Source organism: Schistocerca serialis, unplaced genomic scaffold (assembly GCF_023864345.2).
Source record: "Schistocerca serialis cubense isolate TAMUIC-IGC-003099 unplaced genomic scaffold, iqSchSeri2.2 HiC_scaffold_1417, whole genome shotgun sequence".
Taxonomy (NCBI): Eukaryota; Metazoa; Arthropoda; class Insecta; order Orthoptera; family Acrididae; genus Schistocerca; species Schistocerca serialis.
In genome coordinates this window covers 32,373,436-32,445,524 of record NW_026047644.1, presented here as the reverse complement: position 1 = coordinate 32,445,524, position 72,089 = coordinate 32,373,436, and positions in this window count along the sequence as shown.

Genomic DNA, 72,089 nt, shown 5'->3' with positions numbered 1-72,089 from the left:
CCCTTGTACATAAGTCGCCCTAGTGCCTTTTGTATTAAATTCGGATGCAATTTCTGTGTTTCATCGTCAATAAGAAGGTCCAAGGGATACAGTAAATCTGAAGTGAAGCATCGGAATCTGAAACTGGACTCACAGGAGATGTTCAAATCATAGAAAGTGAGAGTGTCAGTCCTCTTGTACTTAAGTCGCCATTGTGATTTTTGTATTAAATTCGGATGCAATTTCTGTGTTTCATCGTCAATAAGAAGGTCCAAGGGTTGCAGTAAACCTGAAGTGAGGCATCGGAATCTAAAACTGGACTCACTGGAGAGGTTCAAATCATAGAAAGTTAGAGAGTCAGTCCTCTTGTACTTAAGTCGGCATTGTACCTTTTGTATTAATTTCGGGTGCAAACTCTGTGTTTCATCGTCAATTAGAAGGTCCAGAGGGATACAGTAAACCTGAAGCGAAGCATCGGAATCTAAAACTGGACTCACAGGACAGGTTCAAATCATAGCAAGTGAGAGAGTCAGACCTCTTGTACTTAAGTCGGAATTGTGCCTTTTGAATTTATTTCCGATGCAATTTCTGTGGTTCATCGTCAATAAGAAGGTGCAAGGTATACAGTAAACCTGAAGTGAAGCATCGGAATCTAAATCTGACCTCACAGGAGAAGTTCGAATCATGGAAAGTGAGAGTGTCAGTGCTCTTGTACTTAAGTCGGCATTGTGCCATTTGTATTAAATTCGGATGCAATTTCTGTGTTTCATCGTCAATAAGAAGGTCCAAGGGATACAGTAAACCTGAAGTGAAGCATCGGAATTTAAAACTGGACTCACAGGAGATGTTCAAATGATAGAAAGTTAGAGTGTCAGTCCTCTTGTACTTATGTCGGCATTGTGCTTTTTGAATATAATTCCGATGTTTTTTCTGTGTTTCATTGTCAATAATAAGGTCCAAGGGATACAGTAAACCTTAAGTGAAGCATCGGAATCTAAAACTGGACTCACAGGAGAGGTTCAAATCATAGAAAGTGAGAGTGTCATGTCTCTTATACTTAAGTCGACATTGTGCCATTTGTATTAAATTCGGATGCAATTTCTGTGTTTCATCGTCAATAAGAAGGTCCCAGGGATACAGTAAACCTGAAGTGAAGCATCGGAATCTAAAACTGGACTCACAGGAGAGGTTCAAATCATAGAAAGTGAGAGTGTCAGTCCTCTTGTACCTAAGTCGCCATTGTGCCTTTTGTATTAAATTCGGATGCAATTTCTGTGTTTCATCGACAATAAGAAGGTCCAAGGGATACACTAAACCTGAAGTGAAGCATCGGAATCCAAAACTGGACTCACAGGAGACGTACAAATCATAGAACGTTAGAGTGTCAGTCCTCTTGTACTTAAGTCGGCATTGTGCCTTTTGTATTAAATTCGGAAGCAAACTCTGTGTTTCGGCGTCAATAAGAAGGTCCAAGGATACAGTAAACCTGAAGTGAAGCATCGGAATGTAAAACTGGACTCACAGGAGAGGTTCAAATCATAGCAAGTGAGAGTATCAGTCCCCTTGTACATAAGTCGCCCTAGTGCCTTTTGTATTAAATTCGGATGCAATTTCTGTGTTTCATCGTCAATAAGAAGGTCCAAGGGATACAGTAAATCTGAAGTGAAGCATCGGAATCTGAAACTGGACTCACAGGAGATGTTCAAATCATAGAAAGTGAGAGTGTCAGTCCTCTTGTACTTAAGTCGCCATTGTGATTTTTGTATTAAATTCGGATGCAATTTCTGTGTTTCATCGTCATTAAGAAGGTCCAAGGGTTACAGTAAACCTGAAGTGAGGCATCGGAATCTAAAACTGGACTCACTGGAGAGGTTCAAATCATAGAAAGTTAGAGTGTCAGTCCTCTTGTACTTAAGTCGGCATTGTACCTTTTGTATTAATTTCGGGTGCAAACTCTGTGTTTCATCGTCAATTAGAAGGTCCAGAGGGATACAGTAAACCTGAAGCGAAGCATCGGAATCTAAAACTGGACTCACAGGAGATGTTCAAATGATAGAAAGTTAGAGTGTCAGTCCTCTTGTACTTATGTCGGCATTGTGCTTTTTGAATATAATTCCGATGTTTTTTCTGTGTTTCATTGTCAATAAGAAGGTTCAAGGGATACAGTATACCTTAAGTGAAGCATCGGAATCTAAAACTGGACTCACAGGAGAGGTTCAAATCATAGAAAGTGAGAGTGTCATGTCTCTTATACTTAAGTCGACATTGTGCCATTTGTATTAAATTCGGATGCAATTTCTGTGTTTCATCGTCAATAAGAAGGTCCCAGGGATACAGTAAACCTGAAGTGAAGGATCGGAATCTAAAACTGGACTCACAGGAGAGGTTCAAATCATAGAAAGTGAGAGAGTCAGTCCTCTTGTACTTAAATCGGCATTGTGCCTTTTGTATTAAATTCGGATGCAAACTCTGTGTTTCATCGTCAATAAGAAGAGTCTAGGGATACAGTAAACCTGAAGTGAAGCATCGGAATCTAAAACTAGACTCACAGTAGAGGTTCAAATCAGCGAAAGTGAGAGTGTCAGTCCTCTTGCACTTAAGTCGGCATTGTGCCGTTTGTATTAAATTCGGATGCAATTTCTGTGTTTCTTCGTCAATAAGAAGGTCCAACGTATACAGTAAACCTGAAGTGAAGCATCGGAATGTAAAACTCGACTCACAGGAGAGGTTCAAATCATAGAAAGTGAGAGTGTTAGTCCTCTTCTACTTAGGTCGGCGCTGTGCCTTTTGAATTTAATTCCGATGCAATTTCTGTGTTTCATCGTCAATAAGAACGTCCAAGGTATACAGTAAACCTGAAGTGAAGAATCGGAATCTAAATCTGACCTCACAGGAGAAGTTCGAATCATGGAAAGTGAGAGTGTCTGTGCTCTTGTACTTAAGCCGGCATTGTGCCATTTGTATTAAATTTGGATGCAATTTCTGTGTTTCATCGCAAATAAGAAGGTCCAAGGGATACAGTAAACCTGAAGTGAAGCATCGGAATCTAAAACTGCACTCACAGGAGAGGTTCAAATCATAGAAAGATAGAATGTCAGTCCTCTTGTACTTAAGTCGGCATTGTGCCTTGTGTATTAAATTCGGATGCAATTTCTGTGTTTGATCGTCAACAAGAAGGTGCAAGGTATACAGTAAACCTGAAGTGAAGCATCGGAATCCAAAACTGGACTCACAGGAGAGGTTCAAATCATAGAAAGTGAGAGTGTCAGACCTCTTGTACTTAAGTCGGCATTTTGCTATTTGTATTAATTTGGGATGCAATTTCTGTGTTTCATCGTCAATAAGAAGGTCCAAGGGATACAGTAAATCTGAAGTGAAGCATCGGAATCTGAAACTGGACTCACAGGAGAGGTTCAAATCATAGAAAGTGAGAGTGTCATGCCTCTTATACTTAAGTCGACATTGTGCCATTTGTATTAAATTCGGATGCAATTTCTGTGTTTGGTCGTCAATAAGAAGGTCCAAGGGATACAGTAAACCTGAAGTGAAGCATCGGAATCTAAGACTGGACTCATAGGGGAGGTACAAATCATAGAAAGTGAGAGTGTCAGTCCTCTTGTACTTAAGTCGACATTGTGCCTTTTGTATTAAATTCGGATGCAATATCTGTTTTCATCGTCAATAAGAAGGTCCAAGGGATACAGTAAACCTGAAGTAAAGCATCGGAATCTAAAACTGGAATCACAGGACAGATTCAAATCATAAAAAGGTAGAGTGTCAGTCCTCTAGTACTTAAGTCGGCATTGTGCCTTTTGAATTTAATTCCGATGCTATTTCTGTGTTTCATTGTCAATAAGAAGGTCCAAGGGATACAGTAAACCTGAAGTGAAGCATCGGAATCTAGAACTGGACTCATAGGAGAAATTCAAATCATAGATAGTGAGAGTGTCAGTCCTCTTTTACTTAAGTCGGCATTGTGCCTTTTGTATTAAATTCGGATGCAATTTCTGTGTTTCATCGTCAATAAGAAGGTGCAGGGTATACAGTAAACCTGAAGTGAAGCATCGGAATCTAAAACTAGACTCACAGTAGAGGTTCAAATCATAGAAAGTGAGAGTGTCAGTCCTCTTGTACTTAAGTCGGCGTTGTGCCGTTTGTATTAAATTCGGATCCAATTTCTGTGTTTCATCGTCAATAAGAAGGTCCGAGGTATACAGTAAACCTGAAGTGAAGCATCGGAATCTAAAACTGGACTCACAGGAGAGGTTCAAATCATAGAAAGTGAGAGAGTTAGTCCTCTTCTACTTAGGTCGGCACTGTGCCTTTGGAATTTAATTCCGATGCAATTTCTGTGTTTCATCGTCAATAAGAACGTCCAAGGGATACAGTAAACCTGAAGTGAAGCATCGGAATCTAAAACTTGACTCACAGGAGAGGTTCGAATCATAGAAAGTGAGAGTGTCAGTCCTCTTGTACTTAAGTCGGCATTGTGCCATTTGTATTAATTCGGATGCAATTTCTGTGTTTCATTGTCAATAAGAAGGTCCAAGGGATACAGTAAACCTGAGGTGAAGCATCGGAATCTAAATCTGACCTCACAGGAGATTTTCGAATCATAGAAAGTGAGAGTGTCAGTCCTCTTGTACATATGTCGCAATTGAGCCATTTGTATTAAATTCGGATGCAATTTCTGTGTTTCGTCGTCAATAAGAAGGTCCAAGGGATACAGTAAACCTGAAGTGAAGCATCGGAATCTAAAACTGGACTCATAGTTGAGGTCCAAATCATAGAAAGTGAGAGTGTCAGTCCTCTTGTACTTAAGTCGACATTGTGCCTTTTGTATTAAATTCGGATGCAATTTCTGTTTTCATCGTCAATAAGAAGGTCCAAGGGATACAGTAAACCTGAAATAAAGCATCGGAATATAAAACTGGATTCACAGGAGAGGTTCAAATCACAAAAAGGTAGAGTGACAGTCCTCTTGTACTTAAGTCGGCATTGTGCCTTTTGAATTTAATTCCGATGCTATTTCTGTGTTTCATTGTCAATAAGAAGGTCCAAGGGATACAGTAATCCTGAAGTGAAGCATCGGAACCTAAAACTGGACTCACAGGAGAGATTCAAATCATAGAAAGTGAGAGTGTCAGTCCTCTTTTACTTAAGTCGGCATTGTCCGTTTTAAATTTATCTCCGATGCAATATCTGTGTCTCATCGTCAATAAGAAGGTCCAAGGGATACAGTAAACCTGAAATGAAGCATCGGAATCTAGAACTGGACTCACAGGAGAAATTCAAATCATAGATAGTGTGAGAGTCAGTCCTCTTCTGCTTAAGTCGGCATTGTGCCTTTTGTATTAAATTCGGTTGCAATTACTGTGTTTCATTGTCAATAAGAAGGTGCAAGGTATACAGTAAACCTGAAGTGAAGCATCGGAATCAAAAACTGGACTCACAGGAGAGGTTCAAATCATAGAAACTTAGAGTGTCAGTTCTCTTGTACTTAAATCGGCATTGTGCCTTTTGTATTAAATTCGGATGCAAACTCTGTGTTTCATCGTCAATAAGAAGAGTCTAGGGATACAGTAAACCTGAAGTGAAGCATCGGAATCTAAAACTAGACTCACAGTAGAGGTTCAAATCAGCGAAAGTGAGAGTGTCAGTCCTCTTACACTTAAGTCGGCATTGTGCCGTTTGTATTAAATTCGGATGCAATATCTGTGTTTCTTCGTCAATAAGAAGGTCCAACGTATACAGTAAACCTGAAGTGAAGCATCGGAATGTAAAACTCGACTCACAGGAGAGGTTCAAATCATAGAAAGTGAGAGTGTTAGTCCTCTTCTACTTAGGTCGGCACTGTGCCTTTTGAATTTAATTCCGATGCAATTTCTGTGTTTCATCGTCAATAAGAACGTCCAAGGGATACAGTAAACCAGAAGTGATGCATCGGAATCTAAAACTGGACTCACAGGAGAGGTTCGAATCATAGAAAGTGAGAGTATTAGTCCTCTTGTACTTAAGTCGGCATTGTGCCATTTGTATTATTTCGGATGCAATTTCAATGTTTCATTGTCAATAAGAAGGTCCAAGGGATACAGTAAACCTGAGGTGAAGCATCGGAATCTAAAACTGGACACACAGGAGAGGTTCAAATCATAGAAAGTGAGAGTGTCTGTCCTCTTGTACTTAACTCACCATTGTGACTTTTGTATTAATTTCGGATGCAATTTCTGTGTTTCATCGTCAATAAGAAAGTCCAAGGGATACAGTAAACCTGAAGTGAAGCATCGGAATCTAAAACTGGACTCACAGGAGAGGTGCAAATCATAGAAAGTGAGAGTGTCAGTCCTCTTGTACTTAGGTCGCCATTGTGCCTTTTGTATTAAATTCAGATGCAATTTCTGTGTTTCATCGTCAATCAGAAGGTCCAAGGGATACAGTAAACCTGAAGTAAAGCATCGGAATCTAAAACTGGACTCACAGGAGAGGTTCAAATCATAGAAAGTTAGAGTGTCAGTCCTCTTGTACTTAAGTCGGCATTGTGCCTTTTGTATTAAATTCGGATGCAAACTCTCTGTTTCATCGTCAATAAGAAGGTCCAAGGGATACAGTAAACCTGAAGTGAAGCATCGGAATCTAAAACTGGACCTACAGGAGAGGTTCAAATCATAGAAAGTTAGAGTGTCAGTCCCCTTGTACTTAAGTCGGCATTGTGCCTTTTGAATTTAATTCCGATGCTATTTCTGTGTTTCATTGACAATAAGAAGGTCCAAGGGATACCGTGAACCTGAAGTGAAGCATCGGAATCTAAAACTGGACTCACAGGAGAGCTTCAAATCATAGAAAGTGAGAGTGTCAGTCCTCTTTTACTTAAGTCGGCATTGTGCATTTTAAATTTAATTCCGATGCAATATCTGTGTTTCATCGGCAATACGAAGGTCCAAGGGATACAGTAAACCTGAAGTGAAGCATCGGAATCTAAAACTGGACTCACAGGAGATGTTCAAATCATAGAAAGTGAGAGTGTCAGTCCTCTTGTACTAAAGTCGCCATTGTAATTTTTGTATTAACTTCGGATGCAATTTCTGTGTTTCATCATCAATAAGAAGGTCCAAGGGATACAGTAAACCTGAAGTGAAGCATCGGAATCTAAAACTGGACTCACAGGGGAGGTTCAAATAATAGAATGTGAGAGTGTCAGTCCGCTTGTACTTAAGTCGACATTGTGCCTTTTGTATTAAATTCGGATGCAATTTCTGTTTTCATCGTCAATAAGAAGGTCCAAGGGATACAGTAAACCTGAAGTAAAGGATCGGAACCTAAAACTGGAATCACAGGAGAGGTTCAAATCATAAAAAGTTAGAGTGTCAGTCCTCTTGTACTTAAGTCGGCATTGTGCCTTTTGAATTTAATTCCGATGCTATTTCTGTGTTTCATCGTCAATAAGAAGGTCCAAGGGATACAGTAAACCCGAAGTGAAGCATCAGAATCTAGAACAGGACTCACAGGAGAAATTCAAATCATAGATAGTGAGAGTGTCAGTCCTCTTGTACTTATTTCGCAATTGTGCCATTTGTATTAAATTCGGATGCAATTTCTGTGTTTCGTCATCAATAAGAAGGTCCAAGGGATACAGTAAACCTGAAGTGAAGCAACGGAATTTAAAACTGGACTCATAGGGGAGGTTCAAATCATACAAAGTGAGAGTGTCAGTCCTCTTGTACTTAAGTCGACATTGTGCCTTTTGTATTAAATTCGGTTGCAATTACTGTGTTTCATCGTCAATAAGAAGGTGCAAGGTATACAGTAAACCTGAAGTAAAGCATCGGAATCTAAAACTGGAATCACAGGAGAGGTTCAAATCATAAAAAGGTAGAGTGTCAGTCCTCTTGTACTTAAGTCGGCATTGTGCCTTTTGAATTTAATTCCGATGCTATTTCTGTGTTTCATTGTCAATAAGAAGGTCCAAGGAATACAGTAAACCTGAAGTGAAGCATCGGAACCTAAAACTGGACTCACAGGAGAGATTGAAATCATAGAAAGTGAGAGTGTCAGTCCTCTTTTACTTAAGTCGGTATTGTGCCTTTTGTATTAAATTCGGTTGCAATTACTGTGTTTCATCGTCAATAAGAAGGTGCAAGGTATACAGTAAACCTGAAGTGAAGCATCGGAATCTAAAACTGGACTCACAGGAGAGGTTCAAGTCATAGAAAGTTACAGTGTCAGTCCTCTTGTACTTAAGTAGGCATTGTGCCTTTTGTATTAAATTCGGATGCAAACTCTGTGTTTCATCGTCAATAAGAAGATCCAAGGGATACAGTAAACCTGAAGTGAAGCATCGGAATCTAAAACTAGACTCACAGTAGAGGTTCAAATCATAGAAAGTGAGAGTGTCAGTCCTCTTGTACTTAAGTCGGCATTGTGCCGTTTGTATTAAATTCGGATGCAATTTCTGTGTTTCATCGTCAATAAGAAGGTCCAAGGTATACAGTAAACCTGAAGTGAAGCATGGGAATCTAAAACTGGACTCACAGGAGAGGTTCAAATCATAGAAAGTGAGAGTGTTAGTCCTCTTCTACTTAGGTCGGCACTGTACCTTTTGAATTTAATTCCGATGCAATTACTGTGTTTCATCGTCAATAAGAACGTCCAAGGGATACAGTAAACCTGAAGTGAAGCATCGGAATCTAAAACTGGACTTACAGGAGAGGTTCGAATCATAGAAGGTGAGAGTGTCAGTCCTCTTGTACTCAAGTCGGCATTGTGCCATTTGTAATAATTCGGATGCAATTTCTGTGTTTCATTGACAATAAGAAGGTCCAAGGAATACAGTAAACCTGAGGTGAAGCATCGGAATCTAAAACTGGACTCACAGGAGAGGTTCAAATCATAGAAAGTGAGAGTGTCAGTCCTCTTGTACTTAGGTCGCCATTGTGCCTTTTGTATTAAATTCAGATGCAATTTCTGTGTTTCATCATCAATCAGAAAGTCCAAGGGATACAGTAAACCTGAAGTGAAGCATCGGAATCTAAATCTGGACTCACAGGAGAGGTTCAAAGCATAGAAAGTTAGAGTGTCAGTCCCCTTGTACTTAAGCCGGCATTGTGCCTTTTGAATTTAATTCCGATGCTATTTCTATGTTTCATTGTCAATAAGAAGATCCAAGGGATACCGTGAACCTGAAATGAAGCATCGGAATCTAAAACTGGACTCACAGGAGAACTTCAAATCATAGAAAGTGAGAGTGTCAGTCCTCTTTTACTTAAGTCGGCATTGTGCATATTAAATTTAATTCCGATGCAATATCTGTGTTTCATCGTAATTACGAATGTCCAAGGGATACAGTAAACCTGAAGTGAAGCATCGGAATCTAAAACTGGACTCACAGGAGATATTCAAATCATAGAAAGTGAGATTGTCAGTCCTCTTGTACTAAAGTCGCCATTGTGATTTTTGTATTAACTTCGGATGCAATTTCTGTGTTTCATCGTCAATAAGAAGGTCCAAGGGATACAGTAAACCTGAAGTGAAGCATCGGAATCTAAAACTGGACTCACAAGGGAGGTTCAAATCATAGAAAGTGAGAGTGTCAGTCCTCTTCTACTTAAGTCGACATTGTGCCTTTTGTATTAAATTCGGATGCAATTTCTGTTTTCATCGTCAATAAGAAGGTCCAAGGGATACAGTAAACCTGAAGTAAAGCATCGGAATCTAAAACTGGAATCACAGGAGAGGTTCAAATCATAAAAAGTTAGAGTGTCAGTTCTCTTGTACTTAAGTCGGCATTGTGCCTTTTGAAATTAATTCCGATGCTATTTCTGTGTTTCATTGTCAATAAGAAGGTCCAAGGGATACAGTAAACCTGAAGTGAAGCATCGGAACCTAAACCTGGACTCACAGGAGAGATTCAAATCATAGAAAGTGAGAGTGTCAGTCCTCTTTTACTTAAGTCGGCATTGTCCGTTTTAAATTTAATTCCGATGCAATATCTGTGTTTCATCGTCAATAAGAAGGTCCAAGGGATACAGTAAACCTGAAGTGAAGCATCGGAATCTAGAACTGGACTCACAGGAGAAATTCAAATCATAGATAGTGAGGGTGTCAGTTCTCTTTTACTCAAGTCGGAATTGTGCCTTTCGTATTAAATTCGGTTGCAATTTCTGTGTATCATCGTCAATAAGAAGGTGCAAGGTATACAGTAAACCTGAAGTGAAGCATCGGAATCTAAAACTTGACTCACAGGAGAGGTTCAAATCATAGAAACTTAGAGTGTCAGCCCTCTTGTACTTAAGTCGGCATTGTGCCTTTTGTATTAAATTCGGATGCAAACTCTGTGTTTCATCGTCAATAAGAAGAACCAAGGGATACAGTAAACCTGAAGTGAAGCATCGGAATCTAAAACTAGACTCACAGTAGAGGTTCAAATCATAGAAAGTGAGAGTGTCAGTACTCTTGTACTTAAGTCGGCATTGTGCCGTTTGTATTAAATTCGGATGCAATTTCTGTGTTTCATCGTCAATAAGAAGGTCCAAGGTATACAGTAAACCTGAAGTGAAGCATCGGAATCTAAAACTGGACTCACAGGAGAGGTTCAAATCATAGAAAGTGAGAGTGTAAGTACTCTTCTATTTAGGTCGGTACTGTGCCTTTTGAATTTAATTCCGATGCAATTTCTGTGTTTCATCGTCAATAAGAACGTCCAAGGGATACAGTAAACCTGAAGTGAAGCATCGGAATCTAAAACTGGACTCACAAGGAGAGGTTCGAATCATAGAAAGTGAGAGTGTCAGTCCTCTTGTACTTAAGTAGGCATTGTGCCATTTGTATTAATTCGGATGCAATTTCTTTGTTTCATTGTCAATAAGAAGGTCCAAGGGATACAGTAAACCTGAGGTGAAGCATCGGAATCTAAAACTGGACTCACAGGAGAGGTTCAAATCATAGAAAGTTAGAGTGTCAGTCCCCTTGTACTTAAGTCGGCATTGTGCCTTTTGAATTTAATTCCGATGCAATTTCTGTGTTTCATCGTCAATAAGAACGTCCAAGGGATACAGTAAACCAGAAGTGATGCATCGGAATCTAAAACTGGACTCACAGGAGAGGTTCGAATCATAGAAAGTGAGAGTATTAGTCCTCTTGTACTTAAGTCGGCATTGTGCCATTTGTATTATTTCGGATGCAATTTCAATGTTTCATTGTCAATAAGAAGGTCCAAGGGATACAGTAAACCTGAGGTGAAGCATCGGAATCTAAAACTGGACACACAGGAGAGGTTCAAATCATAGAAAGTGAGAGTGTCTGTCCTCTTGTACTTAACTCACCATTGTGACTTTTGTATTAATTTCGGATGCAATTTCTGTGTTTCATCGTCAATAAGAAAGTCCAAGGGATACAGTAAACCTGAAGTGAAGCATCGGAATCTAAAACTGGACTCACAGGAGAGGTGCAAATCATAGAAAGTGAGAGTGTCAGTCCTCTTGTACTTAGGTCGCCATTGTGCCTTTTGTATTAAATTCAGATGCAATTTCTGTGTTTCATCGTCAATCAGAAGGTCCAAGGGATACAGTAAACCTGAAGTAAAGCATCGGAATCTAAAACTGGACTCACAGGAGAGGTTCAAATCATAGAAAGTTAGAGTGTCAGTCCTCTTGTACTTAAGTCGGCATTGTGCCTTTTGTATTAAATTCGGATGCAAACTCTCTGTTTCATCGTCAATAAGAAGGTCCAAGGGATACAGTAAACCTGAAGTGAAGCATCGGAATCTAAAACTGGACCTACAGGAGAGGTTCAAATCATAGAAAGTTAGAGTGTCAGTCCCCTTGTACTTAAGTCGGCATTGTGCCTTTTGAATTTAATTCCGATGCTATTTCTGTGTTTCATTGTCAATAAGAAGGTCCAAGGGATACCGTGAACCTGAAGTGAAGCATCGGAATCTAAAACTGGACTCACAGGAGAGCTTCAAATCATAGAAAGTGAGAGTGTCAGTCCTCTTTTACTTAAGTCGGCATTGTGCATTTTAAATTTAATTCCGATGCAATATCTGTGTTTCATCGGCAATACGAAGGTCCAAGGGATACAGTAAACCTGAAGTGAAGCATCGGAATCTAAAACTGGACTCACAGGAGATGTTCAAATCATAGAAAGTGAGAGTGTCAGTCCTCTTGTACTAAAGTCGCCATTGTAATTTTTGTATTAACTTCGGATGCAATTTCTGTGTTTCATCATCAATAAGAAGGTCCAAGGGATACAGTAAACCTGAAGTGAAGCATCGGAATCTAAAACTGGACTCACAGGGGAGGTTCAAATAATAGAATGTGAGAGTGTCAGTCCGCTTGTACTTAAGTCGACATTGTGCCTTTTGTATTAAATTCGGATGCAATTTCTGTTTTCATCGTCAATAAGAAGGTCCAAGGGATACAGTAAACCTGAAGTAAAGGATCGGAACCTAAAACTGGAATCACAGGAGAGGTTCAAATCATAAAAAGTTAGAGTGTCAGTCCTCTTGTACTTAAGTCGGCATTGTGCCTTTTGAATTTAATTCCGATGCTATTTCTGTGTTTCATCGTCAATAAGAAGGTCCAAGGGATACAGTAAACCCGAAGTGAAGCATCAGAATCTAGAACAGGACTCACAGGAGAAATTCAAATCATAGATAGTGAGAGTGTCAGTCCTCTTGTACTTATTTCGCAATTGTGCCATTTGTATTAAATTCGGATGCAATTTCTGTGTTTCGTCATCAATAAGAAGGTCCAAGGGATACAGTAAACCTGAAGTGAAGCAACGGAATTTAAAACTGGACTCATAGGGGAGGTTCAAATCATACAAAGTGAGAGTGTCAGTCCTCTTGTACTTAAGTCGACATTGTGCCTTTTGTATTAAATTCGGTTGCAATTACTGTGTTTCATCGTCAATAAGAAGGTGCAAGGTATACAGTAAACCTGAAGTAAAGCATCGGAATCTAAAACTGGAATCACAGGAGAGGTTCAAATCATAAAAAGGTAGAGTGTCAGTCCTCTTGTACTTAAGTCGGCATTGTGCCTTTTGAATTTAATTCCGATGCTATTTCTGTGTTTCATTGTCAATAAGAAGGTCCAAGGAATACAGTAAACCTGAAGTGAAGCATCGGAACCTAAAACTGGACTCACAGGAGAGATTGAAATCATAGAAAGTGAGAGTGTCAGTCCTCTTTTACTTAAGTCGGTATTGTGCCTTTTGTATTAAATTCGGTTGCAATTACTGTGTTTCATCGTCAATAAGAAGGTGCAAGGTATACAGTAAACCTGAAGTGAAGCATCGGAATCTAAAACTGGACTCACAGGAGAGGTTCAAGTCATAGAAAGTTACAGTGTCAGTCCTCTTGTACTTAAGTAGGCATTGTGCCTTTTGTATTAAATTCGGATGCAAACTCTGTGTTTCATCGTCAATAAGAAGATCCAAGGGATACAGTAAACCTGAAGTGAAGCATCGGAATCTAAAACTAGACTCACAGTAGAGGTTCAAATCATAGAAAGTGAGAGTGTCAGTCCTCTTGTACTTAAGTCGGCATTGTGCCGTTTGTATTAAATTCGGATGCAATTTCTGTGTTTCATCGTCAATAAGAAGGTCCAAGGTATACAGTAAACCTGAAGTGAAGCATGGGAATCTAAAACTGGACTCACAGGAGAGGTTCAAATCATAGAAAGTGAGAGTGTTAGTCCTCTTCTACTTAGGTCGGCACTGTACCTTTTGAATTTAATTCCGATGCAATTACTGTGTTTCATCGTCAATAAGAACGTCCAAGGGATACAGTAAACCTGAAGTGAAGCATCGGAATCTAAAACTGGACTTACAGGAGAGGTTCGAATCATAGAAGGTGAGAGTGTCAGTCCTCTTGTACTCAAGTCGGCATTGTGCCATTTGTAATAATTCGGATGCAATTTCTGTGTTTCATTGACAATAAGAAGGTCCAAGGAATACAGTAAACCTGAGGTGAAGCATCGGAATCTAAAACTGGACTCACAGGAGAGGTTCAAATCATAGAAAGTGAGAGTGTCAGTCCTCTTGTACTTAGGTCGCCATTGTGCCTTTTGTATTAAATTCAGATGCAATTTCTGTGTTTCATCATCAATCAGAAAGTCCAAGGGATACAGTAAACCTGAAGTGAAGCATCGGAATCTAAATCTGGACTCACAGGAGAGGTTCAAAGCATAGAAAGTTAGAGTGTCAGTCCCCTTGTACTTAAGCCGGCATTGTGCCTTTTGAATTTAATTCCGATGCTATTTCTATGTTTCATTGTCAATAAGAAGATCCAAGGGATACCGTGAACCTGAAATGAAGCATCGGAATCTAAAACTGGACTCACAGGAGAACTTCAAATCATAGAAAGTGAGAGTGTCAGTCCTCTTTTACTTAAGTCGGCATTGTGCATATTAAATTTAATTCCGATGCAATATCTGTGTTTCATCGTAATTACGAATGTCCAAGGGATACAGTAAACCTGAAGTGAAGCATCGGAATCTAAAACTGGACTCACAGGAGATATTCAAATCATAGAAAGTGAGATTGTCAGTCCTCTTGTACTAAAGTCGCCATTGTGATTTTTGTATTAACTTCGGATGCAATTTCTGTGTTTCATCGTCAATAAGAAGGTCCAAGGGATACAGTAAACCTGAAGTGAAGCATCGGAATCTAAAACTGGACTCACAAGGGAGGTTCAAATCATAGAAAGTGAGAGTGTCAGTCCTCTTCTACTTAAGTCGACATTGTGCCTTTTGTATTAAATTCGGATGCAATTTCTGTTTTCATCGTCAATAAGAAGGTCCAAGGGATACAGTAAACCTGAAGTAAAGCATCGGAATCTAAAACTGGAATCACAGGAGAGGTTCAAATCATAAAAAGTTAGAGTGTCAGTTCTCTTGTACTTAAGTCGGCATTGTGCCTTTTGAAATTAATTCCGATGCTATTTCTGTGTTTCATTGTCAATAAGAAGGTCCAAGGGATACAGTAAACCTGAAGTGAAGCATCGGAACCTAAACCTGGACTCACAGGAGAGATTCAAATCATAGAAAGTGAGAGTGTCAGTCCTCTTTTACTTAAGTCGGCATTGTCCGTTTTAAATTTAATTCCGATGCAATATCTGTGTTTCATCGTCAATAAGAAGGTCCAAGGGATACAGTAAACCTGAAGTGAAGCATCGGAATCTAGAACTGGACTCACAGGAGAAATTCAAATCATAGATAGTGAGGGTGTCAGTTCTCTTTTACTCAAGTCGGAATTGTGCCTTTCGTATTAAATTCGGTTGCAATTTCTGTGTATCATCGTCAATAAGAAGGTGCAAGGTATACAGTAAACCTGAAGTGAAGCATCGGAATCTAAAACTTGACTCACAGGAGAGGTTCAAATCATAGAAACTTAGAGTGTCAGCCCTCTTGTACTTAAGTCGGCATTGTGCCTTTTGTATTAAATTCGGATGCAAACTCTGTGTTTCATCGTCAATAAGAAGAACCAAGGGATACAGTAAACCTGAAGTGAAGCATCGGAATCTAAAACTAGACTCACAGTAGAGGTTCAAATCATAGAAAGTGAGAGTGTCAGTACTCTTGTACTTAAGTCGGCATTGTGCCGTTTGTATTAAATTCGGATGCAATTTCTGTGTTTCATCGTCAATAAGAAGGTCCAAGGTATACAGTAAACCTGAAGTGAAGCATCGGAATCTAAAACTGGACTCACAGGAGAGGTTCAAATCATAGAAAGTGAGAGTGTAAGTACTCTTCTATTTAGGTCGGTACTGTGCCTTTTGAATTTAATTCCGATGCAATTTCTGTGTTTCATCGTCAATAAGAACGTCCAAGGGATACAGTAAACCTGAAGTGAAGCATCGGAATCTAAAACTGGACTCACAAGGAGAGGTTCGAATCATAGAAAGTGAGAGTGTCAGTCCTCTTGTACTTAAGTAGGCATTGTGCCATTTGTATTAATTCGGATGCAATTTCTTTGTTTCATTGTCAATAAGAAGGTCCAAGGGATACAGTAAACCTGAGGTGAAGCATCGGAATCTAAAACTGGACTCACAGGAGAGGTTCAAATCATAGAAAGTGAGAGTGTCAGTCCTCTAGTACTTAAGTCACCATTGTGACTTTCGTATTAATTTCGGATGCAATTTCTGTGTTTCATCGTCAATAAGAAGGTCCAAGGGATACAGTAAACCTGAAGTGAAGCATCGGAATCTAAAACTGGACTCACAGGAGAGGTGCAAATCATAGAAAGTGAGAGTGTCAGTCCTCTTGCACTTAGGTCGCCATTGTGCCTTTTGTATTAAATTCAGATTCAATTTCTGTGTTTCATCGTCAATCAGAAGGTCCAAGGGATACAGTAAACCTGAAGTAAAACATCGGAATCTAAAACTGGACTCACAGAAAAGGTTCAAATCATAGAAAGTGAGAGTGTCAGTCCTCTTTTACTTAAGTCGGTTGTGTGCATTTTAAATTTAATTCCGATGCATTATCTGTGTTTCATCGTCAATACGAAGGTCCAAGGGATACAGTAAACCTGAAGTGAAGCATCGGAATCTAAAACTGGACTCACAGGAGATGTTCAAATCATAGAAATTGAGATTGTCAGTCCTGTTGTACTAAAGTCGCCATTGTGATTTATGTATTAACTTCGGATGCTATTTCTGTGTTTCATTGTCAATAAGAAGGTCCAAGGGATACAGTAAACCTGAAGTGAAGCATCTGAACCTAAAACTGGACTCACAGGAGAGATTCAAATCATAGAAAGTGAGAGTGTCAGTCCTCTTTTACTTAAGTCGGCATTGTCCGTTTTAAATTTAATTCCGATGCAATATCTGTGTTTCATTGTCAATAAGAAGGTCCAAGGGATACAGTAAACCTGAAGTGAAGCATCGGAATCTAGAACTGGACTCACAGGAGAAATTCAAATCATAGATAGTGAGAGTGTCAGTCCTCTTTTACTTAAGTCGGCATTGTGCCTATTGTATTAAATTCGGATGCAAACTCTGTGTTTCTTCGTCAATAAGAAGAACCAAGGGATACAGTAAACCTGAAGTGAAGCATCGGAATCTAAAACTAGACTCACAGTAGAGGTTCAAATCATAGAAAGTGAGAGTGTCCGTCCTCTTGTACTTAAGTCGGCATTGTGCCGTTTGTATTAAATTCGGATGCAATTTCTGTGTTTCATCGTCAATAAGAAGGTCCAAGGTATACAGTAAACCTGAAGTGAAGCATCGGAATCTAAAACTAGACTCACAGGAGAGGTTCAAATCATAGAAAGTGAGAGTGTTAGTCCTCTTCTACTTAGGTCGGCACTGTGCCTTTTGAATTTAATTCCGATGCAATTTCTGTGTTTCATCGTCAATAAGAACGTCCAAGGGAAACAGTAAACCTGAAGTGAAGCATCGGAATCTGAAACTGGACTCACAGGAGAGGTTCGAATCATAGAAAGTGAGAAAGTCAGTCCTCTTGTACTTAAGTCGGCATTGTGCCATTTGTATTAATTCGGATGCAATTTCTGTGTTTCATCGTCAATAAGAAGGTCAAGGGATACAGTAAACCTGAGGGGAAGCATCGGAATCTAAAACTGGACTCACAGGAGAGGTTCAAATCATAGAAAGTGAGAGTGTCAGTCCTCTTGTACTTAAGTCACCATTGTGACTTTTGTATTAATTTCGGATGCAATTTCTGTGTTTCATCGTCAATAAGAAGGTCCAAGGAATACAGTAAACCTGAAGTGAAGCATCGGAATCTAAAACTGGACTCACAGGAGAGGTGCAAATCATAGAAAGTGAGAGTGTCAGTCCTCTTGTACTTAAGTCGCCATTGTGCCTTTTGTATTAAATTTAGATGCAATTTCTGTGTTTCATCGTCAATTAGAAGGTCCAAGGGATAGAGTAAACCTGAAGTAAAGCATCGGAATCTAAAACTGGACTCACAGGAGAGGTTCAAATCATAGAAAGTTAGAGTGTCAGTCCTCTTGTACTTAAGTCGGCATTGTGCCTTTTGTATTAAATTCGGATGCAAACTCTGTGTTTCATCGTCAATAAGAAGGTCCAAGGGATACAGTAAACCTGAAGTGAAGCATCGGAATCTAAAACTGGACACACAGGAGAGTTCAAATCATAGAAAGTTAGAGTGTCAGTCCCCTTGTACTTAAGTCGGCATTGTGCCTTTTGAATTTAATTCCGATGCTATTTCTGTGTTTCATTGACAATAAGAAGATCCAAGGGATACCGTAAACCTGAAGTGAAGCATTGGAATCTAAAACTGGACTCACAGGAGAGCTTCAAATCATAGAAAGTGAGAGTGTCAGTCCTCTTTTACTTAAGTCGGCATTGTGCATTTTAAATTTAATTCCGATGCAATATCTGTGTTTCATCGTCAATACGAAGGTCCAAGGGATACAGTAAACCTGAAGTGAAGCATCGGAATATAAAACTGGACTCACAGGAGATGTTCAAATCATAGAAAGTGAGATTGTCAGTCCTCTTGTACTAAAGTCGCCATTGTGATTTTTTATTACCTTCGGATGCAATTTCTGTGTTTCATCGTCAATAAGAAGGTCCAAGGGATACAGTAAACCTGAAGTGAAGCATCGGAATCTAAAACTGGACTCACAGGAGTGGTTCAAATCATAGAAAGTGAGAGTGTCAGTCCTCTTGTACTTAAGTCGCGATTGTGATTTTTGTATTAAATTCGGATGCTAATTCTGTGTTTCATCGTCAATAAGAAAGTCCAAGGGATACAGTAAACCTGAAGTGAAGCATCGGAATCGAAAACTGGATTCACAGGAGAGGTTCAAATCATAGAAAATTAGAGTATCAGTCCTCCTGTACTTAAGCCGGCATTGTACTTTTGTATTAAATTCGGATGCAAACCCTGTGTTTCATCGTCAATTAGACGGTCCTAGGGATACAGTAAACTTGAAGTGAAGCATCGGAATCTAAAACTGGACTCACAGGAGAGGTTCAAATCATAGAAAGTTAGAGTGTCAGTCCTCTTGTCCTTCCGTCAGCATTGTACCTTTTGTATTAAATTCGGATGCCAACTCCGTGTTTTATCGTCAATTAGACGGTCCAAGGGATACAGTAAACCTGAAGTGAAGCATCGGAATCTAAAACTGGACTCACAGGAGAGGTTCAAATCAGCGAAAGTGAGAGTGTCAGTCCTCTTGCACTTAAGTCGGCATTGTGCCCTTTGTATTAAATTCGGATGCAGTATCTGTGTTTCTTCGTCAATAAGAAGGTCCAACGTATACAGTAAACCTGAAGTGAAGCATCGGAATGTAAAACTCGACTCACAGGAGAGGTTCAAATCATAGAAAGTGAGAGTGTTAGTCCTCTTCTACTTAGGTCGGCACTGTGCCTTTTGAATTTAATTCCGATGCAATTTCTGTGTTTCATCGTCAATAAGAACGTCCAAGGGATACAGTAAACCAGAAGTGATGCATCGGAATCTAAAACTGGACTCACAGGAGAGGTTCGAATCATAGAAAGTGAGAGTATTAGTCCTCTTGTACTTAAGTCGGCATTGTGCCATTTGTATTATTTCGGATGCAATTTCAATGTTTCATTGTCAATAAGAAGGTCCAAGGGATACAGTAAACCTGAGGTGAAGCATCGGAATCTAAAACTGGACACACAGGAGAGGTTCAAATCATAGAAAGTGAGAGTGTCAGTCCTCTTGTACTTAACTCACCATTGTGACTTTTGTATTAATTTCGGATGCAATTTCTGTGTTTCATCGTCAATAAGAAAGTCCAAGGGATACAGTAAACCTGAAGTGAAGCATCGGAATCTAAAACTGGACTCACAGGAGAGGTGCAAATCATAGAAAGTGAGAGTGCCAGTCCTCTTGTACTTAGGTCGCCATTGTGCCTTTTGTATTAAATTCAGATGCAATTTCTGTGTTTCATCGTCAATCAGAAGGTCCAAGGGATACAGTAAACCTGAAGTAAAGCATCGGAATCTAAAACTGGACTCACAGGAGAGGTTCAAATCATAGAAAGTTAGAGTGTCAGTCCTCTTGTACTTAAGTCGGCATTGTGCCTTTTGTATTAAATTCGGATGCAAACTCTCTGTTTCATCGTCAATAAGAAGGTCCAAGGGATACAGTAAACCTGAAGTGAAGCATCGGAATCTAAAACTGGACCTACAGGAGAGGTTCAAATCATAGAAAGTTAGAGTGTCAGTCCCCTTGTACTTAAGTCGGCATTGTGCCTTTTGAATTTAATTCCGATGCTATTTCTGTGTTTCATTGTCAATAAGAAGGTCCAAGGGATACCGTGAACCTGAAGTGAAGCATCGGAATCTAAAACTGGACTCACAGGAGAGCTTCAAATCATAGAAAGTGAGAGTGTCAGTCCTCTTTCACTTAAGTCGGCATTGTGCATTTTAAATTTAATTCCGATGCAATATCTGTGTTTCATCGGCAATACGAAGGTCCAAGGGATACAGTAAACCTGAAGTGAAGCATCGGAATCTAAAACTGGACTCACAGGAGATGTTCAAATCATAGAAAGTGAGAGTGTCAGTCCTCTTGTACTAAAGTCGCCATTGTAATTTTTGTATTAACTTCGGATGCAATTTCTGTGTTTCATCATCAATAAGAAGGTCCAAGGGATACAGTAAACCTGAAGTGAAGCATCGGAATCTAAAACTGGACTCACAGGGGAGGTTCAAATAATAGAAAGTGAGAGTGTCAGTCCGCTTGTACTTAAGTCGACATTGTGCCTTTTGTATTAAATTCGGATGCAATTTCTGTTTTCATCGTCAATAAGAAGGTCCAAGGGATACAGTAAACCTGAAGTAAAGGATCGGAATCTAAAACTGGAATCACAGGAGAGGTTCAAATCATAAAAAGTTAGAGTGTCAGTCCTCTTGTACTTAAGTCGGCATTGTGCCTTTAGAATTTAATTCCGATGCTATTTCTGTGTTTCATCGTCAATAAGAAGGTCCAAGGGATACAGTAAACCCGAAGTGAAGCATCAGAATCTAGAACAGGACTCACAGGAGAAATTCAAATCATAGATAGTGAGAGTGTCAGTCCTCTTGTACTTATTTCGCAATTGTGCCATTTGTATTAAATTCGGATGCAATTTCTGTGTTTCGTCATCAATAAGAAGGTCCAAGGGATACAGTAAACCTGAAGTGAAGCAACGGAATTTAAAACTGGACTCATAGGGGAGGTTCAAATCATACAAAGTGAGAGTGTCAGTCCTCTTGTACTTAAGTCGACATTGTGCCTTTTGTATTAAATTCGGTTGCAATTACTGTGTTTCATCGTCAATAAGAAGGTGCAAGGTATACAGTAAACCTGAAGTAAAGCATCGGAATCTAAAACTGGAATCACAGGAGAGGTTCAAATCATAAAAAGGTAGAGTGTCAGTCCTCTTGTACTTAAGTCGGCATTGTGCCTTTTGAATTTAATTCCGATGCTATTTCTGTGTTTCATTGTCAATAAGAAGGTCCAAGGAATACAGTAAACCTGAAGTGAAGCATCGGAACCTAAAACTGGACTCACAGGAGAGATTGAAATCATAGAAAGTGAGAGTGTCAGTCCTCTTTTACTTAAGTCGGCATTGTCCGTTTTAAATTTAATTCCGATGCAATATCTGTGTTTCATCGTCAGTAAGAAGGTCCAAGGGATACAGTAAACCTGAAGTGAAGCATCGGAATATAGAACTGGACTCACAGGAGAAATTCAAATCATAGATAGTGACAGTGTCAGTCCTCTTTTACTTAAGTCGGCATTGTGCCTTTTGTATTAAATTCGGTTGCAATTACTGTGTTTCATCGTCAATAAGAAGATCCAAGGGATACAGTAAACCTGAAGTGAAGCATCGGAATCTAAAACTAGACTCACAGTAGAGGTTCAAATCATAGAAAGTGAGAGTGTCAGTCCTCTTGTACTTAAGTCGGCATTGTGCCGTTTGTATTAAATTCGGATGCAATTTCTGTGTTTCATCGTCAATAAGAAGGTCCAAGGTATACAGTAAACCTGAAGTGAAGCATGGGAATCTAAAACTGGACTCACAGGAGAGGTTCAAATCATAGAAAGTGAGAGTGTTAGTCCTCTTCTACTTAGGTCGGCACTGTACCTTTTGAATTTAATTCCGATGCAATTACTGTGTTTCATCTTCAATAAGAACGTCCAAGGGATACAGTAAACCTGAAGTGAAGCATCGGAATCTAAAACTGGACTTACAGGAGAGGTTCGAATCATAGAAGGTGAGAGTGTCAGTCCTCTTGTACTCAAGTCGGCATTGTGCCATTTGTAATAATTCGGATGCAATTTCTGTGTTTCATTGTCAATAAGAAGGTCCAAGGAATACAGTAAACCTGAGGTGAAGCATCGGAATCTAAAACTGGACTCACAGGAGAGGTTCAAATCATAGAAAGTGAGAGTGTCAGTCCTCTTGTACTTAGGTCGCCATTGTGCCTTTTGTATTAAATTCAGATGCAATTTCTGTGTTTCATCATCAATCAGAAAGTCCAAGGGATACAGTAAACCTGAAGTGAAGCATCGGAATCTAAATCTGGACTCACAGGAGAGGTTCAAAGCATAGAAAGTTAGAGTGTCAGTCCCCTTGTACTTAAGCCGGCATTGTGCCTTTTGAATTTAATTCCGATGCTATTTCTATGTTTCATTGTCAATAAGAAGATCCAAGGGATACCGTGAACCTGAAATGAAGCATCGGAATCTAAAACTGGACTCACAGGAGAACTTCAAATCATAGAAAGTGAGAGTGTCAGTCCTCTTTTACTTAAGTCGGCATTGTGCATATTAAATTTAATTCCGATGCAATATCTGTGTTTCATCGTAATTACGAAGGTCCAAGGGATACAGTAAACCTGAAGTGAAGCATCGGAATCTAAAACTGGACTCACAGGAGATATTCAAATCATAGAAAGTGAGATTGTCAGTCCTCTTGTACTAAAGTCGCCATTGTGATTTTTGTATTAACTTCGGATGCAATTTCTGTGTTTCATCGTCAATAAGAAGGTCCAAGGGATACAGTAAACCTGAAGTGAAGCATCGGAATCTAAAACTGGACTCACAAGGGAGGTTCAAATCATAGAAAGTGAGAGTGTCAGTCCTCTTCTACTTAAGTCGACATTGTGCCTTTTGTATTAAATTCGGATGCAATTTCTGTTTTCATCGTCAATAAGAAGGTCCAAGGGATACAGTAAACCTGAAGTAAAGCATCGGAATCTAAAACTGGAATCACAGGAGAGGTTCAAATCATAAAAAGTTAGAGTGTCAGTTCTCTTGTACTTAAGTCGGCATTGTGCCTTTTGAAATTAATTCCGATGCTATTTCTGTGTTTCATTGTCAATAAGAAGGTCCAAGGGATACAGTAAACCTGAAGTGAAGCATCGGAACCTAAACCTGGACTCACAGGAGAGATTCAAATCATAGAAAGTGAGAGTGTCAGTCCTCTTTTACTTAAGTCGGCATTGTCCGTTTTAAATTTAATTCCGATGCAATATCTGTGTTTCATCGTCAATAAGAAGGTCCAAGGGATACAGTAAACCTGAAGTGAAGCATCGGAATCTAGAACTGGACTCACAGGAGAAATTCAAATCATAGATAGTGAGGGTGTCAGTTCTCTTTTACTCAAGTCGGAATTGTGCCTTTCGTATTAAATTCGGTTGCAATTTCTGTGTTTCATCGTCAATACGAAGGTGCAAGGTATACAGTAAACCTGAAGTGAAGCATCGGAATCTAAAACTTGACTCACAGGAGAGGTTCAAATCATAGAAACTTAGAGTGTCAGCCCTCTTGTACTTAAGTCGGCATTGTGCCTTTTGTATTAAATTCGGATGCAAACTCTGTGTTTCATCGTCAATAAGAAGAACCAAGGGATACAGTAAACCTGAAGTGAAGCATCGGAATCTAAAACTAGACTCACAGTAGAGGTTCAAATCATAGAAAGTGAGAGTGTCAGTACTCTTGTACTTAAGTCGGCATTGTGCCGTTTGTATTAAATTCGGATGCAATTTCTGTGTTTCATCGTCAATAAGAAGGTCCAAGGTATACAGTAAACCTGAAGTGAAGCATCGGAATCTAAAACTGGACTCACAGGAGAGGTTCAAATCATAGAAAGTGAGAGTGTAAGTACTCTTCTATTTAGGTCGGTACTGTGCCTTTTGAATTTAATTCCGATGCAATTTCTGTGTTTCATCGTCAATAAGAACGTCCAAGGGATACAGTAAACCTGAAGTGAAGCATCGGAATGTAAAACTGGACTCACAAGGAGAGGTTCGAATCATAGAAAGTGAGAGTGTCAGTCCTCTTGTACTTAAGTAGGCATTGTGCCATTTGTATTAATTCGGATGCAATTTCTTTGTTTCATTGTCAATAAGAAGGTCCAAGGGATACAGTAAACCTGAGGTGAAGCATCGGAATCTAAAACTGGACTCACAGGAGAGGTTCAAATCATAGAAAGTGAGAGTGTCAGTCCTCTAGTACTTAAGTCACCATTGTGACTTTCGTATTAATTTCGGATGCAATTTCTGTGTTTCATCGTCAATAAGAAGGTCCAAGGGATACAGTAAACCTGAAGTGAAGCATCGGAATCTAAAACTGGACTCACAGGAGAGGTGCAAATCATAGAAAGTGAGAGTGTCAGTCCTCTTGCACTTAGGTCGCCATTGTGCCTTTTGTATTAAATTCAGATTCAATTTCTGTGTTTCATCGTCAATCAGAAGGTCCAAGGGATACAGTAAACCTGAAGTAAAGCATCGGAATCTAAAACTGGACTCACAGAAAAGGTTCAAATCATAGAAAGTGAGAGTGTCAGTCCTCTTTTACTTAAGTCGGTTGTGTGCATTTTAAATTTAATTCCGATGCATTATCTGTGTTTCATCGTCAATACGAAGGTCCAAGGGATACAGTAAACCTGAAGTGAAGCATCGGAATCTAAAACTGGACTCACAGGAGATGTTCAAATCATAGAAATTGAGATTGTCAGTCCTGTTGTACTAAAGTCGCCATTGTGATTTATGTATTAACTTCGGATGCTATTTCTGTGTTTCATTGTCAATAAGAAGGTCCAAGGGATACAGTAAACCTGAAGTGAAGCATCTGAACCTAAAACTGGACTCACAGGAGAGATTCAAATCATAGAAAGTGAGAGTGTCAGTCCTCTTTTACTTAAGTCGGCATTGTCCGTTTTAAATTTAATTCCGATGCAATATCTGTGTTTCATTGTCAATAAGAAGGTCCAAGGGATACAGTAAACCTGAAGTGAAGCATCGGAATCTAGAACTGGACTCACAGGAGAAATTCAAATCATAGATAGTGAGAGTGTCAGTCCTCTTTTACTTAAGTCGGCATTGTGCCTTTTGTATTAAATTCGGATGCAAACTCTGTGTTTCTTCGTCAATAAGAAGAACCAAGGGATACAGTAAACCTGAAGTGAAGCATCGGAATCTAAAACTAGACTCACAGTAGAGGTTCAAATCATAGAAAGTGAGAGTGTCCGTCCTCTTGTACTTAAGTCGGCATTGTGCCGTTTGTATTAAATTCGGATGCAATTTCTGTGTTTCATCGTCAATAAGAAGGTCCAAGGTATACAGTAAACCTGAAGTGAAGCATCGGAATCTAAAACTAGACTCACAGGAGAGGTTCAAATCATAGAAAGTGAGAGTATTAGTCCTCTTCTACTTAGGTCGGCACTGTGCCTTTTGAATTTAATTCCGATGCAATTTCTGTGTTTCATCGTCAATAAGAACGTCCAAGGGAAACAGTAAACCTGAAGTGAAGCATCGGAATCTGAAACTGGACTCACAGGAGAGGTTCGAATCATAGAAAGTGAGAGTGTCAGTCCTCTTGTACTTAAGTCGGCATTGTGCCATTTGTATTAATTCGGATGCAATTTCTGTGTTTCATCGTCAATAAGAAGGTCAAGGGATACAGTAAACCTGAGGGGAAGCATCGGAATCTAAAACTGGACTCACAGGAGAGGTTCAAATCATAGAAAGTGAGAGTGTCAGTCCTCTTGTACTTAAGTCACCATTGTGACTTTTGTATTAATTTCGGATGCAATTTCTGTGTTTCATCGTCAATAAGAAGGTCCAAGGAATACAGTAAACCTGAAGTGAAGCATCGGAATCTAAAACTGGACTCACAGGAGAGGTGCAAATCATAGAAAGTGAGAGTGTCAGTCCTCTTGTACTTAAGTCGCCATTGTGCCTTTTGTATTAAATTTAGATGCAATTTCTGTGTTTCATCGTCAATTAGAAGGTCCAAGGGATAGAGTAAACCTGAAGTAAAGCATCGGAATCTAAAACTGGACTCACAGGAGAGGTTCAAATCATAGAAAGTTAGAGTGTCAGTCCTCTTGTACTTAAGTCGGCATTGTGCCTTTTGTATTAAATTCGGATGCAAACTCTGTGTTTCACCGTCAATAAGAAGGTCCAAGGGATACAGTAAACCTGAAGTGAAGCATCGGAATCTAAAACTGGACACACAGGAGAGTTCAAATCATAGAAAGTTAGAGTGTCAGTCCCCTTGTACTTAAGTCGGCATTGTGCCTTTTGAATTTAATTCCGATGCTATTTCTGTGTTTCATTGACAATAAGAAGGTCCAAGGGATACCGTAAACCTGAAGTGAAGCATTGGAATCTAAAACTGGACTCACAGGAGAGCTTCAAATCATAGAAAGTGAGAGTGTCAGTCCTCTTTTACTTAAGTCGGCATTGTGCATTTTAAATTTAATTCCGATGCAATATCTGTGTTTCATCGTCAATACGAAGGTCCAAGGGATACAGTAAACCTGAAGTGAAGCATCGGAATATAAAACTGGACTCACAGGAGATGTTCAAATCATAGAAAGTGAGATTGTCAGTCCTCTTGTACTAAAGTCGCCATTGTGATTTTTTATTACCTTCGGATGCAATTTCTGTGTTTCATCGTCAATAAGAAGGTCCAAGGGATACAGTAAACCTGAAGTGAAGCATCGGAATCTAAAACTGGACTCACAGGAGAGGTTCAAATCATAGAAAGTGAGAGTGTCAGTCCTCTTGTACTTAAGTCGCGATTGTGATTTTTGTATTAAATTCGGATGCTAATTCTGTGTTTCATCGTCAATAAGAAAGTCCAAGGGATACAGTAAACCTGAAGTGAAGCATCGGAATCGAAAACTGGATTCACAGGAGAGGTTCAAATCATAGAAAATTAGAGTATCAGTCCTCCTGTACTTAAGCCGGCATTGTACTTTTGTATTAAATTCGGATGCAAACTCTGTGTTTCATCGTCAATTAGACGGTCCTAGGGATACAGTAAACTTGAAGTGAAGCATCGGAAATGTAAAACTGGACTCACAGGAGAGGTTCAAATCATAGAAAGTTAGAGTGTCAGTCCTCTTGTCCTTCCGTCAGCATTGTACCTTTTGTGTTAAATTCGGATGCCAACTCTGTGTTTTATCGTCAATTAGACGGTCCAAGGGATACAGTAAACCTGAAGTGAAGCATCGGAATCTAAAACTGGACTCACAGGAGAGGTTCAAATCATAGAAAGTGAGAGTGTCAGTCCTCTTGTACTTAAGACGGCATTGTGCCTTTTGAATTTAATTCCGATGCAATTTCTGTGTTTCATCGTCAATAAGAAGGTGCAAGGTATACAGTAAACCTGAAGTGAAGCATCGGAATCAAAATCTGACCTCACAGGAGAGGTTCGGATCACAGAAAGTGAGAGTGTCAGTCCTCTTGTACTTATGTCGCAATTGTGCCATTTGTATTAAATTCGGATGCAATTTCTGTGTTTCGTCGTCAATAAGAAGGTCCAAAAGATACAGTAAACCTAAAGTGAAGCATCGGAATCTAAAACTGGACTCACAGGGGAGGTTCAAATCATAGAAAGTGAGAGTGTCAGTCGTCTTGTACTTAAGTCGACATTGTGCCTTTTGTATTAAATTCGGATGCAATTTCTATTTTCATCGTCAATAAGAGCGTCCAAGGGATACAGTAAACCTGAAGTAAAGCATCGGAATCTAAAACTGGAATCACAGGAGAGGTTCAAATCATAAAAAGTTAGAGTGTCAGTCCTCTTGTACTTAAGTCGGCATTGTGCCTTTTGAATTTAATTAAGATGCTATTTCTGTGTTTCATTGTCAATAAGAAGGTCCAAGGGATACAGTAAACCTGAAGTGAAGCATCGGAATCTAAAACTGGACTCACAGGAGAGTTGCAAATCATAGAAAGTGAGAGTGTCAATCCACTTGTACTTAAGTCGCCATTGTGCCTTTTGTATTAAATTCAGATGCAATTTCTGTGTTTCATCGTCAATCAGAAGGTCCAAGGGATACAGTAAACCTGAAGTAAAGCATCGGAATCTAAAACTGGACTCACAGGAGAGGTTCAAATCATAGAAAGTTTGAGTGTCAGTCCTGTTGTACTTAAGTCGGCATTGTGCCTTTTGTATTAAATTCGGATGCAAACTCTGTGTTTCATCGTCAATAAGAAGATCCAAGGGATACAGTAAACCTGAAGTGAAGCATCGGAATCTAAAACTGGACTCACAGGAGAGGTTCAAATCATAGAAAGTTAGAGTGTCAGTCCCCTTGTACTTAAGTCGGCATTGTGCCTTTTGAATTTAATTCCGATGCTATTTCTGTGTTTCATTATCAATAAGAGGGTCCAAGGGATACCGTAAACCTGAAGTGAAGCATCGGAATCTAAAACGTGACTCACAAGAGAGGTTCAAATCATAGAAAGTGAGAGTGTCAGTCCTCTTTTACTTAAGTCGGCATTGTGCATTTTAAATTTAATTCAGATGCAATATCTGTGTTTCATCGTCAATACGAAGGTCCAAGGGATACAGTAAACCTGAAGTGAAGCATCGGAAACTAAAACTGGACTCACAGGAGATGTTAAAATCATAGAAAGTGAGATTTTCAGTCCTCTTGTACTATAGTCGCCATTGTGATTTTTGTATTAACTTCGGATGCAATTTCTGTGTTTCATCGTCAACAAGAAGGTCCAAGGGATACAGTAAACCTGAAGTGAAGCATCGGAATCTAAAACTGGACTCACAGGAGAGGTTCAAATCATAGAATGTTAGAGTGTCAGTCCTCTTGTACTTAAGTCGGCATTGTGCCTTTTGTATTAAATTCGGTTTTAATTTCTGTGTTTTATCGTCAACAAGATGGTCCAAGGGATACAGTAAACCTGAAGTGAGGCATCGGAATCTAAACCTGACCTCACAGGAGAGGTTCGAATCATAGAAAGTGAGAGTGTCAGTCCTCTTGTACTTAAGTCGGCATTGTGCCGTTTGTATTAAATTCGGATGCAATTTCTGTGTTTCATCGTCAATAAGAAGGTCCAAGGTATACAGTAAACCTGAAGTGAAGCATGGGAATCTAAAACTGGACTCACAGGAGAGGTTCAAATCATAGAAAGTGAGAGTGTTAGTCCTCTTCTACTTAGGTCGGCACTGTACCTTTTGAATTTAATTCCGATGCAATTACTGTGTTTCATCGTCAATAAGAACGTCCAAGGGATACAGTAAACCTGAAGTGAAGCATCGGAATCTAAAACTGGACTTACAGGAGAGGTTCGAATCATAGAAGGTGAGAGTGTCAGTCCTCTTGTACTTAAGTCGGCATTGTGCCATTTGTAATAATTCGGATGCAATTTCTGTGTTTCATTGTCAATAAGAAGGTCCAAGGGATACAGTAAACCTGAGGTGAAGCATCGGAATCTAAAACTGGACTCACAGGAGAGGTTCAAATCATAGAAACTGAGAGTGTCAGTCCTCTTGTACTTAGGTCGCCATTGTGCCTTTTGAATTAAATTCAGATGCAATTTCTGTGTTTCATCATCAATCAGAAAGTCCAAGGGATACAGTAAACCTGAAGTGAAGCATCGGAATCTAAATCTGGACTCACAGGAGAGGTTCAAAGCATAGAAAGTTAGAGTGTCAGTCCCCTTGTACTTAAGCCGGCATTGTGCCTTTTGAATTTAATTCCGATGCTATTTCTATGTTTCATTGTCAATAAGAAGATCCAAGGGATACCGTGAACCTGAAATGAAGCATCGGAATCTAAAACTGGACTCACAGGAGAACTTCAAATCATAGAAAGTGAGAGTGTCAGTCCTCTTTTACTTAAGTCGGCATTGTGCATTTTAAATTTAATTCCGATGCAATATCTGTGTTTCATCGTAATTACGAAGGTCCAAGGGATACAGTAAACCTGAAGTGAAGCATCGGAATCTAAAACTGGACTCACAGGAGATATTCAAATCATAGAAAGTGAGATTGTCAGTCCTCTTGTACTAAAGTCGCCATTGTGATTTTTGTATTAGCTTCGGATGCAATTTCTGTGTTTCATCGTCAATAAGAAGGTCCAAGGGATACAGTAAACCTGAAGTGAAGCATCGGAATCTAAAACTGGACTCACAAGGGAGGTTCAAATCATAGAAAGTGAGAGTGTCAGTCCTCTTCTACTTAAGTCGACATTGTGCCTTTTGTATTAAATTCGGATGCAATTTCTGTTTTCATCGTCAATAAGAAGGTCCAAGGGATACAGTAAACCTGAAGTAAAGCATCGGAATCTAAAACTGGAATCACAGGAGAGGTTCAAATCATAAAAAGTTAGAGTGTCAGTTCTCTTGTACTTAAGTCGGCATTGTGCCTTTTGAAATTAATTCCGATGCTATTTCTGTGTTTCATTGTCGATAAGAAGGTCCAAGGGATACAGTAAACCTGAAGTGAAGCATCGGAACCTAAACCTGGACTCACAGGAGAGATTCAAATCATAGAAAGTGAGAGTGTCAGTCCTCTTTTACTTAAGTCGGCATTGTCCGTTTTAAATTTAATTCCGATGCAATATCTGTGTTTCATCGTCAATAAGAAGGTCCAAGGGATACAGTAAACCTGAAGTGAAGCATCGGAATCTAGAACTGGACTCACAGGAGAAATTCAAATCATAGATAGTGAGGGTGTCAGTTCTCTTTTACTCAAGTCGGAATTGTGCCTTTCGTATTAAATTCGGTTGCAATTTCTGTGTTTCATCGTCAATAAGAAGGTGCAAGGTATACAGTAAACCTGAAGTGAAGCATCGGAATCTAAAACTTGACTCACAGGAGAGGTTCAAATCATAGAAACTTAGAGTGTCAGCCCTCTTGTACTTAAGTCGGCATTGTGCCTTTTGTATTAAATTCGGATGCAAACTCTGTGTTTCATCGTCAATAAGAAGAACCAAGGGATACAGTAAACCTGAAGTGAAGCATCGGAATCTAAAACTAGACTCACAGTAGAGGTTCAAATCATAGAAAGTGAGAGTGTCAGTACTCTTGTACTTAAGTCGGCATTGTGCCGTTTGTATTAAATTCGGATGCAATTTCTGTGTTTCATCGTCAATAAGAAGGTCCAAGGTATACAGTAAACCTGAAGTGAAGCATCGGAATCTAAAACTGGACTCACAGGAGAGGTTCAAATCATAGAAAGTGAGAGTGTAAGTCCTCTTCTACTTAGGTCGGTACTGTGCCTTTTGAATTTAATTCCGATGCAATTTCTGTGTTTCATCGTCAATAAGAACGTCCAAGGGATACAGTAAACCTGAAGTGAAGCATCGGAATCTAAAACTGGACTCACAAGGAGAGGTTCGAATCATAGAAAGTGAGAGTGTCAGTCCTCTTGTACTTAAGTAGGCATTGTGCCATTTGTATTAATTCGGATGCAATTTCTTTGTTTCATTGTCAATAAGAAGGTCCAAGGGATACAGTAAACCTGAGGTGAAGCATCGGAATCTAAAACTGGACTCACAGGAGAGGTTCAAATCATAGAAAGTGAGAGTGTCAGTCCTCTAGTACTTAAGTTACCATTGTGACTTTCGTATTAATTTCGGATGCAATTTCTGTGTTTCATCGTCAATAAGAAGGTCCAAGGGATACAGTAAACCTGAAGTGAAGCATCGGAATCTAAAACTGGACTCACAGGAGAGGTGCAAATCATAGAAAGTGAGAGTGTCAGTCCTCTTGCACTTAGGTCGCCATTGTGCCTTTTGTATTAAATTCAGATTCAATTTCTGTGTTTCATCGTCAATCAGAAGGTCCAAGGGATACAGTAAACCTGAAGTAAAGCATCGGAATCTAAAACTGGACTCACAGAAGAGGTTCAAATCATAGAAAGTGAGAGTGTCAGTCCTCTTTTACTTAAGTCGGTTGTGTGCATTTTAAATTTAATTCCGATGCATTATCTGTGTTTCATCGTCAATACGAAGGTCCAAGGGATACAGTAAACCTGAAGTGAAGCATCGGAATCTAAAACTGGACTCACAGGAGATGTTCAAATCATAGAAATTGAGATTGTCAGTCCTGTTGTACTAAAGTCGCCATTGTGATTTATGTATTTACTTCGGATGCTATTTCTGTGTTTCATTGTCAATAAGAAGGTCCAAGGGATACAGTAAACCTGAAGTGAAGCATCTGAACCTAAAACTGGACTCACAGGAGAGATTCAAATCATAGAAAGTGAGAGTGTCAGTCCTCTTTTACTTAAGTCGGCATTGTCCGTTTTAAATTTAATTCCGATGCAATATCTGTGTTTCATTGTCAATAAGAAGGTCCAAGGGATACAGTAAACCTGAAGTGAAGCATCGGAATCTAGAACTGGACTCACAGGAGAAATTCAAATCATAGATAGTGAGAGTGTCAGTCCTCTTTTACTTAAGTCGGCATTGTGCCTTTTGTATTAAATTCGGATGCAAACTCTGTGTTTCTTCGTCAATTAGAAGAACCAAGGGATACAGTAAACCTGAAGTGAAGCATCGGAATCTAAAACTAGACTCACAGTAGAGGTTCAAATCATAGAATGTGAGAGTGTTAGTCCTCTTCTACTTAGGTCGGCACTGTGCCTTTTGAATTTAATTCCGATGCAATTTCTGTGTTTCATCGTCAATAAGAACGTCCAAGGGAAACAGTAAACCTGAAGTGAAGCATCGGAATCTGAAACTGGACTCACAGGAGAGGTTCGAATCATAGAAAGTGAGAGTGTCAGTCCTCTTGTACTTAAGTCGGCATTGTGCCATTTGTATTAATTCGGATGCAATTTCTGTGTTTCATCGTCAATAAGAAGGTCCAAGGGATACAGTAAACCTGAGGTGAAGCATCGGAATCTAAAACTGGACTCACAGGAGAGGTTCAAATCATAGAAAGTGAGAGTGTCAGTCCTCTTGTACTTAAGTCACCATTGTGACTTTTGTATTAATTTCGGATGCAATTTCTGTGTTTCATCGTCAATAAGAAGGTCCAAGGAATACAGTAAACCTGAAGTGAAGCATCGGAATCTAAAACTGGACTCACAGGAGAGGTGCAAATCATAGAAAGTGAGAGTGTCAGTCCTCTTGTACTTAAGTCGCCATTGTGCCTTTTGTATTAAATTTAGATGCAATTTCTGTGTTTCATCGTCAATTAGAAGGTCCAAGGGATAGAGTAAACCTGAAGTAAAGCATCGGAATCTAAAACTGGACTCACAGGAGAGGTTCAAATCATAGAAAGTTAGAGTGTCAGTCCTCTTGTACTTAAGTCGGCATTGTGCCTTTTGTATTAAATTCGGATGCAAACTCTGTGTTTCATCGTCAATAAGAAGGTCCAAGGGATACAGTAAACCTGAAGTGAAGCATCGGAATCTAAAACTGGACACACAGGAGAGTTCAAATCATAGAAAGTTAGAGTGTCAGTCCCCTTGTACTTAAGTCGGCATTGTGCCTTTTGAATTTAATTCCGATGCTATTTCTGTGTTTCATTGACAATAAGAAGGTCCAAGGGATACCGTAAACCTGAAGTGAAGCATCGGAATCAAAATCTGACCTCACAGGAGAGGTTCGGATCACAGAAAGTGAGAGTGTCAGTCCTCTGTACTTATGTCGCAATTGTGCCATTTGTATTAAATTCGGATGCAATTTCTGTGTTTCGTCGTCAATAAGAAGGTCCAAGAGATACAGTAAACCTGAAGTGAAGCATCGGAATCTAAAACTGGACTCACAGGGGAGGTTCAAATCATAGAAAGTGAGAGTGTCAGTCGTCTTGTACTTAAGTCGACATTGTGCCTTTTGTATTAAATTCGGATGCAATTTCTATTTTCATCGTCAATAAGAGCGTCCAAGGGATACAGTAAACCTGAAGTAAAGCATCGGAATCTAAAACTGGAATCACAGGAGAGGTTCAAATCATAAAAAGTTAGAGTGTCAGTCCTCTTGTACTTAAGTCGGCATAGTGCCTTTTGAATTTAATTAAGATGCTATTTCTGTGTTTCATTGTCAATAAGAAGGTCCAAGGGATACAGTAAACCTGAAGTGAAGCATCGGAATCTAAAACTGGACTCACAGGAGAGGTGCAAATCATAGAAAGTGAGAGTGGCAATCCACTTGTACTTAAGTCGCCATTGTGCCTTTTGTATTAAATTCAGATGCAATTTCTGTGTTTCATCGTCAATCAGAAGGTCCAAGGGATACAGTAAACCTGAAGTAAAGCATCGGAATCTAAAACTGGACTCACAGGAGAGGTTCAAATCATAGAAAGTTTGAGTGTCAGTCCTGTTGTACTTAAGTCGGCATTGTGCCTTTTGTATTAAATTCGGATGCAAACTCTGTGTTTCATCGTCAATAAGAAGATCCAAGGGATACAGTAAACCTGAAGTGAAGCATCGGAATCTAAAACTGGACTCACAGGAGAGGTTCAAATCATAGAAAGTTAGAGTGTTAGTCCCCTTGTACTTAAGTCGGCATTGTGCCTTTTGAATTTAATTCCGATGCTATTTCTGTGTTTCATTATCAATAAGAGGGTCCAAGGGATACCGTAAACCTGAAGTGAAGCATCGGAATCTAAAACGTGACTCACAAGAGAGGTTCAAATCATAGAAAGTGAGAGTGTCAGTCCTCTTTTACTTAAGTCGGCATTGTGCATTTTAAATTTAATTCAGATGCAATATCTGTGTTTCATCGTCAATACGAAGGTCCAAGGGATACAGTAAACCTGAAGCGAAGCATCGGAAACTAAAACTGGACTCACAGGAGATGTTAAAATCATAGAAAGTGAGATTTTCAGTCCTCTTGTACTATAGTCGCCATTGTGATTTTTGTATTAACTTCGGATGCAATTTCTGTGTTTCATCGTCAACAAGAAGGTCCAAGGGATACAGTAAACCTGAAGTGAAGCATCGGAATCTAAAACTGGACTCACAGGAGAGGTTCAAATCATAGAATGTTAGAGTGTCAGTCCTCTTGACCTTAAGTCGGCATTGTGCCTTTTGTATTAAATTCGGTTTTAATTTCTGTGTTTTACCGTCAACAAGATGGTCCAAGGGATACAGTAAACCTGAAGTGAGGCATCGGAATCTAAACCTGACCTCACAGGAGAGGTTCGAATCATAGAAAGTGAGAGTGGCCGTCCTCTTGTACTTAAGTCGGCATTGTGCCATTTGTATTAAATTCGGATGCAATTTCTGTGTTTCATCGTCAATAAGAAGGTCCAAGAGATACAGTAAACCTGAAGTGAAGCATCGGAATCTGAAACTGGACTCACAGGATAGGTTCAAAACAGTGAAAGTGAGAGTGTCAGTATTCTTGTACTTACGACGGCATTGTGCCTTTTGAATTTAATTCCGATGCGATTTTTGTGTTTCATCTTCAATAAGAAGGTGCAAGGTATACAGTAAACCTGAAGTGAAGCATGGGAATCTAAATCTGACCTCACAGGAGAGGTTCGAATCATAGAAAGTAAGAATATCAGTCCTCTTGTACTTAAGTCGGCATTGTGCCATTTGTATTAAATTCGGATGCAATTTCTGTGTTTCGTCGTCAATAAGAAGGTCCAAGGGATACAGTAAACCTGAAGTGAAGCATCGGAATCTAAAACTGGACTCACAGGAGTGATTCAAATGATAGAAAGTGAGAGTGTCAGTCCTCTTTTACTTAAGACGGCATTGTGCGTTTTAAATTTAATTCCGATGCACTGTCTGTGTTTCATCGTCAATTAGAAGGTCCAAGGGATATAGTAAACCTGAAGTGAAGCATCGGAATCTAGAACTGGACTCACAGGAGATGTTCAAATCATAGTAAGTGAGAGTGTCAGTCCTCTTGTACTTAAGCCGCCATTGTGATTTTTGTGTTATATTCGGATGCAATTTCTGTGTTTCATCGTCAATAAGAAGGTCCAAGGGATACAGTAAATCTGAAGTGAAGCATCGGAATCTAAAGCTGGACTCACAGGAGAGGTGCAAATCATAGAAAGTTAGAGTGTCAGTCCTCTTGTACTTAAGTCGGCATTGTACCTTTTGTATTAAATTCGGATGCAAACTCTGTGTTTCATCGTCAATTGGAAGGTCCAAGGGATACAGTAAACCTGACGTGAAGCATCGGAATCTAAAGCTGGACTCACAGGAGAGGTACAAATCATAGAAAGTTAGAGTGTCAGTCCTCTTGTACTTAAGTCGGCATTATGCCTTTTGAATTTAATTCCGGTGATATTTCTGTGGTTCATTGTCAATAAGAAGGTTCAAGGGATACAGTAAACCTGAAGTGAAGCATCGGAATCTAAAACTGGACTCATAGGAGAGGTGCAAATCATAGAAAGTGAGAGTGTCAGTCCTCTTGTACTTAAGTCGCCATTGTGCCTTTTGTATTAAATTTAGATGCAATTTCTGTGTTTCATCGTCAATTAGAAGGTCCAAGGGATAGAGTAAACCTGAAGTAAAGCATCGGATTCTAAAACTGGACTCACAGGAGAGGTTCAAATCATAGAAAGTTAGAGTGTCAGTCCTCTTGTACTTAAGTCGGCATTGTGCCTTTTGTATTAAATTCGGATGCAAACTCTGTGTTTCATCGTCAATAAGAAGGTCCAAGGGATACAGTAAACCTGAAGTGAAGCATCGGAATCTAAAACTGGACTCACAGGAGAGGTTCAAATCATAGAATGTTAGAGTGTCAGTCCTCTTGACCTTAAGTCGGCATTGTGCCTTTTGTATTAAATTCGGTTTTAATTTCTGTGTTTTATCGTCAACAAGAGGGTCCAAGGGATACAGTAAACCTGAAGTGAGGCATCGGAATCTAAACCTGACCTCACAGGAGCGGTTCGAATCATAGAAAGTGAGAGTGGCCGTCCTCTTGTACTTAAGTCGGCATTGTGCCATTTGTATTAAATTCGGATGCTATTTCTGTGTTTCATCGTCAATAAGAAGGTCCAAGAGATACAGTAAACCTGAAGTGAAGCATCGGAATCTGAAACTGGACTCACAGGATAGGTTCAAAACAGTGAAAGTGAGAGTGTCAGTATTCTTGTACTTACGACGGCATTGTGCCTTTTGAATTTAATTCCGATGCGATTTTTGTGTTTCATCTTCAATAAGAAGGTGCAAGGTATACAGTAAACCTGAAGTGAAGCATGGGAATCTAAATCTGACCTCACAGGAGAGGTTCGAATCATAGAAAGTAAGAATATCAGTCCTCTTGTACTTAAGTCGGCATTGTGCCATTTGTATTAAATTCGGATGCAATTTCTGTGTTTCGTCGTCAATAAGAAGGTCCAAGGGATACAGTAAACCTGAAGTGAAGCATCGGAATCTAAAACTGGACTCACAGGAGTGATTCAAATGATAGAAAGTGAGAGTGTCAGTCCTCTTTTACTTAAGTCGGCATTGTGCGTTTTAAATTTAATTCCGATGCACTGTCTGTGTTTCATCGTCAATTAGAAGGTCCAAGGGATATAGTAAACCTGAAGTGAAGCATCGGAATCTAGAACTGGACTCACAGGAGATGTTCAAATCATAGTGAGTGAGAGTGTCAGTCCTCTTGTACTTAAGCCGCCATTGTGATTTTTGTGTTATATTCGGATGCAATTTCTCTGTTTCATCGTCAATAAGAAGGTCCAAGGGATACAGTAAATCTGAAGTGAAGCATCGGAATCTAAAGCTGGACTCACAGGAGAGGTGCAAATCATAGAAAGTTAGAGTGTCAGTCCTCTTGTACTTAAGTCGGCATTGTACCTTTTGTATTAAATTCGGATGCAAACTCTGTGTTTCATCGTCAATTGGAAGGTCCAAGGGATACAGTAAACCTGACGTGAAGCATCGGAATCTAAAGCTGGACTCACAGGAGAGGTACAAATCATAGAAAGTTAGAGTGTCAGTCCTCTTGTACTTAAGTCGGCATTGTGCCTTTTGAATTTAATTCCGGTGATATTTCTGTGGTTCATTGTCAATAAGAAGGTTCAAGGGATACAGTAAACCTGAAGTGAAGCATCGGAATCTAAAACTGGACTCATAGGAGAGGTGCAAATCATAGAAAGTGAGAGTGTCAGTCCTCTTGAACTTAAGTCGCCATTGTGCCTTTTGTATTAAATTTAGATGCAATTTCTGTGTTTCATCGTCAATTAGAAGGTCCAAGGGATAGAGTAAACCTGAAGTAAAGCATCGGATTCTAAAACTGGACTCACAGGAGAGGTTCAAATCATAGAAAGTTAGAGTGTCAGTCCTCTTGTACTTAAGTCGGCATTGTGCCTTTTGTATTAAATTCGGATGCAAACTCTGTGTTTCATCGTCAATAAGAAGGTCCAAGGGATACAGTAAACCTGAAGTGAAGCATCGGAATCTAAAACTGGACTCACAGGAGAGGTTCAAATCATAGAAAGTTAGAGTGTCAGTCCCCTTGTACTTAAGTCGGCATTGTGCCTTTTGAATTTAATTCCGATGCTATTTCTGTGTTTCATTGTCAATAAGAGGGTCCAAGGGATACCGTAAACCTGAAGTGAGGCATCGGAATCTAAAACGTGACTCACAAGAGAGGTTCAAATCATAGAAATCGAGAGTGTCAGTCCTCTTTCACTTAAGTCGGCATTGTGCATTTAAAATTTATTTCCGATGCAATATCTGTGTTTCATCGTCAATACGAAGGTCCAAGGGATACAGTAAACCTGAAGTGAAGCATCGGAAACTAAAACTGGACTCACAGGAGATGTTAAAATAATAGAAAGTGAGATTTTCAGTAATCTTGTACTAAGGTCGCCATTGTGATTTTTGTATTAACTTCGGATGCAATTTCTGTGTTTCATCGTCAACAAGAAGGTCCAAGGGATACAGTAAACCTGAAGTGAAGCATCGGAATCTAAAACTGGACTCACAGGAGAGGTTCAAATCATAGAAATTTAGAGTGTCACTCCTCTTGTACTTAAGTCGGCATTGTGCCTTTTGTATTAAATTCGGTTGCAATTTCTGTGTTTTATCGTCAACAAGAAGGTCCAAGGGATACAGTAAACCTGAAGTGAGGCATCGGAATCTAAACCTGACCTCACAGGAGAAGTTCGAATCATAGAAAGTGAGAGTGGCCGTCCTCTTGTACTTAAGTCGGCATTGTGCCATTTGTATTAAATTCGGATGCAATTTCTGTGTTTCATCGTCAATAAGAAGGTCCAAGAGATGCAGTAAACCTGAAGTGAAGCATCGCAATCTGAAACTGGACTCACAGGATAGGTTCAAAACAGTGAAAGTGAGAGTGTCAGTATTCTTGTACTTAAGACGGCATTGTGCCTTTTGAATTTAATTCCGATGCGATTTCTGTGTTTCATCTTCAATAAGAAGGTGCAAGGTATACAGTAAACCTGAAGTGAAGCATGGGAATCTAAATCTGACCTCACAGGAGAGGTTCGAATCATAGAAAGTAAGAGTGTCAGTCCTCTTGTACTTAAGTCGGCATTGTGCCATTTGTATTAAATTCGGATGCAATTTCTGTGTTTCGTCGTCAATAAGAAGGTCCAAGGGATACAGTAAACCTGAAGTGAAGCATCGGAATCTAAAACTGGACTCACAGGAGAGATTCAAATCATAGAAAGTGAGAGTGTCAGTCCTCTTGTACTTAAGCCGCCATTGTGATTTTTGTGTTATATTCGGATGCAATTTCTGTGTTTCATCGTCAATAAGAAGGTCCAAGGGATAAAGTAAACCTGAAGTGAAGCATCGGAATCTAGAACTGGTCTCACAGGAGATGTTCAAATCATAGTAAGTGAGAGTGTCAGTCCTCTTGTACTTAAGCCGCCATTGTGATTTTTGTGTTATATTCGGATGCAATTTCTGTGTTTCATCGTCAATAAGAAGGTCCAAGGGATACAGTAAATCTGAAGTGAAGCATCGGAATGTAAAACTGGACTCACAGGAGAGGTGCAAATCATAGAAAGTTAGAGTGTCAGTCCTCTTGTACTTAAGTCGGCATTGTACCTTTTGTATTAATTTCGGATGCAAACTCTGTGTTTCATCGTCAATTGGAAGGTCCAAGAGATACAGTAAACCTGAAGTGAAGCATCGGAATGTAAAACTGGACTCACAGGAGAGGTTCAAATCATAGAAAGTGAGAGTGTTAGTCCTCTTCTACTTAGGTCGGCACTGTGCCTTTTGAATTTAATTCCGATGCAATTTCTGTGTTTCATCGTCAATAAGAACGTCCAAGGGATACACTAAACCTGAAGTGAAGCATCGGAATCTAAAGCTGGACTCACAGGAGAGATACAAATCATAGAAAGTTAGAGTGTCAGTCCTCTTGTACTTAAGTCGGCATTGTGCCTTTTGAATTTAATTCCGGTGATATTTCTGTGGTTCATTGTCAATAAGAAGGTTCAAGGGATACAGTAAACCTGAAGTGAAGCATCGGAATCTAAAACTGGACTCACAGGAGAGGTGCAAATCATAGAAAGTGAGAGTGTCAGTCCTCTTGTACTTAAGTCGCCTTTGTGCCTTTTGTATTAAATTTAGATGCAATTTCTGTGTTTCATCGTCAATTAGAAGGTCCAAGGGATAGAGTAAACCTGAAGTAAAGCATCGGAATCTAAAACTGGACTCACAGGAGAGGTTCAAATCATAGAAAGTTAGAGTGTCAGTCCTCTTGTACTTAAGTCGGCATTGTGCCTTTTGTATTAAATTCGGATGCAAACTCTGTGTTTCATCGTCAATAAGAAGGTCCAAGGGATACAGTAAACCTGAAGTGAAGCATCGGAATCTAAAACTGGACTCACAGGAGAGGTTCAAATCATAGAAAGTTAGAGTGTCAGTCCCCTTGTACTTAAGTCGGCATTGTGCCTTTTGAATTTAATTCCGATGCTATTTCTGTGTTTCATTGTCAATAAGAAGGTCCAAGGGATACCGTAAACCTGAAGTGAAGCATCGGAATCTAAAACTGGACTCACAGGAGAGCTTCAAATCATAGAAAGTGAGAGTGTCAGTCCTCTTTTACTTAAGTCGGCATTGTGCATTTTAAATCTTATTTCCGATGCAATATCTGTGTTTCATCGTCAATACGAAGGTCCAAGGGTTACAGTAAACCTGAAGTGAAGCATCGGAATATAAAACTGGACTCACAGGAGATGTTCAAATCATAGAAAGTGAGATTGTCAGTACTCTTGTACTAAAGTCGCCATTGTGATTTTTTATTACCTTCGGACGCAATTTCTGTGTTTCATCGTCAATAAGAAGGTCCAAGGGATACAGTAAACCTGAAGTGAAGCATCGGAATCTAAAACTGGACTCACAGGAGAGGTTCAAATCATAGAAAGTGAGAGTGTCAGTCCTCTTGTCCTTCCGTCAGCATTGTACCTTTTGTATTAAATTCGGATGCCAACTCTGTGTTTCATCGTCAATTAGACGGTCCAAGGGATACAGTAAACCTGAAGTGAAGCATCGGAATCTAAAACTGGACTCACAGGAGAGGTTCAAATCATAGAAAGTGAGAGTGTCAGTCCTCTTGTACTTAAGACGGCATTGTGCCTTTTGAATTTAATTCCGATGCAATTTCTGTGTTTCATCGTCAATAAGAATGTGCAAGGTATACAGTAAACCTGAAGTGAAGCATCGGAATCTAAATCTGACCTCACAGGAGAGGTTCGGATCACAGAAAGTGAGAGTGTCAGTCCTCTTGTACTTATGTCGCAATTGTGCCATTTGTATTAAATTCGGATGCAATTTCTGTGTTTCGTCGTCAATAAGAAGGTCCAAGAGATACAGTAAACCTGAAGTGAAGCATCGGAATCTAAAACTGGACTCACAGGAGAGGTTCGGATCACAGAAAGTGAGAGTGTCAGTCCTCTTGTACTTATGTCGCAATTGTGCCATTTGTATTAAATTCGGATGCAATTTCTGTGTTTCGTCGTCAGTAAGAAGGTCCAAGAGGTACAGTAAACCTGAAGTGAAGCATCGGAACCTAAAACTGGACTCACAGGAGAGATTGATATCATAGAAAGTGAGAGTGTCAGTCCTCTTTTACTTAAGTCGGCATTGTGCGTTTTAAATTTAATTCCGATGCAATATCTGTGTTTCATCGTCAATAAGAAGGTCCAAGGGATACAGTAAACCTGAAGTGAAGCATCGGAATCTAGAACTGGACTCACAGGAGAAACTCAAATCATGGATAGTGAGAGTGTCACTCCTCTTTTACTTAAGTCGGCATTGTGCCTTTTGTATTATATTCGGTTGCAATTTCTGTGTTTCATCGTCAATAAGAAGGTGCAAGGTATACAGTAAACCTGAAGTGAAGCATCGGAATCTAAAACTGGACTCACAGGAGAGGTTCAAATCATAGAAACTTAGAGTGTCAGTCCTCTTGTACTTAAGTCGGCATTGTGCCTTTTGTATTAAATTCGGATGCAAACTCTGTGTTTCATCGTCAATAAGAAGAACCAAGGGATACAGTAAACCTGAAGTGAAGCATCGGAATCTAAAACTAGACTCACAGTAGGGGTTCATATCATAGAAAGTGAGAGTGTCAGTCCTCTTGTACTTAAGTCGGCTTTGTGCCGTTTGTATTAAATTCGGATGCAATTTCTGTGTTTCATCGTCAATAAGAAGGTCCAAGGTATACAGTAAACCTGAAGTGAAGCATGGGAATCTAAAACTGGACTCACAGGAGAGGTTCAAATCATAGAAAGTGAGAGTGTTAGTCCTCTTCTACTTAGGTCGGCACTGTTCCTTTTGAATTTAATTCCGATGCAATTTCTGTGTTTCATCGTCAATAAGAAGATCCAAGGGATACAGTAAACCTGAAGTGAAGCATCGGAATCTAAAACTGGACTCACAGGAGAGGTGCAAATCATAGAAAGTGAGAGTGTCAATCCACTTGTACTTAAGTCGCCATTGTGCCTTTTGTATTAAATTCAGATGCAATTTCTGTATTTCATCGTCAATCAGAAGGTCCAAGGGATACAGTAAACCGTAAGTGAAGAATCGGAATCTAAAACTGGACTCACAAGAGAGGTTCAAATCATAGAAAGTGAGAGTGTCAGTCCTCTTTCACTTAAGTCGGCATTGTGCATTTTAAATTTAATTCCGATGCAATATCTGTGTTTCATCGTCAATACGAAGGTCCAAGGGATACAGTAAACCTGAAGTGAAGCTTCGGAAACTAAAACTGGACTCACAGGAGATGTTAAAATCATAGAAAGTGAGATTTTCAGTCCTCTTGTACTAAAGTCACCATTGTGATTTTTGTATTAACTTCGGATGCAATTTCTGTGTTTCATCGTCAACAAGAAGGTCCAAGGGATACAGTAAACCTGAAGTGAAGCATCGGAATCTAAAGCTGGACTCACAGGAGAGGTACAAATCATAGAAAGTTAGAGTGTCAGTCCTCTTGTACTTAAGTCGGCATTGTGCCTTTTGAATTTAATTCCGGTGATATTTCTGTGGTTCATTGTCAATAAGAAGGTTCAAGGGATACAGTAAACCTGAAGTGAAGCATCGAAATGTAAAACTGGACTCACAGGAGAGGTTCAAATCATAGAAAGTGAGAGTGTTAGTCCTCTTCTACTTAGGTCGGCACTGTGCCTTTTGAATTTAATTCCGATGCAATTTCTGTGTTTCATCGTCAATAAGAACGTCCAAGGGATACACTAAACCTGAAGTGAAGCATCGGAATCTAAAGCTGGACTCACAGGAGAGGTACAAATCATAGAAAGTTAGAGTGTCAGTCCTCTTGTACTTAAGTCGGCATTGTGCCTTTTGAATTTAATTCCGGTGATATTTCTGTGGTTCATTGTCAATAAGAAGGTTCAAGGGATACAGTAAACCTGAAGTGAAGCATCGGAATCTAAAACTGGACTCACAGGAGAGGTTCAAATCATAGAAAGTGAGAGTGTCAGTCCTCTTGTACTTAAGTCGGCATTGTGCCATTTGTATTAAATTCGGATGCAATTTCTGTATTTCATCGTCAATAAGAAGGTCCAAGGGATACAGTAAACCTGAGGTGAAGCATCGGCATCTAAAACTTAACTCACAGGAGAGGTTCAAATCATAGAAAGTGAGAGTGTCAGTCCTCTTGTACTTAAGTCACCATTGTGACTTTTGTATTAATTTCGGATGCAATTTCTGTGTTTCATCGTCAATAAGAAGGTCCAACGGATACAGTAAACCTGAAGTGAAGCATCGGAATCTAAAAGTGGACTCACAGGAGAGGTTCAAATCATAGAAAGTGAGAGTGTCAGTCGTCTTGTACTTAAGTCGCCATTGTGCCTTTTGTATTACATTCGGATGCAGTTTCTGTGTTTAATCGTCAATAAGAAGGTCCAAGGAATACAGTAAATCTGAAGTAAAGCATCGGAATCTAAAACTGGACTAACAGGAGAGGTTCAAATCATAGAAAGTGAGAGTGTCAGTCCTCTTGTACTTAAGTCGGCATTGTGCCTTTTGAATTTAATTCCGGTGATATTTCTGTGGTTCATTGTCAATAAGAAGGTTCAAGGGATACAGTAAACCTGAAGTGAAGCATCGGAATCTAAAACTGGACTCACAGTAGAGGTTCAAATCATAGAAAGTGAGAGTGTCAGTCCTCTTTTACTTATTTCGGCATTGTGCGTTTTAAATTTAATTCCGATGCAAAATCTGTGTTTCATCGTCTATAAGAAGGTCCAAGGGATACAGTAAACCTGAAGTGAAGCATCGTAATCTAAAACTGGACTCACAGGAGATGTTCAAATCATAGAAAGTGAGATTGTCGGTCCTCTTGTACTAAAGTCGCCATTGTGATTTTTGTATTAAATTCGGATGCAATTTCTGTGTTTCATCGTCAATAAGAAGGTCCAAGGGATACAGTAAACCTGAAGTGAAGCATCGGAATCTAAAACTGGACTCACAGGAGAGGTGCAAATCATAGAAAGTTAGAGTGTCAGTCCTCTTGTACTTAAGTCGGCATTGTACCTTTTGTATTAAATTCGGATGCAATTTCTGTGTTTCATCGTCAATAAGAAGGTCCAAGGGATACAGTAAACCTGAAGTGAAGCATCGGAATGTAAAACTGGACTCACAGGAGAGGTTCAAATCATAGAAAGTGAGAGTGTCAGTCCCCTTGTACTTAAGTCGGCATTGTGCCTTTTGAATTTAATTCCGATGCAATTTCTGTGTTTAATGGTCGATAAGAAGGTGCAAGGTATACAGTAACCCTGAAGTGAAGCATCGGAATCTAAAACTGGACTCACAGGAGAGGTTCAAATCATAGAAAGTGAGAGTGTTAGTCGTCTTCTACTTAGGTCGGCACTGTGCCTTTTGAATTTAATTCCGAAGCAATTTCTGTGTTTCATCGTCAATAAGAACGTCCAAGGGATACAGTAAACCTGAAGTGAAGCATCGGAACCTAAAACTGGACTCACAGGAGAGATTCAAATCATAGAAAGTTAGAGTGTCACTCCGCTTGTACTTAAGTCGGTAATGTGCCTTTTGTATTAAATTCGGATGCAATTTCTGTGTTTCATCGTCAATAAGAAGGTCCAAGGGGTACAGTAAACCTTAGGTGAAGCATCGGAATCTAAAACTGGACTCGCAGGAGAGGTTCACATCACAGAATGTTAGAGCGACAGTCCTCTTTTACTTAAGACGGCATTGTGCTATTTGTATTAATTTCGGATACGATTTCTGTGTTTTATCGTCAACAAGAAGGTCCAAGGGATACAGTAAACCTGAAGTGAAGCATCGGAAACTGAATCTGACTTCACAGGAGAGGTTCGAATCATAGAAAGTGAGAGTGTCAGTCGTCTTGTAATTAAGTCGGCATTGTGCCTTTTGTATTAAATTCGGATGCAATTTCTGTGTTTCTTCGTCAATAAGAAGGTCCAACAGATACAGTAAACCTGGGGTCAAGCATCGGAATCTAAAACTGGACTCACAGGAGAGGTTCAAATCATAGAAAGTGAGAGTGTCAGTCGTCTTGTAATTAAGTCGGCATTGTGCCGTTTGTATTAAATTCGGATGCAATTTCTGTGTTTCATCGTCAATAAGAAGGTCCAATGTATACAGTAAACCTGAAGTGAAGCATGGGAATCTAAAACTGGACTCACAGGAGAGGTTCAAATCATAGAAAGTGAGAGTGTTAGTCCTCTTCTACTTAGGTCGGCACTGTTCCATTTGAATTTAATTCCGATGCAATTTCTGTGTTTCATCGTCAATAAGAAGGTCCAAGGGATACAGTAAACCTGAAGTGAAGCATCGGAATCTAAAACTGGACTCACAGGAGAGGTGCAAATCATAGAAAGTGAGAGTGTCAATCCACTTGTACTTAAGTCGCCATTGTGCCTTTTGTATTCAATTCAGATGCAATTTCTGTGTTTCATTGTCAATAAGAAGGTCCAAGGGATACCGTAAACCTGAAGTGAAGCATCGGAATCTAAAACTGGACTCACAGGAGAGCTTCAAATCATAGAAAGTGAGAGTGTCAGTCCTCTTTTACTTAAGTCGGCATTGTGCATTTTAAATCTTATTTCCGATGCAATATCTGTGTTTCATCGTCAATACGAAGGTCCAAGGGATACAGTAAACCTGAAGTGAAGCATCGGAATATAAAACTGGACTCACAGGAGATGTTCAAATCATAGAAAGTGAGATTGTCAGTCCTCTTGTACTAAAGTCGCCATTGTGATTTTTTATTACCTTCGGACGCAATTTCTGTGTTTCATCGTCAATAAGAAGGTCCAAGGGATACAGTAAACCTGAAGTGAAGCATCGGAATCTAAAACTGGACTCACAGGAGAGGTTCAAATCATAGAAAGTTAGAGTGTCAGTCCTCTTGTCCTTCCGTCAGCATTGTACCTTTTGTATTAAATTCGGATGCCAACTCTGTGTTTCATCGTCAATTAGACGGTCCAAGGGATACAGTAAACCTGAAGTGAAGCATCGGAATCTAAAACTGGACTCACAGGAGAGGTTCAAATCATAGAAAGTGAGAGTGTCAGTCCTCTTGTACTTAAGACGGCATTGTGCCTTTTGAATTTAATTCCGATGCAATTTCTGTGTTGCATCGTCAATAAGAATGTGCAAGGTATACAGTAAACCTGAAGTGAAGCATCGGAATCTAAATCTGACCTCACAGGAGAGGTTCGGATCACAGAAAGTGAGAGTGTCAGTCCTCTTGTACTTATGTCGCAATTGTGCCATTTGTATTAAATTCGGATGCAATTTCTGTGTTTCGTCGTCAATAAGAAGGTCCAAGAGATACAGTAAACCTGAAGTGAAGCATCGGAATCTAAAACTGGACTCACAGGAGAGGTTCGGATCACAGAAAGTGAGAGTGTCAGTCCTCTTGTACTTATGTCGCAATTGTGCCATTTGTATTAAATTCGGATGCAATTTCTGTGTTTCGTCGTCAGTAAGAAGGTCCAAGAGATACAGTAAACCTGAAGTGAAGCATCGGAACCTAAAACTGGACTCACAGGAGAGATTGATATCATAGAAAGTGAGAGTGTCAGTCCTCTTTTACTTAAGTCGGCATTGTGCGTTTTAAATTTAATTCCGATGCAATATCTGTGTTTCATCGTCAATAAGAAGGTCCAAGGGATACAGTAAACCTGAAGTGAAGCATCGGAATCTAGAACTGGACTCACAGGAGAAACTCAAATCATGGATAGTGAGAGTGTCACTCCTCTTTTACTTAAGTCGGCATTGTGCCTTTTGTATTATATTCGGTTGCAATTTCTGTGTTTCATCGTCAATAAGAAGGTGCAAGGTATACAGTAAACCTGAAGTGAAGCATCGGAATCTAAAACTGGACTCACAGGAGAGGTTCAAATCATAGAAACTTAGAGTGTCAGTCCTCTTGTACTTAAGTCGGCATTGTGCCTTTTGTATTAAATTCGGATGCAAACTCTGTGTTTCATCGTCAATAAGAAGAACCAAGGGATACAGTAAACCTGAAGTGAAGCATCGGAATCTAAAACTAGACTCACAGTAGGGGTTCATATCATAGAAAGTGAGAGTGTCAGTCCTCTTGTACTTAAGTCGGCTTTGTGCCGTTTGTATTAAATTCGGATGCAATTTCTGTGTTTCATCGTCAATAAGAAGGTCCAAGGTATACAGTAAACCTGAAGTGAAGCATGGGAATCTAAAACTGGACTCACAGGAGAGGTTCAAATCATAGAAAGTGAGAGTGTTAGTCCTCTTCTACTTAGGTCGGCACTGTTCCTTTTGAATTTAATTCCGATGCAATTTCTGTGTTTCATCGTCAATAAGAAGATCCAAGGGATACAGTAAACCTGAAGTGAAGCATCGGAATCTAAAACTGGACTCACAGGAGAGGTGCAAATCATAGAAAGTGAGGGTGTCAATCCACTTGTACTTAAGTCGCCATTGTGCCTTTTGTATTAAATTCAGATGCAATTTCTGTATTTCATCGTCAATCAGAAGGTCCAAGGGATACAGTAAACCGTAAGTGAAGAATCGGAATCTAAAACTGGACTCACAAGAGAGGTTCAAATCATAGAAAGTGAGAGTGTCAGTCCTCTTTCACTTAAGTCGGCATTGTGCATTTTAAATTTAATTCCGATGCAATATCTGTGTTTCATCGTCAATACGAAGGTCCAAGGGATACAGTAAACCTGAAGTGAAGCTTCGGAAACTAAAACTGGACTCACAGGAGATGTTAAAATCATAGAAAGTGAGATTTTCAGTCCTCTTGTACTAAAGTCGCCATTGTGATTTTTGTATTAACTTCGGATGCAATTTCTGTGTTTCATCGTCAATAAGAAGGTCCAAGGGATACAGTAAACCTGAGGTGAAGCATCGGCATCTAAAACTTAACTCACAGGAGAGGTTCAAATCATAGAAAGTGAGAGTGTCAGTCCTCTTGTACTTAAGTCACCATTGTGACTTTTGTATTAATTTCGGATGCAATTTCTGTGTTTCATCGTCAATAAGAAGGTCCAACGGATACAGTAAACCTGAAGTGAAGCATCGGAATCTAAAAGTGGACTCACAGGAGAGGTTCAAATCATAGAAAGTGAGAGTGTCAGTCGTCTTGTACTTAAGTCGCCATTGTGCCTTTTGTATTACATTCGGATGCAGTTTCTGTGTTTAATCGTCAATAAGAAGGTCCAAGGAATACAGTAAACCTGAAGTAAAGCATCGGAATCTAAAACTGGACTAACAGGAGAGGTTCAAATCATAGAAAGTGAGAGTGTCAGTCCTCTTGTACTTAAGTCGGCATTGTGCCTTTTGAATTTAATTCCGGTGATATTTCTGTGGTTCATTGTCAATAAGAAGGTTCAAGGGATACAGTAAACCTGAAGTGAAGCATCGGAATCTAAAACTGGACTCACAGTAGAGGTTCAAATCATAGAAAGTGAGAGTGTCAGTCCTCTTTTACTTAGGTCGGCATTGTGCGTTTTAAATTTAATTCCGATGCAAAATCTGTGTTTCATCGTCTATAAGAAGGTCCAAGGGATACAGTAAACCTGAAGTGAAGCATCGTAATCTAAAACTGGACTCACAGGAGATGTTCAAATCATAGAAAGTGAGATTGTCGGGCCTCTTGTACTAAAGTCGCCATTGTGATTTTTGTATTAAATTCGGATGCAATTTCTGTGTTTCATCGTCAATAAGAATTTCCAAGGGATACAGTAAACCTGAAGTGAAGCATCGGAATCTAAAACTGGACTCACAGGAGAGGTGCAAATCATAGAAAGTTAGAGTGTCAGTCCTCTTGTACTTAAGTCGGCATTGTACCTTTTGTATTAAATTCGGATGCAATTTCTGTGTTTCATCGTCAATAAGAAGGTCCAAGGGGTACAGTAAACCTGAAGTGAAGCATCGGAATGTAAAACTGGACTCACAGGAGAGGTTCAAATCATAGAAAGTGAGAGTGTCAGTCCCCTTGTACTTAAGTCGGCATTGTGCCTTTTGAATTTAATTCCGATGCAATTTCTGTGTTTAATGGTCGATAAGAAGGTGCAAGGTATACAGTAACCCTGAAGTGAAGCATCGGAATCTAAAACTGGACTCACAGGAGAGGTTCAAATCATAGAAAGTGAGAGTGTTAGTCGTCTTCTACTTAGGTCGGCACTGTGCCTTTTGAATTTAATTCCGAAGCAATTTCTGTGTTTCATCGTCAATAAGAACGTCCAAGGGATACAGTAAACCTGAAGTGAAGCATCGGAACCTAAAACTGGACTCACAGGAGAGATTCAAATCATAGAAAGTTAGGGTGTCACTCCGCTTGTACTTAAGTCGGTAATGTGCCTTTTGTATTAAATTCGGATGCAATTTCTGTGTTTCATCGTCAATAAGAAGGTCCAAGGGGTACAGTAAACCTTAGGTGAAGCATCGGAATCTAAAACTGGACTCGCAGGAGAGGTTCACATCACAGAATGTTAGAGCGTCAGTCCTCTTTTACTTAAGACGGCATTGTGCTATTTGTATTAATTTCGGATACGATTTCTGTGTTTTATCGTCAACAAGAAGGTCCGAGGGATACAGTAAACCTGAAGTGAAGCATCGGAAACTGAATCTGACTTCACAGGAGAGGTTCGAATCATAGAAAGTGAGAGTGTCAGTCGTCTTGTAATTAAGTCGGCATTGTGCCTTTTGTATTAAATTCGGATGCAATTTCTGTGTTTCTTCGTCAATAAGAAGGTCCAACAGATACAGTAAACCTGGGGTCAAGCATCGGAATCTAAAACTGGACTCACAGGAGAGGTTCAAATCATAGAAAGTGAGAGTGTCAGTCGTCTTGTAATTAAGTCGGCATTGTGCCGTTTGTATTAAATTCGGATGCAATTTCTGTGTTTCATCGTCAATAAGAAGGTCCAAGGTATACAGTAAACCTGAAGTGAAGCATGGGAATCTAAAACTGGACTCACAGGAGAGGTTCAAATCATAGAAAGTGAGAGTGTTAGTCCTCTTCTACTTAGGTCGGCACTGTTCCATTTGAATTTAATTCCGATGCAATTTCTGTGTTTCATCGTCAATAAGAAGGTCCAAGGGATACCGTAAACCTGAAGTGAAGCATCGGAAACTAAAACTTGACTCACAAGAGAGGTTCAAATCATAGAAAGTGAGAGTGTCAGTCCTCTTTCACTTAAGTCCTCATTGTGCATTTTAAATTTAATTCCGATGCAATATCTGTGTTTCATCGTCAATACGAAGGTCCAAGGGATACAGTAAACCTGAAGTGAAGCATCGGAAACTAAAACTGGACTCACAGGAGAGGTTCAAATCATCGAAAGTTAGAGTGTCAGTCCTGTTGTACTTAAGTCGGCATTGTGCCTTTTGTATTAAATTCGGATGCAAACTCTGTGTTTCATCGTCAATAAGAAGATCCAAGGGATACAGTAAACCTGAAGTGAAGCATCGGAATCTAAAACTGGACTCACAGGAGAGGTTCAAATCATAGAAAGTTAGAGTGTCAGTCCCCTTGTACTTAAGTCGGCATTGTGCCTTTTGAATTTAATTCCGATGCTATTTCTGTGTTTCATTGTCAATAAGAGGGTCCAAGGGATACCGTAAACCTGAAGTGAAGCATCGGAAACTAAAACTTGACTCACAAGAGAGGTTCAAATCATAGAAAGTGAGAGTGTCAGTCCTCTTTCACTTAAGTCGGCATTGTGCATTTTAAATTTAATTCCGATGCAATATCTGTGTTTCATCGTCAATACGAAGGTCCAAGGGATACAGTAAACCTGAAGTGAAGCATCGGAAACTAAAACTGGACTCACAGCAGATGTTAAAATCATAGAAAGTGAGATTTTCAGTCCTCTTGTACTAAAGTCGCCATTGTGATTTTTGTATTAACTTCGGATGCAATTTCTGTGTTTCATCGTCAACAAGAAGGTCCAAGGGATACAGTAAACCTGAAGTGAAGCATCGGAATCTAAAACTGGACTCACAGGAGAGGTTCAAATCATAGAAAGTGAGAGTGATAGTCCTCTTCTACTTAGGTCGGCACTGTGCCTTTTGAATTTAATTCCGATGCAATTTCTGTGTTTCATCGTCAATAAGAACGTCCAAGGTATACACTAAACCTGAAGTGAAGCATCGGAATCTAAAGCTGGACTCACAGGAGAGGTACAAATCGTAGAAAGTTAGAGTGTCAGTCCTCTTGTACTTAAGTCGGCATTGTGCCTTTTGAATTTAATTCCGGTGATATTTCTGTGGTTCATTGTCAATAAGAAGGTTCAAGGGATACAGTAAACCTGAAGTGAAGCATCGGAATCTAAAACTGGACTCACAGGAGAGGTGCAAATCATAGAAAGTGAGAGTGTCAGTCCTCTTGTACCTAAGTCTCCATTGTGCCTTTTGTATTAAATTTAGATGCAATTTCTGTGTTTCATCGTCAATTAGAAGGTCCAAGGGATAGAGTAAACCTGAAGTAAAGCATCGGAATCTAAAACTGGACTCACAGGAGAGGTTCAAATCATAGAAAGTTAGAGTGTCAGTCCCCTTGTACTTAAGTCGGCATTGTGCCTTTTGAATTTAATTCCGATGCTATTTCTGTGTTTCATTGTCAATAAGAAAGTCCAAGGGATACCGTAAACCTGAAGTGAAGCATCGGAATCTAAAACTGGACTCACAGGAGAGCTTCAAATCATAGAAAGTGAGAGTGTCAGTCCTCTTTTACTTAAGTCGGCATTGTGCATTTTAAATTTAATTCCGATGCAATATCTGTGTTTCATCGTCAATACGAAGGTCCAAGGGATACAGTAAACCTGAAGTGAAGCATCGGAATATAAAACTGGACTCACAGGAAATGTTCAAATCATAGAAAGTGAGATTGTCAGTCCTATTGTACTAAAGTCGCCATTGTGATTTTTTATTACCTTCGGATGCAATTTCTGTGTTTCATCGTCAATAAGAAGGTACAAGGGATACAGTATACCTGAAGTGAAGCATCGGAATCTAAAACTGGACTCACAGGAGAGGTTCAAATCATAGAAAGTGAGAGTGTCAGTCCTCTTGTACTTAAGTCACGATTGTGATTTTTGTATTAAATTCGGATGCTAATTCTGTGTTTCATCGTCAATAAGAAAGTCCAAGGGATACAGTAAACCTGAAGTGAAGCATCGGAATCAAAAACTGGACTCACAGGAGAGGTCGAAATCATAGAAAGTTAGAGTATCAGTCCTCCTGTACTTAAGCCGGCATTGTACCTTTTGTATTAAATTCGGATGCAAACTCTGTGTTTCATCGTCAATTAGAAGGTCCTAGGGATACAGTAAACCTGAAGTGAAGCATCGGAATCTAAAACTGGACTCACAGGAGAGGTTCAAATCATAGAAAGTTAGAGTGTCAGTCCTCTTGTCCTTCCGTCAGCATTTTACCTTTTGTATTAAATAAGGATGCCAACTCTGTGTTTCATCGTCAATTAGACGGTCCAAGGGATACAGTAAACCTGAAGTGAAGCATCGGAATCTAAAACTGGACTCACAGGAGAGGTTCAAATCATAGAAAGTGAGAGTGTCAGTCCTCTTGTACTTAAGACGGCATTGTGCCTTTTGAATTTAATTCCGATGCAATTTCTGTGTTTCATCGTCAATAAGAAGGTGCAAGGTATACAGTAAACCTGAAGTGATGCATCGGAATCTAAATCTGACCTCACAGGAGAGGTTCGGATCACAGAAAGTGAGAGTGTCAGTCCTCTTGTACTTATGTCGCAATTGTGCCATTTGTATTAAATTCGGATGCAATTTCTGTGTTTCGTCGTCAATAAGAAGGTCCAAGAGATACAGTAAACCTGAAGTGAAGCATCGGAATCTAAAACTGGAATCACAGGAGAGGTTCAAATCATAAAAAGTTAGAGTGTCAGTCCTCTTGTACTTAAGTCGGCATTGTGCCTTTTGAATTTAATTCCGATGCTATTTCTGTGTTTCATTGTCAATAAGAAGGTCCAAGGGATACAGTAAACCTGAAGTGAAGCATCGGAACCTAAAACTGGACTCACAGGAGAGATTGAAATCATAGAAAGTGAGAGTGTCAGTCCTCTTTTACTTAAGTCGGCATTGTGCGTTTTAAATTTAATTCCGATGCAATATCTGTGTTTCATCGTCAATAAGAAGGTCCAAGGGATACAGTAAACCTGAAGTGAAGCATCGGAATCTAGAACTGGACTCACAGGAGAAATTCAAATCATGTATAGTGAGAGTGTCAGTCCTCTTTTACTTAAGTCGGCATTGTGCCTTTTGTATTAAATTCGGTTGCAATTTCTGTGTTTCACCGTCAATAAGAAGGTGCAAGGTAAACAGTAAACCTGAAGTGAAGCATCGGAATCTAAAACTGGACTCACAGGAGAGGTTCAAATCATAGAAACTTAGAGTGTCAGTCCTCTTGTACGTAAGTCGGCATTGTGCCGTTTGTATTAAATTCGGATGCAATTTCTGTGTTTCATCGTCAATAAGAAGGTCCAAGGTATACAGTAAACCTGATGTGAAGCATGGGAATCTAAAACTGGACTCACAGGAGAGGTTCAAATCATAGAAAGTCAGAGTGTTAGTCCTCTTCTACTTAGGTCGGCACTGTTCCTTTTGAATTTAATTCCGATGCAATTTCTGTGTTTCATCGTCAATAAGAAGGTCCAAGGGATACAGTAAACCTGAAGTGAAGCATCGGAATCTAAAACTGGACTCACAGGAGAGGTGCAAATCATAGAAAGTGAGAGTGTCAATCCACTTGTACTTAAGTCGCCATTGTGCCTTTTGTATTAAATTCAGATGCAATTTCTGTGTTTCATCGTCTATCAGAAGGTCCAAGGGATACAGTAAACCTGAAGTAAAGCATCGGAATCAAAAACTGGACTCACAGGAGAGGTTCAAATCATAGAAAGTTAGAGTGTCAGTCCTGTTGTACTTAAGTCGGCATTGTGCCTTTTGTATTAAATTCGGATGCAAACTCTGTGTTTCATCGTCAATAAGAAGATCCAAGGGATACAGTAAACCTGAAGTGAAGCATCGGAATCTAAAACTGGACTCACAGGAGAGGTTCAAATCATAGAAAGTTAGAGTGTCAGTCCCCTTGTACTTAAGTCGGCATTGTGCCTTTTGAATTTAATTCCGATGCTATTTCTGTGTTTCATTGTCAATAAGAGGGTCCAAGGGATACCGTAAACCTGAAGTGAAGCATCGGAATCTAAAACTTGACTCACAAGAGAGGTTCAAATCATAGAAAGTCAGAGTGTCAGTCCTCTTTCACTTAAGTCGGCATTGTGCATTTTAAATTTAATTCCGATGCAATATCTGTGTTTCATCGTCAATACGAAGGTCCAAGGGATACAGTAAACCTGAAGTGAAGCATCGGAAACTAAAGCTGGACTCACAGGAGATGTTAAAATCATAGAAAGTGAGATTTTCAGTCCTCTTGTACTAAAGTCGCCATTGTGATTTTTGTATTAACTTCGGATGCAATTTCTGTGTTTCATCGTCAACAAGAAGGTCCAAGGGATACAGTAAACCTGAAGTGAAGCATCGGAATCTAAAACTGGACTCACAGGAGCGGTTCAAATCACAGAGAGTTAGAGTGTCAGTCCTCTTGTACTTAAGTCGGCATTGTGCCTTTTGTATTAAATTCGGTTGCAATTTCTGTGTTTTATCGTCAACAAGAAGGTCCAAGGGATACAGTAAACCTGAAGTGAGGCCTCGGAATCTAAACCTGACCTCACAGGAGAGGTTCGAATCATAGAAAGTGAGAGTGGCAGTCCTTTTGTACTTAAGTCGGCATTGTGCCATTTGTATTAAATTCGGATGCAATTTCTGTGTTTCATCGTCAATAAGAAGGTCCAAGAGATACAGTAAACCTGAAGTGAAGCATCGGTATCTGAAACTGGACTCACAGGATAGGTTCAAAACAGTGAAAGTGAGAGTGTCAGTATTCTTGTACTTAAGACGGCATTGTGCCTTTTGAATTTAATTCCGATGCGATTTCTGTGTTTCATCTTCAATAAGAAGGTGCAAGGTATACAGTAAACCTGAAGTGAAGCATGGGAATCTAAATCTGACCTCACAGGAGAGGTTCGAATCATAGAAAGTAAGAGTGTCAGTCCTCTTGTACTTAAGTCGGCATTGTGCCATTTGTATTAAATTCGGATGCAATTTCTGTGTTTCGTCGTCAATAAGAAGGTCCAAGGGATACAGTAAACCTGAAGTGAAGCATCGGAATCTAAAATTGGACTCACAGGAGAGATTCAAATCATAGAAAGTGAGAGTGTCAGTCCTCTTTTACTTAAGTCGGCATTGTGCGTTTTAAATTTAATTCCGATGCACTGTCTGTGTTTCATCGTCAATAAGAAGGTCCAAGGGATAAAGTAAACCTGAAGTGAAGCATCGGAATCTAGAACTGGACTCACAGGAGATGTTCAAATCATAGAAAGTGAGAGTGTCAGTCCTCTTGTACTTAAGCCGCCATTGTGATTTATGTGTTATATTCGGATGCAATTTCTGTGTTTCATCGTCAATAAGAAGGTCCAAGGGATACAATAAATCTGAAGTGAAGCATCGGAATCTAAAACTGGACTCACAGGAGAGGTGCAAATCATAGAAAGTTAGAGTGTCAGTCCTCTTGTACTTAAGTCGGCATTGTACCATTTGTATTCAATTCGGATGCAAACTCTGTGTTTCATCGTCAATTGGAAGGTCCAAGGGATACAGTAAACCTGAAGTGAAGCATCGGAATGTAAAACTGGACTCACAGGAGAGGTTCAAATCATAGAAAGTGAGAGTGTTAGTCCTCTTCTACTTAGGTCGGCACTGTGCCTTTTGAATTTAATTCCGATGCAATTTCTGTGTTTCATCGTCAATAAGAACGTCCAAGGGATACACTAAACCTGAAGTGAAGCATCGGAATCTAAAGCTGGACTCACAGGAGAGGTACAAATCATAGAAAGTTAGAGTGTCAGTCCTCTTGTACTTAAGTCGGCATTGTGCCTTTTGAATTTAATTCCGGTGATATTTCTGTGGTTCATTGTCAATAAGAAGGTTCAAGGGATACAGTAAACCTGAAGTGAAGCATCGGAATCTAAAACTGGACTCACAGGAGAGGTTCAAATCATAGAAAGTGAGAGTGTCAGTCCTCTTGTACTTAAGTCGGCATTGTGCCATTTGTATTAAATTCGGATGCAATTTCTGTATTTCATCGTCAATAAGAAGGTCCAAGGGATACAGTAAACCTGAGGTGAAGCATCGGCATCTAAAACTTGACTCACGGGAGAGGTTCAAATCATAGAAAGTGAGAGTGTCAGTCCTCTTGTACTTAAGTCACCATTGTGACTTTTGTATTAATTTCGGATGCAATTTCTGTGTTTCATCGTCAATAAGAAGGTCCAATGGATACAGTAAACCTGAAGTGAAGCATCGGAATCTAAAAGTGGACTCACAGGAGAGGTTCAAATCATAGAAAGTGAGAGTGTCAGTCGTCTTGTACTTAAGTCGACATTGTGCCTTTTGTATTAATTTCGGATGCAAACTCTGTGTTTAATCGTCAATAAGAAGGTCCAAGGAATACAGTAAACCTGAAGTAAAGCATCGGAATCTAAAACTGGACTAACAGGAGAGGTTCAAATCATAGAAAGTGAGAGTGTCAGTCCTCTTGTACTTAAGTCGGCATTGTGCCTTTTGAATTTAATTCCGGTGATATTTCTGTGGTTCATTGTCAATAAGAAGGTTCAAGGGATACAGTAAACCTGAAGTGAAGCATCGGAATCTAAAACTGGACTCACAGGAGAGGTTCAAATCATAGAAAGTGAGAGTGTCAGTCCTCTTTTACTTAGGTCGGCATTGTGCGTTTTAAATTTAATTCCGATGCAAAATCTGTGTTTCATCGTCTATAAGAAGGTCCAAGGGATACAGTAAACCTGAAGTGAAGCATCGTAATCTAAAACTGGACTCACAGGAGATGTTCAAATCATAGAAAGTGAGTTTGTCGGTCCTCTTGTACTAAAGTCGCCATTGTGATTTTTGTATTAAATTCGGATGCAATTTCTGTGTTTCATCGTCAATAAGAAGGTCCAAGGGATACAGTAAACCTGAAGTGAAGCATCGGAATCTAAAACTGGACTCACAGGAGAGGTGCAAATCGTAGAAAGTTAGAGTGTCAGTCCTCTTGTACTTAAGTCGGCATTGTACCTTTTGTATTAAATTCGGATGCAATTTCTGTGTTTCATCGTCAATAAGAAGGTCCAAGGGATACAGTAAACCTGAAGTGAAGCATCGGAATGTAAAACTGGACTCACAGGAGAGGTTCAAATCATAGAAAGTGAGAGTGTCAGTCCCCTTGTACTTAAGTCGGCATTGTGCCTTTTGAATTTAATTCCGATGCAATTTCTGTGTTTAATCGTCGATAAGAAGGTGCAAGGTATACAGTAACCCTGAAGTGAAGCATCGGAATCTAAAACTGGACTCACAGGAGAGGTTCAAATCATAGAAAGTGAGAGTGTTAGTCGTCTTCTACTTAGGTCAGCACTGTGCCTTTTGAATTTAATTCTGAAGCAATTTCTGTGTTTCATCGTCAATAAGAACGTCCAAGGGATACAGTAAACCTGAAGTGAAGCATCGGAACCTAAAACTGGACTCACAGGAGAGATTCAAATCATAGAAAGTTAGAGTGTCACTCCGCTTGTACTTAAGTCGGTAATGTGCGTTTTGTATTAAACTCGGATGCAATTTCTCTGTTTCATCGTCAATAAGAAGGTCCAAGGGGTACAGTAAACCTTAGGTGAAGCATCGGAATCTAAAACTGGACTCGCAGGAGAGGTTCACATCACAGAATGTTAGAGCGTCAGTCCTCATTTACTTAAGACGGCATTGTGCTATTTGTATTAATTTCGGATACGATTTCTGTGTTTTATCGTCAACAAGAAGGTCCAAGGGATACAGTAAACCTGATGTGAAGCATCGGAAACTGAATCTGACTTCACAGGAGAGGTTCGAATCATAGAAAGTGAGAGTGTCAGTCCTCTTGTACTTAAGTCGGCATTGTGCCATTTGTATTAAACTCGGATGCAATTTCTGTGTTTCATCGTCAATAAGAAGGTCCTACAGATACTGTAAACCTGAGGTGAAGTATCGGAATCTAAAACTGGACTCACAGGAGAGGTTCAAATCATAGAAAGTGAGAGTGTCAGTCGTCTTGTAATTAAGTCGGCATTGTGCCTTTTGTATTAAATTCGGATGCAATTTCAGTGTTTCTTCGTCAATAAGAAAGTCCAACAGATACAGTAAACCTGGGGTGAGGCATCGGAATCTAAAACTGGACGAACAGGAGAGGTTCAAATCATAGAAAGTGAGAGTGTCAGTCCTCTTGTACTTAAGTCACCACTGTGACTTTTGTGTTAATTTCGGATGCAATTTCTGTGTTTCATCGTCAATAAGAAGGTCCAAGGGATACAGTAAACCTGAAGTGAAGCATCGGAATCTAAAACTGGACTCACAGGAGAGGTGCATATCATAGAAAGTTAGAGTGTCAGTATTCTTGTACTTAAGACGGCATTGTGCCTTTTGAATTTAATTCCGATGCAATTTCTGTGTTTCATCGTCAATAAGAAGGTGCAAGGTATACAGTAAACCTGAACTGAAGCATCGGAATCTAAATCTGACCTCACAGGAGAGGTTCGAATCATAGAAATTAAGAGTGTCATTCCTCTTGTACTTAAGTCGGCATTGTGCTATTTGTATTAAATTCGGATGCAATTTCTGTGTTTCGTCGTCAATAAGAAGGTCCAAGGGATACAGTAAACCTGAAGCGAAGCATCGGAATCTAAAACTGGTCTCACAGGAGAGATTCAAATCATAGAAAGTGAGAGTCTTAGTGCTCTTCTACTTAGGTCGGCACTGTGCCTTTTGAATTTAATTCCGACGCAATTTCTGTGTTTCATCGTCAATAAGAACGTCCAAGGGATACACTAAACCTGAAATGAAGCGTCGGAATCTAAAACTGGACTCACAGGAGAGGTTCGAATCATAGAAAGTGAGAGTGTAAGTCCTCTTTTACTTAAGTCGGCATTGTGCCATTTGTATTAAATTCGGATGCAATTTCTGTGTTTCATCGTCAATAAGAAGGTCCAAGGGATACAGTAAACCTGAGGTGAAGCATCGGAATCTAAAACTGGACTCACAGGAGAGGTTCAAATCATAGAAAGTGAGAGTGTCAGTCCTCTTGTACTTAAGTCACCATTGTGACTTTTGTATTAATTTCGGATGCAATTCCTGTGTTTCATCGTCAATAAGAAGGTCCAACGGATACAGTAAACCTGAAATGAAGCATCGGAATCTAAAACTGGACTCACAGGAGAGGTTCAAATCATAGAAAGTGAGAGTGTCAGTCCTCTTGTACTTAAGTCGCCATTGTGCCTTTTGTATTAAATTCGGATGCAGTTTCTGTGTTTAATCGTCAATAAGAAGGTCCAAGGAATACAGTAAACCTGAAGTAAAGCATCGGAATCTAAAACTGGACTAACAGGAGAGGTTCTAATCATAGAAAGTTAGAGAGTCAGTCCTCTTGTACTTTAGTCGGCATTGTATCTTTTGTTTTAAATTCGGATGCAAACTCTGTGTTTCATCGTCAATAAGAAGGTCCACGGGATACAGTAAACCTGAAGTGAAGCATCGGAATCTAAAACTGGACTCACAGGGGAGGTACAAATCATAGAAAGTTAGAGTGTCAGTCCTCTTGTACTTAAGTCGGCATTGTGCCTTTTGAATTTAATTCCGGTGATATTTCTGTGGTTCATTGTCAATAAGAAGGTTCAAGGGATACATTAAACCTGAAGTGAAGCATCGGAATCTAAAACTGGACTCACAGGAGAGGTGCAAATCATAGAAATTTAGAGTGTCAGTCCTCTTGTTCTTAAGTCGGCATTGTACCTTTTGTATTAAATCCGGATGCAATTTCTGTGTTTCATCGTCAATAAGAAGGTCCGAGGGATACAGTAAACCTGAAGTGAAGCATCGGAATCTAGAACTGGACTCACAGGAGATGTTCAAATCATAGAAAGTGAGAGTGTCAGTCCTCTTGTACTTAAGCCGCCATTGTGATTTTTGTGTTATATTCGGATGCAATTTCTGTGTTTCATCGTCAATAAGAAGGTCCAAGGGATACAGTTAACCTGAAGTGAAGCATCGGAATCTAAAACAGGACTCACAGGAGAGGTGCAAATCATAGAAAGTTAGAGTGTCAGTCCTCTTGTACTTAAGTCGGGACTGTACCTTTTGTATTAAATTCGGATGCAAACTCTGTGTTTCATCGTCAATTAGAAGGTCCAAGGGATACAGTAAACCTGAAGTGAAGCATCGGAATGTAAAACTGGACTCACAGGAGAGGTTCAAATCTTAGAAAGTGAGAGTGTCAGTCCTCTTGTACTTAAGTTTTCATTGTGCCTTTTGAATTTAATTCCGATTTAATTTCCGTGTTTCATCGTCAATAAGATGCTGCAAGGTATACACTAAACCTAAAGTGAAGCATCGGAATCTAAGACTGGACTCACAGGAGAGGTTCAAATCATAGAAAGTGAGAGTGTTAGTCCTCTTCTACTTAGGTCGGCACTGTGCCTTTTGAATTTAATTCCGATGCAATTTCTGTGTTTCATCGTCATATAAGAACGTCCAAGGGATACACTAAACCTGAAGTGAAGCGTCGGAATCTAAAACTGGAATCACAGGAGAGGTTCGAATCATAGAAAGTGAGAGTGTAAGTCCTCTTGTACTTAAGTCGGCATTGTGCCATTTGTATTAAATTCGGATGCAATTTCTGTGTTTCATCGTCAATAAGAAGGTCCAAGGGATACAGTAAACCTGAGGTGAAGCATCGGAATCTAAAACTGGACTCACAGGAGAGGTTCAAATCATAGAAAGTGAGAGTGTCACTCCTCTTGTACTTAAGTCACCATTGTGACTTTTGTATTAATTTCGCATGCAATTTCTGTGTTTCATCGTCAATAAGAAGGTCCAACGGATACAGTAAACCTGAAGTGAAGCATCGGAATCTAAAACTGGACTCACAGGAGAGGTTCAAATCATAGAAAGTGAGAGTGTCAGTCCTCTTGTACTTAAGTTGCCATTGTGCCTTTTGTATTAAATTCGGATGCAGTTTCTGTGTTTAATCGTCAATAAGAAGGTCCAAGGAATACAGTAAACCTGAAGTAAAGCATCGGAATCTAAAACTGGACTAACAGGAGAGGTTCAAATCATAGATAGTTAGAGTGTCAGTCCTCTTGTACTTTAGTCGTCATTGTGCCCTTTGTATTAAATTCGGATGCAAACTGTGTGTTTCATCGTCAATAAGAAGGTCCAAGGGATACAGTAAACCTGAAGTGAAGCATCGGAATCTAAAACTGGACTCACAGGAGAGGTACAAATCATAGAAAGTTAGAGTGTCAGTCCTCTTTTACTTAAGTCGGCATTGTGCGTTTTAAATTTAATTCCGATGCAAAATCTGTGTTTCATCGTCTATAAGAAGGTCCGAGGGATACAGTAAACCTGAAGTGAAGCATCGGAATCTAAAACTGGACTCACAGGAGATGTTCAAATCATAGAAAGTGAGAGTGTCAGTCCTCTTTTACTTAAGTCGGCATTGTGCGCTTTAAATTTAATTACGATGCAAAATCTGTGTTTCATCGTCTATAAGAAGGTCCGAGGGATATAGTAAACCTGAAGTGAAGCATCGGAATCTAAAACTGGACTCACAGGAGATGTTCAAATCATAGAAAGTGAGATTGTCGGTCCTCTTGTACTAAAGTCGCCATTGTGATTTTTGTATTAAATTCGGATGCAATTTCTGTGTTTCATCGTCAATAAGAAGGTCCAAGGGATACAGTAAACCTGAAGTGAAGCATCGGAATCTAAAACTAGACTCACAGGAGAGGTGCAACTCATAAACATTTAGAGTGTCAGTCCTCTTGTTCTTAAGTCGGCATTGTACCTTTTGTATTAAATCCGGATGCAATTTCTGTGTTTCATCGTCAATAAGAAGGTCCGAGGGATACAGTAAACCTGAAGTGAAGCATCGGAATCTAGAACTGGACACACAGGAGATGTTCAAATCATAGAAAGTGAGAGTGTCAGTCCTCTTGTACTTAAGCCGCCATTGTGATTTTTGTGTTATATTCGGATGCAATTTCTGTGTTTCATCGTCAATAATAAGGTCCAAGGGATACAGTTAACGTGAAGTGAAGCATCGGAATCTAAAACTGGACTCACAGGAGAGGTGCAAATCATAGAAAGTTAGAGTGTCAGTCCTCTTGTACTTAAGTCGGCATTGTACCTTTTGTATTAAATTCGGATGCAAACTCTGTGTTTCATCGTCAATTAGAAGGTCCAAGGGATACACTAAACCTGAAGTGAAGCATCGGAATGTAAAACTGGACTCACAGGAGAGGTTCAAATCATAGAAAGTGAGAGTGTCAGTCCTCTTGTACTTAAGTCGGCATTGTGCCTTTTGAATTTAATTCCGATTCAATTTCTCTGTTTCATCGTCAATAAGATGCTGCAAGGTATACAGTAAACCTGAAGTGAAGCATCGGAATCTGAAACTGGACTCACAGGAGAGGTTCAAATCATAGAAAGTGAGAGTGTTAGTCCTCTTCTACTTAGGTCGGCACTGTGCCTTTTGAATTTAATTCCGATGCAATTCCTGTGTTTCATCGTCAATAAGAACGTCCAAGGGATACACTAAACCTAAAGTGAAGCGTCGGAATCTACAACTGGACTCACAGGAGAGGTTCGAATCATAGAAAGTGTGAGTGTAAGTCCTCTTGTACTTAAGTCGGCATTGTGCCATTTGTATTAAATTCGGATGCAATTTCCGTGTTTCATCGTCAATAAGAAGGTCCAAGGGATACAGTAAACCTGAGGTGAAGCATCGGAATCTAAAACTGGACTCACAGGAGAGGTTCAAATCATAGAATGTGAGAGTGTCAGTCCTCTTGTACTTAAGTCACCATTGTGACTTTTGTTTTACTTTCGCATGCAATTTCTGTGTTTCATCGTCAATAAGAAGGTCCAACGGATACAGTAAACCTGAAGTGAAGCATCGGAATCTAAAACTGGACTCACAGGAGAGGTTCAAATCATAGAAAGTGAGAGTGTCAGTCCTCTTGTACTTAAGTCGCCATTGTGCCTTTTGTATTAAATTCGGATGCATTTTCTGTGTTTAATCGTCAATAAGAAAGTCCAAGGAATACAGTAAACCTGAAGTAAAGCATCGGAATCTAAAACTGGACTAACAGGAGAGGTTCAAATCATAGAAAGTTAGAGTGTCAGTCCTCTTGTACTTTAGTCGGCATTGTGCCTTTTGTATTAAATTCGGATGCAAACTCTGTGTTTCATCGTCAATAAGAAGGTCCAAGGGATACAGTAAACCTGAAGTGAAGCATCGGAATCTAAAACTGGACTCACAGGAGAGGTACAAATCATAGAAAGTTAGAGTGTCAGTCCTCTTGTACTTAAGGCGCCATTGTGCCTTTTGAATTTAATTCCGGTGATATTTCTGTGGTTCATTTTCAATAAGAAGGTTCAAGGGATACATTAAACCTGAAGTGAAGCATCGGAATCTAAAACTGGACTCACAGGAGAGTTTCAAATCATAGAAAGTGAGAGTGTCAGTCCTCTTTTACTTAAGTCGGCATTGTGCGTTTTAAATTTATTTCCGATGCTAAATCTGTGTTTCATCGTCTATAAGAAGGTCCGAGGGATACAGTAATCCTGAAGTGAAGCATCGGAATCTAATACTGGACTCACAGGAGATGTTCAAATCATAGAAAGTGAGATTGTCGGTATTCTTGTACTGAAGTCGCCATTGTGATTTTTGTATTAAATTCGGATGCAATTTCTGTGTTTCATCGTCAATAAGGAGGTCCAAGGGATACAGTAAACCTGAAGTGAAGCATCGGAATCTAAAACAGGACTCACAGGCGAGGTTCAAATCATAGAAACTTAGAATGTCAGTCCTCTTGTCCTTAAGTCGGCATTGTGCCTTTTGAATTTAATTCCGATTCAATTTCTGTGTTTCATCGTCAATAAGATGCTGCAAGGTATACAGTAAACCTGAAGTGAAGCATCGGAATCTGAAACTGGACTCACAGGAGAGGTTCAAATCATAGAAAGTGAGAGTGTTAGTCCTCTTCTACATAGGTCGGCACTGTGCCTTTTGAATTTAATTCCGATGCAATTTCTGTGTTTCATCGTCAATAAGAACGTCCAAGGGATACACTAAACCTGAAGTGAAGCGTCGGAATCTACAACTGGACTCACAGGAGAGGTTCGAATCATAGAAAGTGAGAGTGTAAGTCCTCTTGTACTTTAGTCGGCATTTGCCTTTTGTATTAAATCCGGATGCAAACTCTGTGTTTCATCGTCAATAAGAAGGTCTAAGGGATACAGTAAACCTGAAGTGAAGCATCGGAATCTAAAACAGGACTCACAGGAGAGGTACAAATCATAGAAAGTTAGAGTGTCAGTCCTCTTGTACTTAAGTCGGCATTGTGCCTTTTGAATTTAATTCCGGTGATATTTCTGTGGTTCATTGTCAATAAGAAGGTTCAAGGGATACAGTAAACCTGAAGTGAAGCATCGGAATCTTAAACTGGACTCACAGGAGAGTTTCAAATCATAGAAAGTGAGAGTGTCAGTCCTCTTTTACTTAAGTCGGCATTGTGCGTTGTAAATTTAATTCCGATGCAAAATCTGTGTTTCATCGTCTATAAGAAGGTCCGAGGGATACAGTAAACGTGAAGTGAAGCATCGGAATCTAAAACTGGACTCACAGGAGATGTTCAAATCATAGAAAGTGAGATTGTCGGTCCTCTTGTACTGAAGTCGCCATTGTGATTTTTGTGTTAATTTCGGATGCAATTTCTGTGTTTCATCGTCAATAAGAAGGTCCAAGGGATACAGTAAACCTGAAGTAAAGCATCGGAATCTAAAACTGGACTCACAGGAGAGGTGCAAATCATTGAAAGTTAGAGTGTCAGTCCTCTTGTACTTAAGTCGGCATTGTACCTTTTGTATTAAATCCGGATGCAATTTCTGTGTTTCATCATCAATAAGAAGGTCCCAGGGATACAGTAAACCTGAAGTGAAGCATCGGAATCTAAAACTGGACTCACAGGGGAGGTCCAAATCATAGAAAGTGAGAGTGTCAGTCCTCTTGTACTTAAGTCGCCATTGTGCCTGTTGTATTAAATTCGGATGCAATTTCTGTTTTCATCGTCAATAAGAAGGTCCAAGGGATACAGTAAACCTGATGTAAAGCATCGGAATCTAAAACTGGACTCACAGGAGAGGTTCAAATCATAGAAAGTTAGAGTGTCCGTCCTCTTGTACTTAAGTCGGCATTGTGCCTTTTGTATTAAATCCGGATGCAAACTCTGTGTTTCATCGTCAATAAGAAGGTCCAAGGGATACAGTAAACCTGAAGTGAAGCATCGGAATCTAAAACTGGATTCACAGGAGAGGTTCAAATCATAAAAATTTAGAGTGTCAGTCCTCCTGTACTTAAGTCGGCATTGTGCCTTTTGAATTTAATTCCGATGCTATTTCTGTGTTTCATTGTCAATAAGAAGGTCCAAGGGATACAGTAAACCTGAAGTGAAGCATCGGAATCTAAAACTGGACTCACAGGAGAGATTCAAATCATAGAAGGTGAGAATGTCAGTCCTCTTTTACTTAAGTCGGCATTGTGCGTTTTAAATTTACATCTGATGCAATATCTGTGTTTCATCGTCAATAAGAAGGTCCAAGGGATAAAGTAAACCTGAAGTGAAGCATCGGAATCTAGAACTGGAATCACAGGAGATGTTCAAATCATAGAAAGTGAGAGTGTCAGTCCTCTTGTACTTAAGCCGCCATTGTGATTTTTGTATTAAATTCGGATGTAATTTCTGTGTTTCATCGTCAATAAGAAGGTGCAAGGTATACAGTAAACCTGAAGTGAAGCATCGGAATCTAAATCTGACCTCACAGGAGTAGTTCGAATCATGGAAAGTGAAAGTGTCAGTGCCATTGTACTTAAGTCGGCATTGTGCCATTTGTATTAAATTCGGATGCAATTTCTGTGTTTCATCGTCAATAAGAAGGTCCAAGGAATACAGTAAACCTGAAGTGAAGCATCGGAATCTAAAACTGGACTCTCAGGATAGGTTCAAATCATAGAATGTGAGAGTGTCAGTCCCCTTGTACTTAAGTCGCCATTGTGCCATTTGTATTAAATTCGGATGCAATTTCTGTGTTTCACCGTCAATAAGAAGGTCCAAGAGATACAGTAAACCTGAAGTGAAGCGTCGGAATCTAAAACTGGACTCACAGGAGAGGTTCAAATCATAGAAAGTTAGAGTGTCAGTCCTCTTGTAATTAAGTCGGCATTGTGCGTTTTTAAATTTACATCTGATGCAATATCTGTGTTTCATCGTCAATAAGAAGGTCCAAGGGATAAAGTAAACCTGAAGTGAAGCATCGGAATCTAGAACTGGACTCACAGGAGATGTTCAAATCATAGAAAGTTAGAGTGTCACTCCTCTTGTAATTAAGTCGGCATTGTTCCTTTTGTATTAAATTCGGATGCAATTTCTGTGTTTCGTCGTTAATAAGAAGGTCCAAGAGATACAGTAAACCTGAAGTGAAGCATCGGAATCTAACACTGGACTCACTGGAGAAGTTCAGATCATAGAAAGGTAGAGTGTCAATCCTCTTGTACATAAGTCGGCATTGTGCCTTTTGAATTTAATTCTGATGCAATTTCTGTGTTTCATCGACAATAAGAAGGTCCAAGGGATACAGTAATCCTGAAGTGAAGCATCGGTATCTAAAACTGGACTCAAAGGAGAGGTTCAAAGCAAAGAAAGTGAGAGAGTCAGTCCTCTTTTACTTAAGTCGGCATTGTGCGTTTTAAATTTACATCTGATGCAATATCTGTGTTTCATCGTCAATAAGAAGGTCCAAGGGATAAAGTAAACCTGAAGTTAAGCATCGGAATCTAGAACTGGACTCACAGGAGATGTTCAAATCATAGAAAGTTAGAGTGTCACTCCTCTTGTAATTAAGTCGGCATTGTTCCTTTTGTATTAAATTCGGATGCAATTTCTGTGTTTCATCGTCAATAAGAAGGTCCAAGAGATACAGTAAACCTGAAGTGAAGCATCGGACTCTAAAACTGGACTCACAGGAGAGGTTCAAATCATAGTAAGTTAGAGTGTCAGTCCTCTTGTAATTAAGTCGGCATTGTGCCTTTTGTATTAAATTCGTATGCAAACTCTGTGTTTCATCGGCAATAAGAAGGTCCAAGGGAAACAGTAAACCTGAAGTGAAGCATCGGAAACTAACACAGGACTCACTGGAGAAGTTCAAATCATAGAAAGTTAGAGTGTCAATCCTCTTGTACTTAAGTCGGCATTGTGCCTTTTGAATTTAATTCTAATGCAATTTCTGTGTTTCATCGACAATAAGAAGGTCCAAGGGATACAGTAATCCTGAAGTGAAGCATCGGAATCTAAAACTGGACTCAAAGAAAGGTTCAAAGCAAAAAAAGTGAGAGTGTCAGTCATCTTTTGCTTAAGTCGGCATTGTGCGTTTTCAATTAAATTCCGATGCAATTTCTGTGTTTCATCGTCAATAAGAAGGTCCAAGGGATACAGTAAACCTGAAGTGAAGCATCGGAATCTAAAACTGGACTCACAGGAGAGGTGCAAATCATAGAAAACTAGAGTGTCAGTATTCTTGTACTTAAGACGGCATTGTGCCATTTGAATTTAATTCCGATGCAATTTCTGTGTTTCATCGTCAATAAGAAGGTGCAAGGTATACAGTAAACATGAAGTGAAGCATCAGAATCTAAATCTGACCTCACAGGAGAAGTTCGGTTCATGGAAAGTGAGAGTGTCCGTGCCCTTGTACTTAAGTCGGCATTGTGCCATTTGTATTAAATTCGGATGCAATTTCTGTGTTTCTTCGTCAATAAGAAAGTCCAAGGGATACAGTAGACCTGAAGTGAAGCATCGGAATCTGAAACTGGACTCACAGGATAGGTTCAAATCATAGAAAGTTAGAGTGTCAGTCTCCTTGTACTTAAGTCGCCATTGTGCCTTTTGTATTAAATTCGGATGCAATTTCTGTGTTTCATCGTCAATAAGAAGGTCCAAGAGATACAGTAAACCTGAAGTGAAGCATCGGAATCTAACACTGGACTCACTGGAGAAGTTCAGATCATAGAAAGGTAGAGTGTCAATCCTCTTGTACATAAGTCGGCATTGTGCCTTTTGAATTTAATTCTGATGCAATTTCTGTGTTTCATCGACAATAAGAAGGTCCAAGGGATACAGTAATCCTGAAGTGAAGCATCGGTATCTAAAACTGGACTCAAAGGAGAGGTTCAAAGCAAAGAAAGTGAGAGAGTCAGTCCTCTTTTACTTAAGTCGGCATTGTGCGTTTTAAATTTACATCTGATGCAATATCTGTGTTTCATCGTCAATAAGAAGGTCCAAGGGATAAAGTAAACCTGAAGTTAAGCATCGGAATCTAGAACTGGACTCACAGGAGATGTTCAAATCATAGAAAGTTAGAGTGTCACTCCTCTTGTAATTAAGTCGGCATTGTTCCTTTTGTATTAAATTCGGATGCAATTTCTGTGTTTCATCGTCAATAAGAAGGTCCAAGAGATACAGTAAACCTGAAGTGAAGCATCGGACTCTAAAACTGGACTCACAGGAGAGGTTCAAATCATAGTAAGTTAGAGTGTCAGTCCTCTTGTAATTAAGTCGGCATTGTGCCTTTTGTATTAAATTCGTATGCAAACTCTGTGTTTCATCGGCAATAAGAAGGTCCAAGGGAAACAGTAAACCTGAAGTGAAGCATCGGAAACTAACACAGGACTCACTGGAGAAGTTCAAATCATAGAAAGTTAGAGTGTCAATCCTCTTGTACTTAAGTCGGCATTGTGCCTTTTGAATTTAATTCTAATGCAATTTCTGTGTTTCATCGACAATAAGAAGGTCCAAGGGATACAGTAATCCTGAAGTGAAGCATCGGAATCTAAAACTGGACTCAAAGAAAGGTTCAAAGCAAAAAAAGTGAGAGTGTCAGTCATCTTTTGCTTAAGTCGGCATTGTGCGTTTTCAATTAAATTCCGATGCAATTTCTGTGTTTCATCGTCAATAAGAAGGTCCAAGGGATACAGTAAACCTGAAGTGAAGCATCGGAATCTAAAACTGGACTCACAGGAGAGGTGCAAATCATAGAAAACTAGAGTGTCAGTATTCTTGTACTTAAGACGGCATTGTGCCATTTGAATTTAATTCCGATGCAATTTCTGTGTTTCATCGTCAATAAGAAGGTGCAAGGTATACAGTAAACATGAAGTGAAGCATCAGAATCTAAATCTGACCTCACAGGAGAAGTTCGGTTCATGGAAAGTGAGAGTGTCCGTGCCCTTGTACTTAAGTCGGCATTGTGCCATTTGTATTAAATTCGGATGCAATTTCTGTGTTTCTTCGTCAATAAGAAAGTCCAAGGGATACAGTAGACCTGAAGTGAAGCATCGGAATCTGAAACTGGACTCACAGGATAGGTTCAAATCATAGAAAGTTAGAGTGTCAGTCTCCTTGTACTTAAGTCGCCATTGTGCCTTTTGTATTAAATTCGGATGCAATTTCTGTGTTTCATCGTCAATAAGAAGGTCCAAGAGATACAGTAAACCTGAAGTGAAGCATCGGAATCTAAAACTGGACTCACAGGAGAGGTTCAAATCATAGAAAGTTAGAGTGTCAGTCCTCTTGTAATTAAGTCGGCATTGTGCCTTTTGTATTAAATTCGGATGCAAACTCTGTGTTTCATCGTCAATAAGAAGGTCCACGGGAAAGAGTAAACCTGAAGTGAAGCATCGGAATCTAAAACTGGACTCACTGGAGAAGTTCAAATCATAGAAAGTTAGAGTGTCAGTCCTCTTGTACTTAAGTCGGCATTGTGCCTTTTGAATTTCATTCTGATGCAATTTCTGTGTTTCATCGTCAATAAGAAGGTCCAAAGGATACAGTAAACCTGAAGTGAAGCATCGGAATCTAAAACTGGACTCACAGGGGAGGTTCAAAGCAAAGAAAGTGAGAGCGTCAGTCCTCTTTTGCTTAAGTCGGCATTGTGCGTTTTGAATTTAATTCCGACGCAATTTCTGTGTTTCATCGTCAATAAGAAGGTCCAAGGGATACAGTAAACCTGAAGAGAAGCATCGGAATCTAAGACTGGACTCACAGGAGAGGTGCAAATCATAGAAAGTTAGAGTGTCAGTATTCTTGTACTTAAGACGGCATTGTGCCCTTTGAATTTAATTCCGATGCAATTTCTGTGTTTCATCGTAAATAAGAAGGTGCAAGGTATACAGTAAACCTGAAGTGAAGCATCGGAATCTAAATCTGACCTCACAGGAGAGGTTCGAATCATAGAAAGTGAGAGTGTCAGTCCTCTTGTACTTAAGTCGGCATTGTGCCATTTGTATTAAATTCGGATGCAATTTCTGTGTTTCGTCGTCAATAAGAAGGTCCAAGGGATACAGTAAACCTGAAGTGAAGCATCTAAATCCAAAACTGGACTCACAGGGGAGGTTCAAATCATAGAAAGTGAGAGTGTCAGTCCTCTTGTACTTAAGTCGCCATTGTGCCATTTGTATTAAATTCGGATGCAATTTCTGTTTTCATCGTCAATAAGAAGGTCCAAGGGATACAGTAAACATGAAGTAAAGCATCGGAATCTAAAACTGAACTCACAGGAGAGGTTCAAATCATAGAAAGTTTGAGTGTCAGTCCTCTTGTACTTAAGTCGGCATTGTGCGTTTTGTATTAAATCCGGATGCAAACTCTGTGTTTCATCGTCAATAAGAAGGTCCAAGGGATACAGTAAACCTGAAGTGAAGCATCGGAATCTAAAACTGGACTCA